The sequence below is a fragment of the Antechinus flavipes genome, chromosome 6 (assembly GCF_016432865.1).
Source record: "Antechinus flavipes isolate AdamAnt ecotype Samford, QLD, Australia chromosome 6, AdamAnt_v2, whole genome shotgun sequence".
NCBI classification, from domain to species: Eukaryota; Metazoa; Chordata; class Mammalia; order Dasyuromorphia; family Dasyuridae; genus Antechinus; species Antechinus flavipes.
The window spans coordinates 245083804-245155892 of NC_067403.1; the positions used below are offsets into that span (position 1 = coordinate 245083804).

Consider the following 72089-nt stretch of genomic DNA (forward strand, 5'->3'; position numbering starts at 1 on the left):
TCACCTGAAGCATATAGATCATACTCTAACCTTTTCCCTTAACTCTTATGTATCACTCTGATTTAAATGTGTTTCTTGTAAATAACATATTGCAGGATTCTGGCTTTTAATCGAGTCTGCTATATGCTTACATTTTATGGGAGAGTTCACCACATTCACATTTACATTTATAACTATTAATTCTATATTTCCTCCCATCTTATTAAGCCCATATTATATTTTTCTCTTTCCTTTTTCCCCTTTCCCTCCTCCCCAGTATTTTACTTATGATCACTACTTGTCTCAAGCAGTTCTCCCCCTTTAGAGACCCTCCCTTTCTTATACCTTTCCCCTACTATTTCTGTTTTTCCTTCTATTTAGATTAACCCTTCAATTTTTGCCTCTTCCTCCCACTTTTCTTTAATGTGAGAGAAGCTCCTTGATGAAATCTATTTTATCTGATATTCTTTTTTTGAGCCAAATCTGATTAGCGTAAGATTCACTCAGTATTCCTCACCTTCCCTTCTTTTTTTTTTTAATTTTTATTTAATGATTACTTTATATTGACAACATTATCCCTTGCACTCGTTTCTTTTCTGATTTTTTTTCCCCTCCCTCCCTCCACTCCCTCCCCTAGATGGCAAGCAGTCCTTTATATGTTGGATATGTTGCAGTATATCCCAGATACAATATATGTTTGCAGAACCGAACAGTTCTCTTGTTGCATAGGGAGAATTGGATTCAGAAGGTATAAATAACCCAGGAAGAAAAACAAAAATGCAGATAGTTCACATTCTTTCCCAGTGTTCTTTCTTTGGGTGTAGCTGCTTTTGTCCGTCATTTATCAATTGAAACTTAGGTCTCTTTGTCAAAGAAATCCACTTCCATCAAAATATGTCCTCATACAATATCGTTGTCGAAGTGTATAATGATCTCCTGGTTCTGTTCATTTCACTTAGCATCAGTTCATGTAAGTCTCGCCAGTCCTCTCTCTATTCATCCTGCTGGTCATTTCTTACAGAACAATAATATTCCATAACATTCATATACCACAATTTGCCCAGCCATTCTCCAATTGATGGGCATCCATTCATTTTCCAGTTTCTAGCCACTACAAACAGGGCTGCTACAAACATTTTGGCACATACAGGTCCCTTTCCCTCCTTTAGTATTTCTTTGGGATATAAGCCCAATAGAAACACTGCTGGATCAAAGGGTATGCACAATTTGATAACTTTTTGGGCATAATTCCAGATTGCTCTCCAGAATGGTTGGATTCGTTCACAACTCCACCAACAATGCATTAGTGTCCCAGTTTTCCCGCATCCCCTCCAACATTCATCATTATTTTTTCCTGTCATCTTAGCCAATCTGACAGGTGTGTAGTGGTATCTCAGAGTTGTCTTAATTTGCATTTCTCTGATCAATAATGATTTGGAACACTCTTTCATATGAGTGGTAATAGTTTCAATTTCATCCTCTGAAAATTGTCTGTTCATATCCTTTGACCATTTATCAATTGGAGAATGGCTTGATTTCTTATAAATTTGAGTCAGTTCTCTATATATTTTAGAAATGAGGCCTTTATCAGAACCTTTAACTGTGAAGATGTTTTCCCAGTTTGTTGCTTCCCTTCTAATCTTGTTTGCATTAGTTTTGTTTGTACAAAGGCTTTTTAATTTGATGTAATCAAAATTTTCTATTTTGTGATCAGTAATGGTCTCTAGTTCATCTTTGGTCACAAATTTCTTTCTCCTCCACAAGTCTGAGAGATAAACTATTCTATGTTCCTCTAATTTATTTATAATCTCATTCTTTATGCCTAGGTCATAGACCCATTTTGATCTTATCTTGGTATATGGTGTTAACTGTGGGTCCATGCCTAATTTCTGCCATACTAATTTCCAATTATCCCAGCAGTTTTTATCAAATGATGAATTCTTTTCCCAGAAGTTAGGGGCTTTGGGTTTGTCAAACACTAGATTGCTATAGTTGACTATTCTGTATTGTGAACCTAACCTTTTCCACTGATCCACTAATCTATTTCTTAGCCAATACCAAATGGTTTTGGTGACTGCTGCTTTATAATATAATTTTAGATCAGGTACAGCTAGGCCACCTTCATTTGATTTTTTTTTTCATTAATTCCCTTGAGAGTCTCGACTTTTTATTGTTCCATATGAATTTTGTTGTTATTTTTTCTAGATCATTAAAATATTTTCTTGGAAGTCTGATTGGTATAGCACTAAATAAATAGATTAGTTTAGGGAGTATTGTCATCTTTATTATGTTCGCTCGGCCGATCCAAGAGCACTTAATATTTTTCCAATTATTTAAGTCTGACTTTATTTGTGTGGGGACTTTTTTATATAATTTTGCTCATATAATTCCTGACTTTCCTTTGGTAGATAGATTCCCAAATATTTTATGGTATAACAGTTATTCTGAATGGAATTTCTCTTTGTATCTCTTGCTGTTGTGTTTTGTTGGAGATGTATAAAAATGCTGAGGATTTATGGGGATTTATTTTGTATCCTGCTACTTTGCTAAAATTATGAATTATTTCCAATAGCTTTTTAGTAGAATCTCTGGGGTTCTCTAGGTATACCATCATATCATCTGCAAAGAGTGATAGTTTGGTTTCCTCATTGCCTACTCTAATTCCTTTAATCTCTTTCTCGACTCTTATTGCCGAGGCTAGTATTTCTAATACGATATTAAATAATAATAGTGATAGAGGGCAACCTTGCTTCACTCCAGATCTTACTGGGAAAGGTTCCAGTTTTTCCCCATTGCATATGATGCTTACCGATGGTTTTAAATATATGCTCCTGACTATTTTAAGGAAAAGTCCATTTATTCCTATGCTCTCAAGTGTTTTTATTAGGAATGGATGTTGGATTTTATCAAATGCTTTTTCTGCATCTATTGAGATGATCATATGGTTTTTGTTTGGTTGGTTATTGATATAGTCAATTATGCTAATAGTTTTCCTAATATTGAACCAGCCCTGCATTCCTGGTATAAATCCTACTTGGTCATAGTGTATTATCCTGGGGATGATTTTCTGGAATCTTTTTGCTAATATTTTATTTAAGATTTTAGCATCAATATTCATTAGGGAGATTGGTCTATAATTTTCTTTCTCTGTTTTCAGCCTACCTGGTTTAGGTATCAATACCATGTCTGTGTCATAAAAGGAGTTTGGTAGGACTCCTTCAATCCCTATTTTTTCAAATAGTTTATTTAGCATTGGAGTTAATTGTTCTTTAAATGTTTGGTAGAGTTCGACTTCCGGTTAAGATGGCGGAGAGGAGGCTCACAGCTGCATAAGCTCCACACTTTCTCTCACTATCCATTTCATTACAAGCCTCTGAATCAATGCTTGACTGAAAAAAAACCCACAAATAGTTACCAAGAGAAGCCGTTCTTGAGATCTGCCAAGAAAGGTCTGTCTTTACTGGAGGGCTGGGACGGTTTTAGATTGGGCACAGGCTGAGGGCAGCGGCAGTGAGGGCACAGGAGCAGACTGGAGAGGGGGTGGAGAGTGATCGTAGCCGTCTCTGCGGGGGAGCTTCGCTACAGCTTTGGATACTTTGCTCAAGCAGCAAGTCAACAGCCCAGCAGAGAAGCTAAAAACATCGGGGCTGAAGAATACAACCCCAAACAGCTGGAGTCTCTCAGAACCTGGCCGCCCCCTCCTTCCCCCCCCCCCCCCTCAGTGACTCAGCACGCTTTGGGATCTCAGAGCGCAGGCGCAGCACAGTCCTGCTAGTGCCTCACTGCTACCCCCTGCAGTGTGTAGAGGAAGCTCGATAACACACCCAGCCCCCCCCCCCCCCAAAGAAAGACTCCAGTTTTTTCTGTTTTTCTTTGGTAGTTTGTCTCTGAATAATAGACAGAATGAGCAAGAAGCTGAAGAGGACTTTAACCCTTGACAGCTTCTATACAGATAGAGAGCAGACCCTAAATCCTGAGGAGACTAAAAACAGGCAGTCCCCAGGTGAATCCCCAAAGGAGGAGATCGTCTGTTCCTCAGCACAGATGAACCTCATAGAAGTGATTAAAAAGGCTCTCACAAGGGAGCTAGAAGAAAAATGGGAAAAGAGCCTGGAGAAGTCAGTTAAAGAGAGAGTGGATAAAGAAGTAAAATCCTTGAAAAATAGGATTAGTGAACTGGAAACAGAAAACAGCTCTCTAAAAAACAAAATTGGAGAAATGGAAAAAAATTCCACAGAACAAAAGAACTCAATTGGACAATTAGAAAAAGAGTTTTAAAAAGTGAGTGAAGAGAATACTTCACTGAAAATCAGAATTGAACAAGTGGAATTGAATGACTCGAGGAGACAAGAAGAATCAGTCAAGCAAATCCAAAAAAATCAAACAATGGAGAAAAATGTGAAATACCTTCTGGGGAAGACAACAGACCTGGAAAACAGATCCAGGAGAGACAATCTGAGAATCATTGGACTCCCAGAAAAACATGATGAAAAAAAGAGCCTGGACACTGTCTTCCAGGAAATTATCAAAGAGAACTGCCCAGAAGTCATAGGAACAGAGGAAAAAATAAACATTGAAAGGATTCATCGATCACCCACTGAAAGGGATCCTAAAATCAAAACACCAAGGAATATAGTGGCCAAATGCCAGAACCCTCAGATGAAAGAAAAAATATTGCAAGCGGCTAGAAAAACCCAATTCAAGTATCAAGGAGCCACAATAAGGATCACCCAGGATCTGGCAGCATCCACATTAAAAGATCGAAGGGCCTGGAATATGATATTCCGAAAGGCTAAGGAACTTGGTATGCAACCAAAAATAACTTACCCAGCGAGAATGAGCATCTTTTTCCAGGGAAGAAGATGGACATTCAACGAAGTAAGCGAATTTCATCTATTTCTGATGAAAAAACCAGAACTTAACAAAAAGTTTGATCTACAAATATAGAACTCAAGAGAAATCTAAAAAGGTAAAGATTAATCTTGGGAACTATATTTTGACTATATAGATGTATAAAGAATACATGTATACCTTGTTCTAGAAATTGATGTGGAAAGGACATTGTACCAGAAAAAGGGTAAAGTGGGGATAGTACATCTCATGAAGAGGCATAGGAAACCTATTATATCTGAGAGAAAGAATGGAGGGGGATGAATATAGTGGGTATCTTACTGCCTTCAGAATTGGCTTTAAGTGAAAAATCTTAAGCCATATTCAATCTATGGTGAAACTTCTCCCATCTCATTGAAAAGTGAGAAGGGAAAAGTGGAAAGGGAAGGAATAAGCTAAGCGGAAGGGAATACGGGAACTGGGAGGGAAAGGGGTAAGATAGGGGGAGGAACTCTAAGGCGGGGGAGGGATACTAAAAAGGGAGGGCTGTGAGAAGCAAGAGGTGCTCACAAGCTTAATACTTGGAAGGGGGGGAAAGGGGAAAGAAGGGAGGAAAGCATAAACCAGGGTTAACAAGATGGCAAGTAATACAGAATTGGTTATTCTAACCATAAACGTGAATGGGGTAAACTCCCCCATAAAGAGGAAGCGGTTAGCAGAATGGATTAAAAGCCAGAATCCTACAATATGTTGTTTACAGGAAACACACCTGAAGCGGGGAGATACATGCAGGTTAAAGGTAAAAGGTTGGAGCAAAATCTACTATGCTTCAGGTGAAGTCAAAAAAGCAGGGGTAGCCATCCTGATCTCAGATCAAGCTAAAGCAAAAATTGACCTAATTAAAAGAGATAAGGAAGGACACTATATCTTGCTAAAGGGTAGCATGGATAATGAAGCACTATCTATATTAAACATGTATGCACCAAGTGGGGTAGCATCTAAATTCTTAAAAGAGAAACTAAGAGAGCTGCAAGAAGAAATAGACAGTAAAACTATAATAGTGGGAGATCTTAACCTTGCACTCTCAGAATTAGATAAATCAAACCACAAAATAAATAAGAAAGAAGTCAAAGAGGTAAACAGAATACTAGAAAAATTAGATATGATAGATCTCTGGAGAAAATGTAATGGAGACAGAAAGGAATACACTTTCTTTTCAGCAGTTCATGGAACCTATACAAAAATTGACCATATATTAGGACATAAAAACCTCAAACTCAAATGTAGTAAGGCAGAAATAGTAAATGCATCCTTTTCAGACCACGATGCAATGAAAATTACATTCAACAAAAAAGCAGGGGGAAGTAGACCAAAAAATAATTGGAAACTAAATAATCTCATACTAAAGAATGATTGGGTGAAACAGCAAATCATAGACATAATTAATAACTTCACCCAAGAAAACGATAATAATGAGACATCATACCAAAATGTATGGGATGCAGCCAAAGCGGTAATAAGGGGAAATTTCATATCTCTAGAGGCCTATTTGCATAAAATAGAGAAAGAGAAGGTCAATGAATTGGGTTTGCAATTAAAAATGCTAGAAAAGGAACAAATTAAAAACCCCCAGTCAAACACTAAACTTGAAATTCTAAAAGTAAAAGGTGAGATCAATAAAATTGAAAGTAAAAAAACTATTGAATTGATTAATAAAATTAAGAGTTGGTTCTATGAAAAAACCAACAAAATAGACAAACCCTTAGTAAATCTGATAAAAAAAAGGAAAGAGGAAAATCAAATTGTTAGTCTTAAAAATGAAAAGGGAGAACTCACCACTAACGAAGAGGAAATTAGAGCAATAATTAGGAGTTACTTTGCCCAACTTTATGCCAATAAATTCGACAACTTAAATGACATAGAAAAAATACCTCCAAAAATACAGCTTGCCCAAACTAACAGAGGAAGAAGTAAATATCCTAAACAGTCCCATCTCAGAAAAAGAAATAGAACAAACTATCAATCAACTCCCTAAGAAAAAATCCCCAGGACCAGATGGATTTACATGTGAATTCTACCAAACATTTAAAGAACAATTAACTCCAATGTTATATAAACTATTTGAAAAAATAGGGATTGAAGGAGTCCTACCAAACTCCTTTTATGACACAGATATGGTACTGATACCTAAACCAGGTAGGCTGAAAACAGAGAAAGAAATTATAGACCAATCTCCCTAATGAATATTGATGCTAAAATCTTAAATAAAATATTAGCAAAAAGATTACAGAAAATTGTCACCAGGATAATACACTATGACCAAGTAGGATTTATACCAGGAATGCAGGGCTGGTTCAATATTAGGAAAACTATTAGCATAATTGACTATATCAATAACCAAACAAACAAAAACCACATGATCATCTCAATAGATGCAGAAAAAGCATTTGATAAAATCCAACATCCATTCCTAATAAAAACACTTGAGAGCATAGGAATAAATGGACTTTTCCTTAAAATAGTCAGGAGCATATATTTAAAACCATCAGTAAGCATCATATGCAATGGGAAAAACTGGAACCTTTCCCAGTAAGATCTGGAGTGAAGCAAGGTTGCCCACTATCACCATTATTATTTAATATCGTATTAGAAACACTAGCCTCGGCAATAAGAGTCGAGAAAGATATAAAAGGAATTAGAGTAGGCAACGAGGAAACCAAACTATCACTCTTTGCAGATGATATGATGGTATACCTAGAGAACCCCAGAGATTCTACCAAAAAGCTATTGGAAATAATTCATAATTTTAGCAAAGTAGCTGGCTACAAAATAAATCCCCATAAATCCTCAGCATTTTTATACATCACCAACAAAACCCAACAGCAAGAGATACAAAGAGAAATTCCATTCAGAATAACTGTTGATACCATAAAATATTTGGGAATCTATCTACCAAAGGAAAGTCAGGAATTATATGAGCAAAATTATAAAAAAGTCTCCACACAAATAAAGTCAGACTTAAATAATTGGAAAAATATTAAGTGCTCTTGGATCGGCCGAGCGAACATAATAAAGATGACAATACTCCCTAAACTAATCTATTTATTTAGTGCTATACCAATCAGACTTCCAAGAAAATATTTTATTGATCTAGAAAAAATAACAACAAAATTCATATGGAACACTAAAAAGTCGAGAATCTCAAGGGAATTAATGAAACAAAAATCAAATGAAGGTGGCCTAGCTGTACCTGATCTAAAATTATATTATAAAGCAGCAGTCACCAAAACCATTTGGTATTGGCTAAGAAATAGATTAGTGGATCAGTGGAAAAGGCTAGGCTCACAAGACAGAATAGTCAATTATAGCAATCTAGTGTTTGACAAACTCAAAGCCCCTAACTTCTGGGAAAAGAATTCATTATTTGATAAAAACTGCTGGGATAATTGGAAATTAGTATGGCAGAAATTAGGCATGGACCCACAGTTAACACCACATACCAAGATAAGATCAAAATGGGTCTATGACCTAGGCATAAAGAACGAGATTATAAATAAATTAGAGGAACATAGAATAGTTTATCTCTCAGACTTGTGGAGGAGAAAGAAATTTGTGACCAAAGATCAACTAGAGACCATTACTGATCACAGAATAGAAAATTTCAATTACATCAATTTAAAAAGCCTTTGTACAAATAAAACTAATGCAAACAAGATTAGAAGGGAAGCAACAAACTGGGAAAACATTTTCACAGTTAAAGGTTCTGATAAAGGCCTCATTTCCAAAATATATAGAGAACTGACTCAAATTTATAAGAAATCAAGCCATTCTCCAATTGATAAATGGTCAAAGGATATGAAGAGACAATTTTCAGAGGATGAGATTGAAACTATTACCACTCATATGAAAGAGTGTTCCAAATCATTATTGATCAGAGAAATGCAAATTAAGACAACTCTGAGATACTACTATACACCTGTCAGATTGGCTAAGATGACAGGAAAAAATAATGATGAATGTTGGAGGGGATGCGGGAAAACTGGGACACTAATGCATTGTTGGTGGAGTTGTGAACGAATCCAACCATTCTGGAGAGCAATCTGGAATTATGCCCAAAAAATTATCAAATTGTGCATACCCTTTGATCCAGCAGTGTTTCTATTGGGCTTATATCCCAAAGAAATACTAAAGGAGGGAAAGGGACCTGTATGTGCCAAAATGTTTGTAGCAGCCCTGTTTGTAGTGGCTAGAAACTGGAAAATGAATGGATGCCCATCAATTGGAGAATGGCTGGGTAAATTGTGGTATATGAATGTTATGGAATATTATTGTTCTGTAAGAAATGACCAGCAGGATGAATACAGAGAGGACTGGCGAGACTTACATGAACTGATGCTAAGTGAAATGAGCAGAACCAGGAGATCATTATACACTTCGACAACGATATTGTATGAGGACATATTTTGATGGAAGTGGATCTCTTTGACAAAGAGACCTGAGTTTCAATTGATAAATGACGGACAAAAGCAGCTACACCCAAAGAAAGAACACTGGGAAACGAATGTAAACTATCTGCATTTTTGTTTTTCTTCCCGGATTATTTATACCTTCTGAATCCAATTCTCCCTACGCAACAAGAGAACTGTTCGGTTCTGCAAACATATATTGTATCTAGGATATACTGCAACATATCCAACATATAAAGGACTGCTTGCCATCTAGGGGAGGGGGTGGAGGGAGGGAGGGGGAAAAAAATCGGAACAGAAACGAGTGTCAATATAATGTAATTATTAAATAAAAAATTAAAAAAAATAAATGTTTGGTAGAATTCACATGTAAATCCATCTGGTCCTGGGGATTTTTTCTTAGGGAGTTGATTGATAGTTTGTTCTATTTCTTTTTCTGAGATGGGACTGTTTAGGATATTTACTTCTTCCTCTGTTAGTTTGGGCAAGCTATATTTTTGGAGGTATTTTTCTATTTCATTTAAGTTGTCGAATTTATTGGCATAAAGTTGAGCAAAGTAACTCCTAATTATTGCTCTAATTTCCTCTTCGTTACTGGTGTATTCTCCCTTTTCATTTTTAAGACTAACAATTTGATTTTCCTCTTTCCTTTTTTTAATCAGATTTACTAAGGGTTTGTCTATTTTGTTGGTTTTTTCATAGAACCAACTCTTAGTTTTATTAATCAATTCAATAGTTTTTTTACTTTCAATTTTATTGATCTCTCCTTTTATTTTTAGAATTTCAAGTTTAGTGTTTGACTGGGGGTTTTTAATTTGTTCCTTTTCTAGCATTTTTAGTTGCAAACCCAATTCATTGATCTTCTCTTTCTCGATTTTATACAAATAGGCCTCTAGAGATATGAAATTTCCCCTTATTACCGCTTTGGCTGCATCCCATACATTTTGGTATGATGTCTCATTATTATCGTTTTCTTGGGTGAAGTTATTAATTATGTCTATGATTTGCTGTTTCACCCAATCATTCTTTAGTATGAGATTATTTAGTTTCCAATTATTTTTTGGCATACTCCCCCCTGGCTTTTTGTTGAATGTCATTTTCATTGCATCATGGTCTGAAAAGGATGCATTTACTATTTCTGCCTTACTGCATTTGAGTTTGAGGTTTTTATGTCCTAATATATGGTCAATTTTTGTATAGGTTCCATGAACTGCTGAAAAGAAAGTGTATTCCTTTCTGTCTCCATTACATTTTCTCCAGAGATCTATCATATCTAACTTTTCTAGTATTCTGTTTACCTCTTTGACTTCTTTCTTATTTATTTTGTGGTTTGATTTATCTAATTCTGAGAGTGCAAGGTTAAGATCTCCCACTATTATAGTTTTACTGTCTATTTCTTCTTGCAGCTCTCTTAGTTTCTCTTTTAAGAATTTAGATGCTAGACCAAAGATGAACTAGAGACCATTACTGATCACAGAATAGAAAATTTCGATTACATCAAATTAAAAAGCTTTTGTACAAATAAAACTAATGCAAACAAGATTAGAAGGGAAGCAACAAACTGGGAAAACATTTTCACAGTTAAAGGTTCTGATAAAGGCCTCATTTCCAAAATATATAGAGAACTGACTCAAATTTATAAGAAATCAAGCCATTCTCCAATTGATAAATGGTCAAAGGATATGAACAGACAATTTTCAGAGGATGAGATTGAAACTATTACCACTCATATGAAAGAGTGTTCCAAATCATTATTGATCAGAGAAATGCAAATTAAGACAACTCTGAGATACCACTACACACCTGTCAGATTGGCTAAGATGACAGGAAAAAATAATGATGAATGTTGGAGGGGATGCGGGAAAACTGGGACACTAATGCATTGTTGGTGGAGTTGTGAACGAATCCAACCATTCTGGAGAGCAATCTGGAATTATGCCCAAAAAATTATCAAATTGTGCATACCCTTTGATCCAGCAGTGTTTCTATTGGGCTTATATCCCAAAGAAATACTTAAGAAGGGAAAGGGACCTGTATGTGCCAAAATGTTTGTAGCAGCCCTGTTTGTAGTGGCTAGAAACTGGAAAATGAATGGATGCCCATCAATTGGAGAATGGCTGGGTAAATTGTGGTATATGAATGTTATGGAATATTATTGTTCTGTAAGAAATGACCAGCAGGATGAATACAGAGAGGCTTGGAGAGACCTACATGAACTGATGCTAAGTGAAATGAGCAGAACCAGGAGATCATTATACACTTCGACAACGATATTGTATGAGGACATATTTTGATGGAAGTGGATTTCTTTGACAAAGAGACCTGAGTTTCAATTGATAAATGACGGACAAAAGCAGCTACACCCAAAGAAAGAACACTGGGAAACGAATGTAAACTATCTGCATTTTTGTTTTTCTTCCCGGATTATTTATACCTTCTGAATCCAATTCTCCCTACGCAACAAGAGAACTGTTCGGTTCTGCAAACATATATTGTATCTAGGATATACTGCAACATATCCAACATATAAAGGACTGCTTGCCATCTAGGGGAGGGGGTGGAGGGAGGGAGGGGGAAAAAAATCGGAACAGAAACGAGTGTCAATATAATGTAATTATTAAATAAAAAATTAAAAAAAAAAGAATTTAGATGCTACCCCACTTGGTGCATATATGTTTAATATAGATAGTGCTTCATTATCCATGCTACCCTTTAGCAAGATATAGTGCCCTTCCTTATCTCTTTTAATTAGATCAATTTTTGCTTTAGCTTGATCTGAGATCAGGATGGCTACCCCTGCTTTTTTGACTTCACCTGAAGCATAGTAGATTTTGCTCCAACCTTTTACCTTTAACCTGCATGTATCTCCCCGCTTCAGGTGTGTTTCCTGTAAACAACATATTGTAGGATTCTGGCTTTTAATCCATTCTGCTAACCGCTTCCTCTTTATGGGGGAGTTTACCCCGTTCACATTTATGGTTAGAATGACCAATTCTGTATTACTTGCCATCTTGTTAACCCCGATTTATGCTTTTCTCCCTTCTTTCCCCTTTCCCCCCCTTCCCAGTAATAAGCTTGTGAGCACCACTTGCTTCTCACAGCCTTCCCTTTTTAGTATCCCTCCCCCCCGCCTTAGAGTTCCTCCCCCTATCTTACCCCTTTCCCTCCCAGTTCCCTTATTCCCTTCCGCTTAGATTATTCCTTCCCTTTTCACTTTTCCCTTCTCACTTTTCAATGAGGTGGGAGAAGTTTCACCATAGATTGAATATGTCTTAAGATTTTTCACTTAAAGCCAATTCTGAAGGCAGCAAGATACCCACTATATTCATCCCCCTCCATTCTTTCTCTCAGATATAATAAGTTTCCTATGCCTCTTCATGAGATGTACTACCCCCACTTTACCCTTTTTCTGGTACAATGTCCTTTCCACATCAATTTCTAGAACAAGGTATACATGTATTCTTTATACATCTATATAGTCAAAATATAGTTCCCAAGATTAATCTTTACCTTTTTAGATTTCTCTTGAGTTCTATATTTGTAGATCAAACTTTTTGTTAAGTTGTGGCTTTTTCATCAGAAATAGATGAAATTCGCTTACTTCGTTGAATGATCATCTTCTTCCCTGGAAAAAGATGCTCATTCTCGCTGGGTAAGTTATTTTTGGTTGCATACCAAGTTCCTTAGCCTTTCGGAATATCATATTCCAGGCCCTTCGATCTTTTAATGTGGATGCTGCCAGATCCTGGGTGATCCTTATTGTGGCTCCTTGATACTTGAATTGGTTTTTCTAGCCACTTGCAATATTTTTTCCTTCATCTGAGGGTTCTGGCATTTGGCCACTATATTCCTTGGTGTTTTGATTTTAGGATCCCTTTCAGTGGGTGATCGATGAATCCTTTCAATGTTTATTTTTTCCTCTGTTCCTATGACTTCTGGGCAGTTCTCTTTGATAATTTCCTGGAAAATAGTGTCCAGGCTCTTTTTTTCATCATTCTTTTCTGGGAGTCAAATGATTCTCAGATTATCTCTCCTGGATCTGTTTTCCAGGTCTGTTGTCTTCCCCAGAAGGTATTTTACATTCTTTTCCATTGTTTGATTTTTTTGGATTTGCTTGATTGATTCTTCTTGTCTCCTCAAGTCATTCAATTCCATTTGTTCAACCCTGATTTTCAGTGAAGTATTTTCTTCACTCACTTTTTTAAGATCTTTCTCTAATTGTCCAATTGAGTTCTTTTGTTCTGTGGAATTTTTTTCCATTCCGCCAATTTTGTTTTTTAGAGAGCTATTTTCTGTTTCCAGTTCACCAATCCTATTTTTCAAGGATTTTACTTCTTTATCCACTCTCTCTTTAACTTTCTCCAGGCTCTTTTGCCAAGCCTCCCTCTCCTTTTCCCAAGCTTCCCTCTCCTTTTGCCAAGCCTCACTCTGCTTTCCCCATTTTTCTTCTAGCTCCCTTGTGAGAGCCTTTTTAATCACTTCTATGAGGTTCATCTGTGCTGAGGAACAGATGATCTCCTCCTTTGGGGATTCACCTGGGGACTGTCTGTTTTTAGTCTCCTCAGGATTTAGAGTCTGCTCTCTATGTGTATAGAAGCTGTCAAGGGTTAAAGTCCTCTTCAGTTTCTTACTCATTCTGTCTAATAATTAGAGACAAACTAGCAAAGAAAAACAGAAAAAACTGGAGTCTTTCTTTGGGGGAGGGGCTGGGTGTGTTATCGAGCTTCCTCTCCAGACTGCGGGGGGCAGCAGTGAGGCACTAGCAGGACTGTGCTGCGCCTGCGCTCTGAGATCCCAGAGCGTGCTGAGTCACTGTGGGAGGGGGGAGAAAGGGGGGGCGGCCAGGTCCCAAGAGACTCCAGCTGTTTGGGGTTGTATTCTTCACCCCCGGTGTTTTTAGCTTCTCTGCTGGGCTGCTGACTTGCTGCCGGAGCAAAGTATCCAAACCTGTAGTGAAGCTCTCCTCGCAGAGACGGCTGCGATCACTCCCCACCCCCTCTCCAGTCTGCTCCCGTGCTCTCACTGCTGCTGCCCGCCACCTGCGCCCGATCTAAAACCGTCCCAGCCCTCCAGTAAAGACAGACCTTTCTTGGCGAGTCTCAAGGATGACTTCTCTTGGTAACTATATGTGGGTTTTTTTTTCAGTCAAGCATTAATTCAGAGGCTTGTAATGAAGTGGATAGTGAGAGAAAGCGCGGAGCTTATGCAGCTGTGAGCCTCCTCTCCGCCATCTTAACCGGAAGTCCTCACCTTCCCTTCTTTTCCTCAATTGTAATTGTGTCTACGATTTGTTGTTTTGTCCATTCTTATTTTAGGATTAGGTTATTTAATTTCCAATTAATTTTTGTTCCATTTTTTCCTGGCCTTCTATTGCATTTGATTTTTATTGTATCATGATCTGGGAAAAAATGCATTTACAAGTTCTCCCTTTCTGTATTTGATCTTGAGATTTTTAATGCCCTAACATATGGTCATTTTTTCTATGGTTCCATGAACAGCCAAGAAAAAAACTAAAAATTTTTCTGTGAGCCTGTAGAAAATCTGGCATCATAATACTTTAAAAAAACATTTTTAACCAATACAAATGTTTACAGTACAGTAATGACTTTATCAAGAGAATTATGACTTCAGTATGACAGAATCCCATATAAAATGATAATGAATTAGAATGGTAATGGCAATGATGTCTTGAATTGAAGAGTGTCAACTTATACATTTTTAAAATATTTTGTACTCTCCATTTCAACTATTTTTCATAAAAATGACAAAACAGGAAATGTTTCCTGTTTTATGGATGAAAAAGTAATTGCATGAGAATCACAATAACTTTAATGCATTTTACTTATGTAGTTTATGATAGAGTCAGCACTCTAAATGAAATCCAATGATATCTGTCTACTACCATAAAAGTAAGTATTGCTTCATCTTTTCTAAAGTTCAGAAATTGAGTTTGAAAGTGAATGATATTAAAAAAATTAAAATATATTGACATGTTCTCAGGTAAGATAATCTTAATCTTTGACCTGAAAGGGATCTCAGAACTTCACTACTCTAATCATTTATAGTATAGATGAGGAAGCCAAGGCACAATAAAATTAGATCATTTGTTCTAAGTAACAAATAATAAGCACCAAAGGGAGAACTGAATACTTATTTTATGAATACAGATTGAATGTATTTTGTGTTATCCCATGCCACCACAATGAAAAATCTAAGATGGCTAGAAAAATAATGTATTTGCTGTTCAGAATGGTCTTTCTTAAATTAAAATAGTTTATATATATATATATATATTTTGTTATTTCTTATTGTTCTGCTTTAGGAAATCTGAATCATCTTCACCTTCCCCTTCCTTCTAGTACAACTACTTCATCATGTGATTTATTTCCTACAGGGAATAGACTTAGCAGGCTCATGTCATAACTCAAGCTAAAATTCAATAAATAGATCAATATAATAATGTGTGTATATATCTCTGTGTGTATATGTGTCTCTATGTATGTGTGTGTATGTATATACAGAAACATATACAAATATAGGTGTATGTATAAATGTATACATATACATCAATAAGCATTTTAATTTATTTCTGCATATAATTTAATGCTTAATTCTCAATTTAATAGATATTATATTATGAATGAATAGACCAAAGATAACAAACTAAAATCTGAAATGAAAAAGACTTAAGATAATGCTATTCATCTGTTACCACAGATGACTCATCTCTAAATATGGTATTTAACACATTAGTCAATAAAAGAAATATTTGGGAATAGGAAGCATCTCTGAAGTCATATCATAAAAGTGATCCATACTTTAAAATACATTCATTAAGCACCTGTTACACTCAAGGTATCTGAAAATATAAAAGGCAGGACCCTTGTTGCCAAAAAAAACCTTCTATTTCATTTTTAAAAAAAAATGTTTTTGAGGGTATTCTATTTTTACAAATACATGTTAAGATAGTTTTCAACATTCACCTTTGCAAAATCTGTGGTTCAGATTTTTCTCCCAATTCTCCCTCCTTCCCCTTGCCCAAGACAACAAACAATCTCATATAGGCTAAATGTGTACGATTTTCTAAATATACTTCCAGTTTTTCATGTTACCAAAATACATGAAAAGGGAGAAAGATGAGAAGGCAAAAAAATCAAGCAGGAGCAACAGCAATAATAACAAAAAGGTGAAAATCTATGGTTTGCTCCATATTCGCTCTTCATCATTATCTCTCTGGATGTAGATGGTACTTTCATCACAAGTCTATTGGGATTATCTTGAATCAACTCATTGCTGAAAAGACCTAAGTCCATCATAGATGACCATCATAAAATCTTGTTGTTACTGTGTACAATGTTCTCTTTGTTCTGCTCATTACATTTAGCAATTGTCCATGTGGGTATAGAATGTTGCAATGATCGGGGATACATATATTTAAAAGATAGCAGAAAGCACCTATATTGTAGTTAGAAATTCATGATATAATTCTCACTATGTAGTAATTTAAGGATGTGAGAAATGTCTGCTAACTAAGATGATCAGGTTAGGAAAAAAAAAATTCCATAGAGGAACAGGACCATTGTAAGAGGCTCTGGACCTGAACCTCCTGGAGTGAGTTAAAAACTCCTTTGTGTCAGGACCCACCCTAACCCAGGATTCCTTGATTACCAGGCTAGCAATGCTGACGTGGCGGAGCCTGGCCGGGGGCGGGGGAGGCACAGAAAGGATGGGCTTCTCCTTCGGGGAGGGATTGGGGAGGAGTCTCTACCCCGATTGATGAACAACAGGTTGAGGGAAAAGAAGTATAAAAAGAACGGACACGGGACGGTTCGGAGAGACACCGCTGACTTGTAACATCAATAAACATCACTGTGTTCTATCGACCTCGGCTCTCTGTCTGGTGATTCCCTCCTCCCGTCTCCACGAGGAGGGCCCGAGACGTCCGAAGCCCCGTCCGGCTCGGGGAAGCTGGAAGAGGCAGTCACTGTTGAGGTTTCCTGTGACCCGGTCCTGGCCCCCGACAGAACATAAACATAGCTTAAAAATGTGAACATAAAAAAGCAATAAAGCACAGTACTAGTTGGGAAAGTTAATATATATTCAGTCCCTTGTATTTCATATCTTATGTAATAGCTATAGCTTTTGATATCTGGAGAGAACTGCCTTTGAAAATAAACATGTTATATATTGGACAACCTGCCATCTAGAGGAGGGGATGAGGAGAAGGGGATAATTTGGAACAGAAGGCTTTGCAAGGGACAGTGTTGAAAAATTACCCATGCATATGTTTTGTAAATAAAAAAATTCCAAAAAAGAAAATTAAAATGTTAACTGTGTAATGGTGTGATTGATTGTGTAATTGATTGTGTGATTGATAATACATATGGAATTTCAAGTCATTTTTAATGTTTTACTGGATGACATTTCTTATATCCATATTTTCATCCAAATATCAAGAAAGATAATGAAACAAAGCTTAGCATACTGTCTAAAACATGGTACATAGAAACTACAGAATGTTAACACTTAGAAGTGACTTTGAAGATTAGGACATTAGATGTTATTTATAGATAGGAAGACTCAACAAAAAATTATAGAAGCTGGGGACATATAGGAGGCCATTAAAACAATACCCTCTGTCCCTCCTCCCTTTCTATATCTCTAAGTTAGAAACTGAAGCCTACAAACAATAAGTTATTTTGCTTGTTCTGAATTCAATATTTCCACAGCCAGAAGAAACTGACAAAATGGAAAGAAGCAACATTACATTTCTATCGGAATTCATTCTCCTGGGATTTTCTGACCTTCCAAACCTTGGAAGTTTTCTATTTGGATCATTCTTAGTCATCAATTTGCGTGTACTTATTGGAAATAGCCTGTTTAGTTTTATAACTAAAATGAATCCTACTCTTCCAAACCCCCATGTACTTTTTGCTTAGTAACTTTTCCTTCTTGGAAATCTGTTACACAATCAGTCACTCTCCTTAGAATACTTAGAAATATTTGGACTCAGAAAGGAAATTTTCCCTTTCTATCCTGTGCTATTCAAGCTTGCTCCCTTTATATTCTAGGGATTACAGAGTGCTTATTCCTGGCTGTGATGGCTTATGACAGATATGTAGCCATCTGTAAGCCTCTTCACTATTCTCTCACCATGAATCACAAGAAATGTTTCCAACTGGATCACGCTGCTGGATCACGAGTAAGCCAGCCTAGATTGGACCCACACACTAGACTTTCACTATGAACTTTTATAGTTCTAAGAACTCAATCATTTTCATATGCTCCACTATTACTGGAGATTGCCTGTGGGTACACTAGAAAGAGATCTCTGCCCACACTGTTGCTTTCTTTTTGATCACGATTCCCTTTCTGTTGATACTCATATCTTATCTCAAAATGGTAGCCAACATTCTGAAATTACCATCAACTTCAGGGAAATCTAAAGCTGCTTCTACTTGCTTTTCTCACCTCATAGTTGTATGTTTATTCTTTGGTTCTGGTAGTGTTGTGTATTTCCATCCCAAATCCAGTCAATCAACTAAATCCTGCAAGCTCTTTGCTGTTTTCTCTGCTATTGTGATTTCAATGTTAAACTCTATGATCTATATCCTGAGGAATAAGGATGTAATTTATGTTGCACTGAGAAAATTCCTTCCAAAAGTATGTCATTCATGAACCAAATGGTCAAATCTCTCTATCTCTCTATTACTCTATGTTTTTCTCTCCATTTCTCTTTTTGGTCCTAATAAATAGATTTTAATTATTTCATAAGACATCTACAACATACTCAAAACAAAGTAAAGGTGATTATATTCAAAGATACCAACATCTTTCTAAAATGTTATTTTATTTTACTAGACCTTGACTGTGTTGATGAAACTGTCTTTTATTTCCCATGTTGACTAATTTCAACAGAAACATAAAGTGTAACCTTATGATATATTGCCCTACTGTCCTAAAAATATTTCAAATAATTCCTTTTACTCAAAATTTACTTGTTTAAATATTGGCCACTTTATGTATCTATGACTACATGTTCAATTCAAGTAACATTTTAACTGCCTACTATATGCAAGTATGGTATTTTTCTTCTTTAAAATATAATGGTTCTCTCTGGGAGCAAGTTTCTCCAGGAGGTTTTCTGGAGGCAGCTTTAGTTTCAGTTAAAAGTAATAATCACCCCAACCCAGCCAGGTGATAAAAATTCAAACATTTATTTCTTATCTTTTTCCAAGCCTGGTTAGCTTTCTTAGAGGCCTCTCTCTCTCCTTGATTCTAAGAGGTCTGTAGACAACAAGTTGGTATACTGATGCATTTAATAATCTTTTCCCCCACCTATACAATTATGAAAAGAACATTAATGAATTAAAAATATCATTGGGATTCTGATTTGGGTAGGACAGAATTCCATGTAAAATAATAATGAAGGAATAACAGTGGTGACAGAGATAACTTTTATTGAATTGTGCCATTTTTTACAACTTTAAAAATGTTTTAGTTACTCCATTTCAACCATTCTTCATAACAAAAGACTAATGAGGCCAGAAATATGTTTTTCTTTTGTAGATGAGAAAACTAGTTCATAAGAATTAATGATTTAATGCAGCTTACCTATGTAGTTTATGATAGAGTCAGTACTCTAAATGATATTCTATCCTGTTTATCTTATAGCATAAAATTGAGTATTCTCTCCCCTTTTCTAAGGTTTAGAAAAAAAAAAAAAGATTTAAAGCTGGGAACTTGTTCAACTTCTCCTCCAAACCCCTTCAAACTCCTTTACATAATAGCTCTAAATTAATTTTAGTGCTTTGAAAAGACTGAGTGGAATATTTTGCAACAGAAGGAAACTTTGAAAGTTCAGCAGAAAAGATCTGTGGCACAGGGTGTCCAGTGCAGTCCAGACCCCAGAGCCTTTCCTAGCATCAGTGTCAGCAAGGCTGAACCTCTGAATTGGTGGTCCTACTGATGGCTTGTGAATATCTTGGCCCAACAACATCAAGGAAGATGTTGAAGGTCAGTGGAGGAGGTCTGTGGCAATCAGGTGGTAGTCCAGCATGAAGCCTCAGTGCAAGATACTCCAGCACAGCCCCAGCCCCAGCCCTGGGCCCCTAAATTAGGAAAGCAGGACTCTGTTGCTTTAGTACATTAGATTATACAACTATAGTGGATCAACAACACTTTTAACAGTTCCAGGACAGAAAAAAAGGGCTTGTGGTCAGATTTCTAGAAGAATTTCTGAAAACAGTTGCACAAAGCCCCTGAAGCTTGGGACAATGCACCCTCCACCCTGGAAACAGAGCCCTACTTTAACAAAGAATTAAATGCTGAGTAATAGACTTGGAAAATGAACAGACAATAGAAAAACATTTTCTGAACATTGAGAGTTACTGTGGTTACAAAGAAAATCAAAATACCAAGTCAAAAGATGATAATAAAGTCCAAGCTCCTGCATTTAAATTCTTTAAGTAAAAATGAAAATTGGATTCAGGCCATGGGAGAGTTCAAAAGGTATTTTGAAAATCAAGTAGGAGAAATAGAGGAAAAAATAGTGGTGCAAAACGAAACAACAAGATAATGAGGAGGTGGATGCCTTAAAAAGCATAATTGGCCAGTCAGGAAAGGAGGTATAAAATCTCATTAAGGAAAATAATTCCTTAAAAATTAGAATTGAGCAAATGAACATGAATAACTTTATGAGAAATCATAATATAATAAAACAAAACAAAAAATAAAGAAAAAGAAATAGAAAAAATGTGAAATATATCATTTCAAAAGCAACTGACCTGGGCAATAGATCTAGGAGAGATAATGTAAGAATTATTGATCTATTGATATTTATGACCAAAGAAAGAGTCTGGACATCATCTTTCAAGAAATTATCAAAGAAAACTGAACTAATATTCTAGAATCAGAAGATAAAATAGAAATTAAAAGAATCCATCTATCACCTCTTGAAAGAGATTTCAAAATGAATTCTCTCGAACTCACAGGTGAAGCAGAAAATAGTGCAAGCATTGAGGGAAAAAAAAATTGAAGTATAGTAGAATCACAATCAGGATAAGATAAGATTTAACAGTTTCTTCATTAAACCGCTAGAGGGCTTGAAATTGCATATTTTGGAAAGCAATGGAACTAAGATTCCAAACAAGCACTTACCCAGCTAAAGTGAGTATAATCCTTCAGAAGAAAAAAATGGAAATTTGGGGCCAGTTTATGCAGTAGATAGAGCAGCAACCCTAAAGTCAGGAGGACTTGAGTTCAAATCTGGCCTCAGAAAGTTAACACTTCCTAGCTGTGTGACCCTAAGTAAGGCACTTAACCCCAAATGCCTTAGGGGGAAATTTAATGAAATAAAGGATTTTCAAACATTAATGATAAAAAGTTCAGAGCTGAATGGAAAATTTGATTTTCAATTACAGGTCTCGGAGGAGCATCAGGAGGCAATGAAGAAAGTGATATCATAAGTAACTTAATAAGATTTATCTCTTTAGATTCCTAAATCTAATGATCACAGTATGATTTGAATATGAAGTGATAATATATTAAAATGATTAAATTTAGGGAGAAAAAAGGAATATGCTAGGCAAAAGGGAAAGTGAGAATGGAATGGTATAAATTATCTGCCATAAATAAAGAGGGAAGAAAAAAAAAAAAACTTTTACAATGCAGGGGAAGAAGGAGGAGAGAAGTGATTGAACCTTACTCTCATCAAAGTTGGTTCAAAAAGGAAATAATATATACACTCAGTATGGGTATAGAAATCTATTTTACCCTTTGGGAAAATAGGAGAAAATGGGATATGGGAAGGGGAGAGAGTGATAAAAGAGAGGGCATATAAGTTGAGGAGTGGTTAGTAGCAAAACACTTTTGAAAATGAACATGGTGAAAGGAGAGAGAGAATAGACTAATTGGGGGAAATACAGTTAGCAATAGTAATTTTAAAGAGAATTTTGAAGCACATTTCTTTGATAAAGATATTTCCCAAACATAGAAAGTACTCAAACTTATATAATAGCAATGAGTCATACCGCAATTAATAAATAATCAAAAGATGCAATCTATGCCTAAAAGGCTAAAAATTCGTTTATATCATTTGACATAATAGTACAACAACTAGGTATGAATACCAAAGACATTTTAAAAAATGAAAAGAATCTATTTGAATAAAAATATCTATAGCTACTTTCTTCTCAGGGAAAATCATTGGAAATTATTTGAGGGGATTCCCATTAACTAGGGAATGGCTGAATAAATTGTGGTATGTGATTTTCATGGATTTCTATGGGAAATGATGAGCAGGAAAAAATAACAGAAAGAAACAATAACTAAAAAAAAATGACAAAAACTTGGAAAGTCCTCCATGAACTCAAGCAAAGTGAAATGTACTATGCAAAAATAACAATATTCTGGGATAACCAGTTATAAATGGCTTTACCATTCTCAACTCTACAATGATCCATATGGTGAAATATCCTACATACATCATACCCAGAGAAGAAACTGATTGTGTCCGAGTATGAATACATATTTTCTCTCTCTTCCCCCTTCTCTCTCATTATGCTCCCCCCTTCCTTCTCTCTCTCTCTCTCTCTCTCTCTCTCTCTCTCTCTCTCTCTCTCTCTCTCAACTTTATTTTTCTTGAGTTGGGGTGGGGATAAGGGACATTACTGGAACTCAAAACTTTCATACAACAAATATAAAAACAGTTTTAAATATAACTAGGTAAAATATCAAATAAATAAAGCATAGATAGACAGACAAGGGAGAAACAGAAAAGAAGCAACTAGAGGAAAGTAACTCTAACTTTCCACATCTTAATATATATGGTGTTAGAAATTTCATTAAATACATAATTAGACCTTACTCAAATTAAAATTAAAATTAGAAATCCTGTCTTTAAGAATGTAGGCTAGACTGTACCTGATCTAAAATTATATTATAAAGCAGCAGTCACCAAAACCATTTGGTATTGGCTTAGAAATAGATTAGTTGATCAGTGGAAAAGGTTAGGTTCACAAGACAGAATAGTCAACTATAGCAATCTAGTGTTTGACAAACGCAAAGATTCTAAATTTTGGGATAAGATTTCATTATTTGATAAAAACTGCTGGGATAACTGGAAATTAGTATGGCAGAAACTAGGCAAGGACCCACACTTAACACCACATACCAAGATAAGATCAAAATGGGTCCATGACCTAGGCATAAAGAACGAGATTATAAATAAATTAGAGGAACATAGGATAGTTTATCTCTCAGACTTGTGGAGGAGAAAGAAATTTGTGACCAAAGATGAACTAGAGACCATTACCGATCACAAAATTGAAAATTTTGATTATATCAAATTAAAAAGCCTTTGTACAAACAGAACGAATGCAAACAAGATTAGTAGGGAAGCAACAAACTGGGAAAACATCTTTACAATTAAAGGTTCTGATAAAGGCCTCATTTCCAAAATATATAGAGAACTGACTCAAATTTATAAAAAATCAAGCCATTCTCCAATTGATAAATGGTCAAAGGATATGAACAGACAATTTTCAGATGAAGAAATTGAAACTATTACCACTCACATGAAAGAGTGTTCCAAATCACTATTGATCAGAGAAATGCAAATTAAGACAACTCTGAGATATCACTACACACCTGTCAGATTGGCTAAGATGACAGGAAAAAATAATGATGAATGTTGGAGGGGATGCGGGAAAACAGGGACACTGATGCATTGTTGGTGGAGTTGTGAACGAATCCAGCCATTCTGGAGAGCGATCTGGAATTATGCCCAAAAAGTTATCAAACTATGCATACCCTTTGATCCAGCAGTGTTTCTATTGGGCTTATACCCCAAAGAGATACTAAAAAAGGGAAAGGGACCTGTATGTGCCAAAATGTTTATAGCAGCCCTGTTTGTAGTGGCTAGAAACTGGAAAATGAATGGATACCCATCAATTAGAGAATGGCTGGGTAAATTGTGGTATATGAATGTTATGGAATATTATTGCTCTGTAAGGAATGACCAGCAGGATGAATACAGAGAGGCTTGGAGAGACCTACACGGACTGATGCTAAGTGAGATGAGCAGAACCAGGATATCATTATACACTTCGACAACGATATTGTATGAGGATGTATTCTGATGGAAGTGGATTTCTCTGACAAAGAGACTTAACTGAGTTTCATTGGATAAATGATGGACAGAAACAGCTACACCCAAAGAAGGAACACTGGGAAATGAATGTGAACTATTTGCATTTTTTATTTTCTTCCCGAGTTATTTTTACCTTCTGAATCCAATTCTCCCTGTGCAGCGGGAGAACTGTTCGGTTCTGCAAATATGTATTGTATCTAGGATATACTGCAACATATTTAACATATATAGGACTGCTTGCCATCTTGTGGGGGGGGAGGAGGGAGGGGAAAAAACGAAACATAAGTGATTGCAAGGGATAATGTTGTGTAAAAATTATCCTGGCATGGATTCTGTCAATACAAAGTTATTATTAAATAAAATAAAATTAAAAAAAAAAAGAATGTAGGCTAGAAATTCAATATACAGTAATCTATTTTGAGTATTGAATGAATCATTTCATTACTATAAATATCTTCTCCCTCAGCATGTATTGCAGCTTATCCATTCTTTGCTTTCTTATTTGAATCTTCTGCATATTCTAATATAGCTTTTGCCACAGTAGATCTTATTGTATTTTAAGTTTTCTTCTAGGTATTTTTATACTTCTCACTATTTGTACCAACGGGGATTTTCATATCTTTTTTCATTACATTTTGAATGATTCATAATTTTCCTAGATAGTGGCATTGATTACATGTCAGTTATCATGAGAAATATTTAAACAAGGTCTTTGTTTGTTTATCAACTTCCTATGTGGTCCTAATTGTCAATCATCTCTTATGCTGCAACTCTCATTTCACTCCAGATTCAAAACTTAATTTGGCCTTTGTGGTGATTTTCTTCTTTTAAAATATAATATAATGGTTCTCTCTGGGAGAAAGCAAGGTTCTGGGCGGGGGTGGGGAGGGGGGAAGAGAGGTGGGGTTCTGGAGGCAGCCTTAGTATCAGTTCAGTTCAATAATTACCCCAAATGCAGCCAGGTGATAAAAGTTCAGATCTTTTATTGTCTCCAATATAGCCCGGTTAGCTTAGAGGCCTATCTCTCTGCTTGGTTCCAAGAGCTCCTGCCGCTTTGTCCTTTGCCTCTGCTCCCTTCAGCCTCCAGCCAGGACAAAGATGAATCTGTCTCTCTTGCTTTTCGAATTAATTCTCTCCTGGCTCTAGCTCAATTCCCACTCGTATCTTCTTCCTCTGAAAACTTCTGACTGGCCCCTTTGAAGCTCTATTTATTCGAGAGTGAGGAATTGTGGGATGCGAGAGAGAGGGATTATGGGTTTCTCCCATAGTGCTTTCTGGCCCTAAAAGCTTCTCCTCATCCACATAATCTCCTACTTTCCAGAACTCTATATTAGTTTCATTTCCTCCTCTTGAGTGTAAGCTCCTTGAAGATTCAGACTGGTTTATATACTCTTATTTCTATAATCTTTGCTCAGGACAGTGGCTGACATATACTAAACACTTAATAATGATTATTTATATCTATCATCTTTCTGTCATAAACCTATCCATAGTGTTTGGGGAAATTCAGGCTTAGTAAAATGATCACTTATAAGACAGCATGGTGTTAAAAACAAAATATCTCTAAAACAACATAAAGTCATATTTGAATGAATAACTAATGATGAAAATGTTTTATTAATCATCCATTTATTGGTCAGTCATAAGAAAATGAGTGACATAAAAATACATATGCATAAATCACCTGTTATATTCAAGATATATGGAAATCTAAAAAACAAGACCCTTGTTTATAGATTCAGAATCTTGAAACTGACATGGCATACATATATGAAAAGATATGTGAGGGTAACCAAAGGTGGCTTTGACAATGGGAGAAATTCTGGTAATGAGAAATGATTAGGGAAAAAAAAAAACTCCAGACAGGAAGAAAATCAAGAATAAAGCTTAAAAGGGCTAATACATAACAAGACACTTTAGACTAATACTAGTTGGGGAAATTAATGAATTATTCAATTTCTTCTATTTCATATCTTATGAGAAAGCTATAGCTTCTACTCTTAGGAGAGAATTACCTTTGAAAATAGAGAAAAATGATAACTGTGGAATAAAGTCACTGGTGGCAGATATGGAATTTGTGGTGATTTTAAAGCTTTTCTAGATGACTTTCCCTAGACCCATATTTATAATCAAATATCCAAGAAAGATAATTACAGAATGTTAGCACTCTCCGATAACATAATACTTAACTTAAATGCAATTGATTGATTGTGGCCTTATGAGAGAAAATATAGAATATTAACTCTTAGAAGTGACTTTGAAAAGTAGAATATTAACTGCTAGCTATAGTTAGGAAGATTCAACAAAAAACTATAAAAGCTGAGTTATATAGGATATCATTTAAACATCCTTTAGACAGAGAGATGCTGTATCTTTTATGCAAATAAAATACCTGGAAAGGAAAGGACCTTTAGATTCAGTTTTAGGGCAGGTAATACGGTCTAGAGTCTTTAATTTGTGGTTTTGCATTCATTCAAGACCCCTATTCAAGATAGACAAATTTGGGAAACATCTGCTCCAATCTTTTGCATTCAGATAGAATCAAATTGAGTGAGGTACATAATTTACTTAAGGTTATGTAATGAAAATAATAAAACAGGAATTCACACTCAGGTTATTATTGATAATGCACAATTCCTTGTGATTATACTCCATGCCTCCATGCACTTTGAAATTATATGTATGCTTTTCTAAGATCTTAACAGTGAGTGCTAGGTAGTTAAAGATCAAAAGCTTTCTTTTATAGATAGTTCCTAAGGAAAATACTGAGTTTGTTTCATGATACAATGAGCTGGTTAACTTTCAAGTAATTGAATAATTCATTTTTCTTATAATAAATATGGCTAAAACATCTTACCTTTGGCTATCTTATTTTTTTACAATAACACTATGATTCAAAAAATTCAGAACAATGTCACTGAAACAATGAGAAGACAGGTTAATAGAAAAACATTAAAATTCCAAGGATTAGATAGTTAGGAAATAAGAAATCCAGGGTTGCCACAAATTCCCATGACTCAAATCCCCAGTTTGTTCCACAATGTAACATTGCCTCATTAAATGATGTTTAGAAGACCAAACTCTGAGACATAAGAGAATTCTCATTAAATTGTGGTAAGGATCAGGGAAAAGTCTCCCCAGAGAACATAGAAGGGCAGAAATCATTTCTATTTAAACAGTGTGGTTGTTTGATCTTTCAAAGTTAGGTGGAATATGATAGGAGATGATAATGCTTAAGGGAGCATAAAAATACCTTGGTGGAAAGATTTTCAGATCTCTGAATTCAAATCCCTTTCTAACTACTTAGCCAAATTATTCAGATAGTTTGAATTACAGTTCTCTAATGTGTCGATAGAAATACCTGTAATACCTTTATTAGAAAGCTGGTGTGCAGATAAGATGTAAAGAGGATAATATGTAAAGAGCTTCCCAAACATTAAAGCAATTTATTTTTGCTAGTTATTTATTTCTCGTGTTATTTTCAATGCATAAACTAAAGCAAGCACTTGAATATTTTTTTAATCTCATCTAATAAAGGTAAGGGTGAACATTTTTGCTTGCTCTCTTCCAAATTCTCTGATTATGAAAAAAGCTTGTAGATCAAGTCATCTAGAAGCTTTCTAAAAGTTTTCAAATACATAATACTATTCAAAGCTCCCATATTTAGGAGGAATGAATTCCTCTATCCCCCACCATAAGTTCTGACATTTCTATACCAACACAAAAAAAAAATAAAACAAAACCAAAAGCAATTCATCTTCATAAAAAGACAATTAGAACTAGAAATGTGTTTTCATTTTTTTATAAATGAGAAAGTTAATGCATGAGAATTGTATTAACTTAATCTAGTTTACTTATTTAGTTAATGATGGCTCAGGACTTTAAATGAAAATATTTGATAAGGTAGCATATATTTGAGAAGATATCTATCTATATACAGACATATCTATGTTATATCTATCTATCTATATACATGTGCTTGTCAGCAAATTCATGGTATAATTCTCATGATCTAGTAAGTAAAGCATGAAAGAAATATATGCTAGCTAAAGTGATCAGGAAATGCCAAATAGAGGTAATAATGAAACTAAGACAAGGCCTTGAAAGAATGGGGAAATTCTGATAATGAGAGATGATTAGGAAAAAAATTTTCCATACATGAAGGAAATCATAAAGAAAAAAAGCTTAAAGGAGATTAATATAACAAGGCATACAAAATTACTATGAGTTAGGGAAATTAAGACTAAATTAATGTAGTCTTCTATTTCATATTATATGTGAAAGCTATGGTTTCTGGTATCAGGCAAGAACTGCATTTGAAAATAAAAATATTATCTTTGTAATGTCACTGATGATGTACATGAGATTTATATGAATTTTAAAGATTTTACTAGAAGAAATTTATTAGGTCCATGTTTTTGCCAAGTTATCCAAAAGAAATAATCACAGAACTTTAGAACATTTCCTGAAATATAGTCAACATTTAAATAAAATTCATTATTTGATTTTGGTCTTATGATAGAGAATATAGAACAATAACTGATAGGGAATAAATAATAACAGTTAGAAGTGACCTTGAAGAATAGAACATTAAATTCTAGCTATAGAAGGGAAGATTAAACAACAACAACAACAACAATATATATATATATATATATATATATATATATATATATATATATATATATATAATATATATATATATATATATATATATATATATATAAAAGCTTAGTGATATGTGGAGTCTTTTAATGAACACCTTTTGTCTTTCCCCTATTTGTATTTTTCTAAGACAGAAACTGAAACCTATGGAAAAAAAGATAATATGTTGGTCTTGAATTCATTATTTCCATAGCCAGAACAAACTGATAAAATGGAAAGAAACAATGGTAAATTTCTGGTGGAATTCATTCTCCTGGGATTTTCTGCCATTTTCAATTTCTGAAGTCTTCTATTAGGAATTTTCTTAGTCACTTATTTGAGTATACTTATAGGTTCTGATAAAGACCTCATTTCCAAAATATATAGAGAATTGACTCTATTTTATAAGAAATCAAACCATTCTCCAATTGATAAATGGTCAAAGAATATGAACAGACAATTCTCAGATGAAGCAATTGAAACTATTTGTAGACATATGAAAATATGCTCCAAATCATTATTAATCAGAGAAATGCAAATTAAGACAACTCTGAGATACCACTACACACCTGTCAGATTGGCTAGAGTGACAGGGAAAGATAATACAGAATGTTGGAGGGGATGTGGGAAAACAGGGACACTGATACATTGTTGGTGGAATCTTGAACACATCCAGCCATTCTGGAGAACAATTTGGAAGTATGCTCAAAAAATTATCAAATTGTGCATATCCTTTGATCCAGCAGTGTTTCTTTAGTATCAAAGAGATACTAAAGAAGGCAAAGCAACCTGTATATGACAAAATGTTTGTGGCAGCCCTGTTTATAATGGCTAGAAACTGGAAAATGAATGGATACCCATCAATTGGAGAATAGTTGAGTAAATTGTTGTATATGAACCTTATGGAATATTATTGTTCTGTAAGGAATGACCAGCAGAATGAATACAGAGAGAATTGGTGAGACTTACATGAACTGATGCTAAGTGAAATGAGCAGAACCAGGAGATCATTATATACCTCAACAATGATACTATTTGAGGATGTATTCTGATGGAAGTGGATCTCTTCGATAAAAAGAGCTAATTCAGTTTCAATTGATCAAGGATGGACAGAAGCAGCTATACCCAAAGAAAGAACACTGGAAAATTAATAAACTGCTTGCACTTTTGTTTTTCTTCCCAGGTTATTTATATCTTCTGAATCCAATTCTCCCTGTGCAACAAGAGAGCTGTTTGGTTCTGCACACACATATTGTATCTAGGATATACTGTAACCTATTCAACATGTAAAGGACTGCTTGCCATCTGGGGGAGGGGGTGGAGGGAGGAAGGGGAAAAATCAGAACAGAAGTGAGTGCAAGGGTTAATGCTGTAAAAAATTACCCTGGCATGGGTTCTGTCAATAAAGAGTTATTTTAAAAAATAAAAATAAAGATGAGAGAGAGAGAGAGAGAGAGAGAAAGAGAGAGAGAGAGATGCAAGTAGAAATAGACAGCAAAGCTATACTGGTGGGAGACCCCAACCTTGCTATCTCAGAACTAGATAAATTGAACCACAAAATAATCAAGAAAAAATATTAAGGAGGTAAACAGAATATTACCAAAGTTAGGTATGATAGATCTTAAGAAATTTGAAATTTGAAAATCAAAGGAGAAATTAATAAAATTGAAATTAAGAAATTAAGAAAACTATTGAACTAAGAACTAAAACTAAGAGTTGGTTTCATGAAAAAAAAATCAACAAAATAGATAACCTTTTAAATAATTTTATTAGAAAAAGGAAAGAGGAAAATCAAATTGTTAGTCTCAAAAATGAAAAGGGAATACTTTCCACCAATGAAGAGGCAATTAGAGTAATAATTAGGAGTTACTTTGCCCAATTATATGTCAACAAATTTGATAATGTAAATGAAATGCAGGAATATCTACAAAAATATAGATTGCCCAGGTTAACAGAAGAGGAAATAAATTATTTACACAGTCCCATTTTAGAAAAAGAAATAGAAGAAGCTATTAATCAATTCCCTAAGAAAAAAATCTTCAAGGCCAGATGGATTTACATCTGAATTCTTCCAAACGTTCAGAGAATAATTAATTTCAACACTGTATAAACTATTTGAAAATATGAGGAAAGAAGGGATTCTGTCAAATTATTTTTATAACACAGATGTGGTACTGATAGCTAAACGGTGAAAACAGAGAAAGAAAATTATAGAACAATCTCCCTAATAAATAGTGATGCAAAAATCTTTTAAAATCTTAGCAACAAGATTACAGAAAGTCATCCTCAGAGTACTCCATTATCACCAAGCAGAATTTAAACTGGGAATGCAATGCTGATACAACATTAGAAAAACTACCAGCATAATCAACTATATTAATAACCAAACTAACAAAAATCATATGATTATCTCAATAGATGCAGAAAAAGCATTTGATAAAATCCAACACCCATTCCTATTAAAAACAATATAGTATGGGAATAAATGCACTTTTCCTTAAAATGATCAGTAGCATCTATTTAAAACCATTAGCAAGCATCATATGTAATGGGGACAAGCTAGAACCATCCCCAATAAGATCAGGAGTAAAACGAGGCTGCCCACTATCACCATTACTATTCAATATTGTATTAAAAATGTTAGCTTTGGCAATAAGAGAAGAAAAATAGATTAAAGGAATGAGAGTAGGTCAAGAAGAAACCAAATTATTACTCTTTGCAGATGATATGGTGGTTTACTTAAATAACTCTAGAGAATCAAATAAAAAAAAAACTATTAGAAACAATTCGCAACTTTAGCAAAGTTGCATGATACAAAATAAATTCAAATATAGCATCAGCATATGTTTACATCACTAACAAAATCAAACAGTAAGAGATAAAAAGCAAGAGAAAAAAATTACATTTAAAATAACTTTTGATAGTATAAAATATCTGGGAATCTATCTGCCAAGAGAAAGTCAGGAACTATATGTGCAAACCTATAAAACACTTTACACATAAATAAAGTCAGATCTAAACAATTGAGAAAATATCAAGTGCTCTTGGATAGGTCAAGTGAATTTAACAAAGATGATAATACTACCTAAACTAATCTATTTATTTAGTGCTATACCAATCAAACTGCCAAGAAACTATTTTACTGACCTAGAAAAAATAACACAATTCATCTGGAAGAACAAAAGGTCAAGAATTTCAAGAAAATTAATGAAAAAAAGCAAATGAAGTTGGCTTCCCTGTATCAAATCTAAAACTATATTATAAAGTGGTGGTCATCAAAACTATTTGGTACTGGCTAAGAAATAGACTAGTTGATTAGTGAGAAAGGTTTGGTTCACATGACAAAATAGTCAAAGACTATAGTAATCTGATGTTTGGCAAACCCAAAGATCCCTTTTGAGATGAGAATTTACTATTTGACAAAAACTGCTGGGTAAATTGGAAACTAGTATAGCAGAAACTAGGCATTGATTGATACCATATGTTAATATAAGGTCAAAATAAATGAGTTCATAATCTAGACATAAAGCATGATAGTATAAACAAATTAGAAGAGCATAGGATATTTTACCTCTCAGATCTGTGAAAGAGGAAGGAATTTGTGACCAAAGAAGAACTAACGATCATTATTGATCACAAAATAGATAATTTTGATTATATTAAGTTTAAAAGTTTTTGTACAAACAAAATGAATGCAGACAAGATTAGAAGGGAAGCAATAAATTGAGAAATCATTTTTACATTCAATTTCAGGTAAAGGACTCACTTCTAAAATATATAGAAAATGACACAAATTTGTAAGAATTCAAGCCATTCTCCAATTGATAAATGCTCAAAGATGTGAATAGATAATTTCCCAATGAAGAAATTGAAACTATTTGTAGCCTTATGAAAAGGTGCTCCAAATCACTGTTGATCAGAAAAATGAAAATTTAGATAACTCTGAGATAATACTATACACTTGGCAGACTGGCTAAGATGACAGGAAAAGATAATGATAAATGTTGGAGGGGATATGGGAACAATGGAACACTGAAATCTTGTTGGTGGAATTGTAAACAGATCCAACCATTCTGGAGAACAATTTGGAACTATGCTCAAAAAGTGATCAAACTGAATACCCTTTGATCCAGCAGTGTTACTACTGGGCTTATAACTCAAAGAGATTTTAAAAAAGGGAAAGGGGCCTGTATATGCAAGAATGTTTGTGGCAGCCCTCTTTGTGGTGGCCAGAAACTGGAAACTGAGTGGATCTATTTTCTAGCTCATTTCTTTTCCTGTTGAAGTATTATATATTTTCTTCCATTTCTTCTTTTCAATTTGTTTTATTGATTCTTATTACTTCATAGAGTCATTAGCTTCAATCTGCCCAATTATAACATTGAAGGGGTTGAATTTTTTTTTCAGTTTTATATTTATTTTTCCATTGGTCCAATTGTATTGATTAAGGAGTTTTTTTTGTTTTTTCTTAGTCGATTTTTGTAGGTTTTTTCAGTTTGGCCAAGTCTATTTTTTTAAGCAGTTGTTTTCTTGTTCCAAGATTTCAATTCTATCTCTTTTTTTAATTCCATTTTTGTTCAGGCTTTGCCCATAGATGTTTTGACATTTCTGTGATCTTTTAAGTTTGTTTCTTGATCTTCCTTATCACTATTATAACTATTTTTGGTTAGATTCTTTTTTGTTGGTGGTTTAGTTAAAGAGGCCCTGTCTCAGGTTTCTTGTTTTGGGGGATACAGCCCCTAACTGTTTATCTTGTGCTACACTCATTGAAAAAAATAATCATTAAAACAAGAGGGGTAAGATCAACAGAAAGTAGTGACCTTTCATTTATTAGATATTTAGGAATAAAGAAACCAGGGTTGCCATAAGTTCCCATGGCTCAAATCCCCAGATTTTTTCACTATATAACAATGTCTCATTAAGTGCAGTTTAGAGGGAAAGACTTGGAGCTAGAAGATGACTCTCATTAAAATGTGGTAAGAACCATGGGAATACGTCCCGAAAGGACATAAAAGGGCAGGCATCATTTCTACTTATACATGAGGTGATTTAATCGAAATGATTATTTTTGAAAGAGCCTGCTCCTCTTTCAAAGTTAGGTGGAATATTATAATAGATGATAATGCTTAAAGAGCAAAAGAACAGCTTAGTGGCAAGTTCTTCAGATCCCTAAATTCAATTCACCTTCTGACAGTCAATTTATTCAGATTGTCTAAGACAGTTTCCTAATCTATAAAATGGAAATAGCTGTACTACCCATGTTAGAGAGCTGGTGTGAGGAAAAGATGTGATAATATATGTGAAAAGCTTCCCAAAAATTAAAGAAACTTATTTTTGCTAATTATTAATTTCTCATATTTTTCAATATAGGAATTGAAGTGCCTGAATGTGGTTTAATCTCATCCAATAATGGTAAGTATGAACTATTTTGCTTAATCATCTTCAAATTCTATGATTATGAAGAATTTTATATACCTACTGATGTAAAAGCTTCCTGAAAGTTTTAAAGTATACAATAGTATTCAGGGGTCACATATTCAGAAGAAAAATGCCCAAAGAATGAATTTCATTTTGCCCACAACAAAGTCTGATCTATCTATGCACCAAAAGAAAAATTAAAACAAAAACAAAAGCATATTAGCACCATATTCTTCATGACCAGCTAAATAACACCAGAGTGATTTTTCTGCAGTTGTTTTTATTTTTCCTTCTTAATACCCCTCCTTTTTTTCTGCACCACAGTAATTACCTATTTTAATACTACTTTAATACCCTTTGTTAACAAAGGCAATGGTTTCATTTTCATTTTAAAATAATATTTTATGTTTTTCCACACTACATATAAATACTTTAATAATCTTTTATTCAATTTTGATTTCAAGTATAAGCAATCTATAAACATTATAAATATGCTATATATTTAAATTCTCCACAACCATAGTTCTCCTGATATACAATGTAGATCAACCTAAAAAAAAATGAAGGTAGGGACCAAACAGTATGATCTATTCTTGCACCAATTTGAAATTAAATGATTAGTTGGGTAGCTATGTGTTGCAATGCCAAGCCTTCTTCCTGAGTTTAAATATGGCTCAAACACTAATTTTCACAGCAATCAATTGCATAAATCAGTTGGTCTCCATTTAATCAACTGTAAAAAGAACTGAAGAAAGAAATACCCAATCACTCTACTCTCTTTGTCAAAAAAGCCCCCATAGGTTACAAAAAGTCAGGCATGACTATGACACTGAACAGCAACAATGAATATTTGGGAAGTTGATGGACACAATTTTGCATGTGAATCTCAGATTTCCTCATTGGCTGATAGATGAGAATTCTTTATGCTGAAAATACAGAATGAGAGTGTTCTTGGGGCTTCAACAAATTAAATGAAATTGGTTCTCCCACAGACAAGATTATTACTCACAATAATTCCATATATTTTAATTTATAAAAAAAATAGCTGAAGAACTCTTAAAACAATTTTAATTGCTTAATTGTTAAAAGTTAAGAACAGATTAATTTTCTATACCAAATACACTTCTTCTTAAAAGTATGTGAAATAAAAGATTTCAAAATATGGAATCCAATCCAAAGAAATCAGACCAATGTTTACAATGTATGGGTTGTGTCATCAAATTGGCCCAAACAGCTGTTGTGTGAGCCTATAGCCAATAAGTTGGCAGTGTAATAATTTATAAAGCAATTTTTCCCCTATACAATTATCCACAGGTCATTAAAGACTTAAGATTATCAGTAATATTTTAATTAGGATAGGATGGAATTCTATGGAAAATTATGATGAAGGAATAATTAATGGGGATGATAATGATGTTTTGACTTGAAGTGTGTCAACTTTTACAATTTTTACAATCTTCTGGATGCATCATTTCAATTAATGTTCACAACAAAGGCAAATGAAAATGAAAAATAAACTTTCTCTTTTATATGTTAAAAAGCTAATGCATGAAAATTATAACTTAATGAAGTTTACCAATTTCATTTACGATCGAGTTAGTACTCTAACTGAAAGGCAATCATCTGTTTTCTAATGTAAAATTGAGTATTGCCTCCTCTTAACTAAGGTTCAGAAAAAGAGATTGAAGGGGAATGATGTTAAAATGATATTCATATATTCCTGGGTCACAAATCATACACACTGAGCTTAAAAGGGATCATAGAATGTAGCTACTCTAATCCTTTTATATATATATAATGTTATATGTATAATATATCATATATATGTATATGTAAAACAAGGAACAATAAATTTAAATCACATATTCAAGAGAGCAGATAATAAGCACCAGAAAACAGATTTGAATACATGTTTTTGATCATAGATGAAATGTGTTTTATATAATTCACAGTAAAACACTGAAAAATCTGAGATTGCTAGAGAGACTGCATGTTTGGATTCAGAATATACCTTTATTAAATTAAAAGAAGTTGTAATTTTTATTCTGTTTTGTTTTAACAAATGTAAATCACCTGTACCTGTCCAATGTTTCAAAAATCTCCTCCTACTACTGTATGATTTCATTTAACTCATACATGGAATAGATTCACCATGCTCATGTCTTTGCTCAGGATAAACTTAATATAATTCAATATAGTAATGTATGTATGTATCTATATATGCACATTTGTATGTGTATGTATAATGCTGAAAGAAAAAAAAATCAGGTAAAGAAAAAGAAAAGCAAGCAAACAACAAGAACAAAAGGCGGCAATAGTATGCTTTTAGCCACATTCAGTCCGTTGAAATCTCTCTGTATGTAGATGGCACTTTCCATCACCAATCTATTGAGTTGCATTTAATCACTCATTTTTGAAAAGAGCCAACCAAGTCTATCACAGTTGATAATAATCTTTTTGCTACTGTGTATATAAGGTTGTCTCGGTTCTGCAGATTTCAATTAGCCCCAATTCATGTAAAGATTTAGAATCCTGGAACCTATATGAGATACACATGTGGAAAGATCCTTGGATGTAGCAGAAGAAACACACACACACACACACACACACACACACACACACACACATATGCTAATTAACAAATTCAAGGTGTAATTCTCATGATCTAGTAAGTCTAGAAGGGGAGAAATGCCTGCTAAGGTGAACAGGTAATAAAATACAGACAAAACAGTGACACTAACATATGTCTTGAAAGAATGGGAACATTCTGATAATGAGATATAATTAGGAAAATAATTTTCCAGAGATGAAGAAAACCATGAATTAATGGTGAATTAAAAAGGCTAGCATTACATGGTAGTTATAACCAGTACTAACTTGGACAATTAAAGACCTATTCAATTTCTTTTATTTTATATGTTATTTAAAAGCTATGACTTCTGATATCAGGTGAAAAATACCTATGAAAAGAAAAAAAAAATAATGTGTTACTGGTGATGTATATGACATTTATGGTCACTTTAAAGTTATTTTGCATGATATTGCTTAGATTTATAGTTTCATCCAAATATCTAAGACAGATAGTCATAGAATTTAGGATATTGTCTTACACATAGTAAAAGCTTAACCTAAACTAAATTCATTGGTTAATTTTGGCCTTAAGACAAATTATATAAAAGATTAACACTTAGAAGTGATCTTGGAAAACAGAATATTCAACACTATCTCTAGAAGAGATGATACAACCAAAAAAATTGTGAATACTAAGAAATATATGGAATCATTTAGTCAACAGCCACTATCCTTCCCTAACTTTCATTTTCCTAATGTAGAAACTAAGGCTTAGAGAAAAAAAAATATATATATATACACATATATACACATATATATTTACAGGTTCTGAATTCAATATTTTCATAACCAGAAGAAAGTGACAAAATGGAAAGAAGTAATGTTACCTTTGTGATGGAATTCATTCTTCTGGGATTTTCTGACCTTCCCAAACTCCGAAGTCTCTTATTTGGAATTTTTTTAATCATCTATATGTGTATACTTGTAGGAAATGGCCTGCTCATTATTATAACTAAGATAAATCCTGCTCTTCAGACTCCCATGTACTTTTTCCTTGGAAACTTTTCCTTCTTGGAAATCTGTTACACATCAGTCACTCTCCCTAGAATACTAAGAGATATTTGGACTCAGAAAGGAAACATTCCATTTCTGTCGTGTGCTATACAAATTTGCTCCTTATACATTCTAGGAATTGCAGAGTGCTTACTCCTGGCTGTGATGGCTTATGATAGATATGTAGCCATCTGTAAACCTCTTTACTATCCTCTCATCATGAATCATAAGTTATGTGTCAAACTGGTGATTGCCTCCTGGATCACGGCAATACCAGTCCAGATAGGAGTCACATACAAAATTTTCTCTATGAACTTTTGTGGATCTAACAAACTCAGTCATATTTTCTGTGATACTCCACCATTACTGGAGATTGCTTGTGGGGACACATCTCAGAAAGAGCTTTCTATTCATGTTAATACTCTGGTTTTTATTATGCTTCCCTTTTTGTTTATACTCATATCTTATGTCAAAATCATCACCACCATCCTGAAGCTGCCATTGACTTCAGGAAAATCCAAAGCCTTTTCTACTTGTTCTTCTCACCTCATAGCTGTATGTTTATTCTTTGGGTCTGGTAGTATTGTGTATTTGCGTCCCAAATCCACTCATTCAGCCAAATCTGACAAAGTTTTCTCTCTTTTCTATACTACTGTGATTCCACTGTTAAATCCCTTGATATATAGCCTGAGGAATAAGGATGTAATTGCTGCACTGAGAAAACTCCTTCCAAAATGATGTAATTTATTAATCAAATGGTCAAATCTAAGAAACTATATAAAATTTTCCTCTCCATTGTCACATTAGTCATAAAAAATAGATTTCTGTTCTTTCATCAAACATCTACAACATGATGAAAACAAAATAGAGAAAATTGTACTTAAAAATACCCACCATCTTCATACAATGTGTAGTTTATTTTACTATACCTTCACTAGGTTGATAAAATTGTTCTTTATTTCACACAGAGACCACTATTAATAGAAATATCAATTGAAAAGTTATCATATTTCATCTTATGGCCCCCAAAGCTTTCAAATTTACTCCTTTTACTTACATTTGCCTCTTTAAATAATGTCAATTTTAACTAAGTATATGTGTGTGTTTAATTCTGTTAATATTTTTTTTTAAAACTACAAAGTGCCAAGAAATATGTTGTTCTGGAGATGCAAATAAGAATATAGATAGTCCCTTCACCTCGAGTAGTTCAAAATCTAATGAGGGAATGAAACATAAAATCAAGCTGGAACTGGGATGGGAAAATGAGATAGGACTCAAGGGCTACCTGGTGCTGGGAGAATGATGCTCTATGGAGTCAAAACAAAGCAGAACTGCTCTTAAGGAATTAAATGGGAAGGGAGAATAAAAACAGACACATAGATAAACAAAGAGATAGAGAGACAGGAACAGAGAGAAGGAGCCAGAGACACACAGAGAGAAGGGAAGAGAGAGACTGAGAAAGGGAAGCAGAAAGAGAGAGAGAGAGAGAGAGAGAGAGAGAGAGAGAGAAATGGAGAGACAGAGAAACAGGGTGACAGAGAGACAGAGAGACTTAGAGTGAAAGATAGGGATAAAAAACGAGGCAGGAAAAGAGAGAGACATAGGCAAAGGGAAAGGGAGGAAAAGTAAGAGACAACGAGAGAGATAGGAAGAGAAAGGGAGAAAAACAGAAACAAAAAAAAAAAGATAGATACAGAAAAATAAAGACAGAGGCAGAAAGACAGATTCGGAGAGAAACAGAGACAAAAATACAGACAGAGACAGAGATACAGAAACAGAGAGACAAGGAGAGATAAACAGAGACAGAAAGACAGAGAAACACAGAGACAGGAACACAGAGAGAGAGGCAGAGACACAGAAACAGAGAGACAGATACAGAGACAAAGAGAAATAAACAGAGACAGAAAGACAGAGACACACAGAGAGACAGAGATGGAGACAGAAAATGAGACAGAAAGTGAGACAAAGAGATAGTGACACAGAAAGAGAATAACACAGAGACAGAGAAAGAGATACAGAGAGAGATGGAAACATAGAGACAAACTGACAGAAAGAAAGCAATGCAGAGGGGCAAACAGAGTGTTAGACAACATCAGAAAGGGAGTATTGAAACAGAAAAAAAGAGATAGAATGACAGGGACAAAAATAAAGACAGAGAGAAACAGAGACACATAGAGAGAGACTGAGATAGAGATGGAAACAGAGACAGAGACACAGAGAGACACTGAGAGACCAAGAAACAGAAATAGGAGGACATACAGAGACAGAGACATAGGGAGAGACAGAGAAGCACACATAATAGAGGCAGAGATAAGGAGACAACCAGAGAAAGAAACAAGAACAGAGATAGAGATGGAAACAGAGCAAAGGAGATAGACAGAAAGAGAAAGAGAAAGAGACATTTTTTTAGAGAGAGACAGATACAGAGAGAGGGAAACAGAGCCAGAGAGACAGGGGAAAAAAAGAGTTAGACAAAGAGAGAGACAGACACACAGAAAAAAGAACAGAGACAGACAAACAGGTAGGCAGACAGAGAAACTCAAACAGAGAGAGTGGCAAAAAGGAACAGAGATAAAGAGCAAGACAGAGACACAGAGACAGAGACAGAAAGACAGAAGCAGAGATAGGGAGACAGGGAAAGATAGGGAACAAGGAAAAAGAGAAAAAGAGGAAGAGAGACAGTCATAGAAACTGAAAGACAGAAACAGGGAGACAGAGACAGAGACAGAAATAGGAGGCAGTGAGAGGGAGATCCAGACAGAAATAGAGAGCTGGAGAGAAAGACAGAGAGAAACAGAGAGACAGAGAGCAAGAAATAGAGAGAGGACAGGAAAAAAAAGAGTGATAGAGACAAATAAAGACAGAAACTCAAAGATACACAGAGACAGATCCAAAAAATAGAGATAGAGACAGACCCAGAGAAGGAAGAAGGACGAGTGACAGGGAGACACAAAAAGACAGAAAGAGAGAGAGATGCAGAGACAGAGAGAGACAGAGACAGAGAAAGAGAGAGATGGAGAAACAGAAAAAAAAAAAAGCAGCACAGAGACCCAGACAAAAAAGAGACAGCGAAACAGAAACAGAGGCAGAGACAAAGATGCAGAGGAGGCAGAGAGAGAGACAAGGAGAGAAGATGAGAGAGAGAGAGAGACAGAGAGAGAGAGACAGAGACAGAGACAGAGACAATTGTGATGAGAGCAAGATTCATATGATACCCAATGCCTGCCCTCCAAAGTAATAGGGTTTTCATGTCTTCATACAGATTAATTTACCACATTCTATCTCTTCTTTCTTTTCACATCCAGAGAAGTTTTATTATAATGCTCCTTAGAGTTTTTATTTTGGGATTTCTTTCCTTAGGTGGTCCATGAATTCTTTCAGTGTTCTTTTGCTCTCTGTTTCCAGGATTTCAGGGCAGTTTTGCTTAATAAGTTTTTTGAAAGTTGCTCTTCAGATTCTCTCTTTGATTCATATTCTATGAAGTCCAAAGATTCCAAGAATGTTTCTTCTGGATTTATTAGTTAGGTCAGTTGTTTTTTTCCTATTAGGTATTAAACATTTTCTTCACGCTTTTGAATTTGGCATATGTTTGATTGTTTCTTATTGCCTCCAAGAGTAATTAGCATTTATCCATCCAATTAGAACTTTTATGGATATTTTTCCTCAGTTTTGTACTTCCTTTTCTATTTGGTCAACTGTACTTTTTAAAGAATTGCTTTCCTCAATGGATTTTTGCTCATCCTTTTCCATTTTGCTTCCATTTTACCAAGTACATTTTTAAGTACTTGTTTTCTTTTTCCAAGGTGTTGACTTTTTTTTCTAATCCCATTTTTGTTTGGGGCTTTGTCAATAGGTCTTTTTTTCATTGTTGTCCTCTTTTGAGTTTCTTTCTTTATCTCCCCTCTCACAATAATAACATTTTTTTTATATGGTGCTTCACTGATGTTATGCAGAAGACCAGGAGACTCTTATGTGGTACTATACTTAAGGAATGGGGTGAGGCAGTAGTTGGTGATCCTAAAGTCCATTGGGATCTGACAACTTATCATGTGCTAACATGGGGTATTTGTAATGGGTCTGGCATGTGTTGAGGCTGGTGGATAATTTCTATCTTTCCTGAGGTTATGCTTAAGCATATGATGGCCTGGTCTAACATGTGCAGGTTGCCCTTGTTCAGGGCTGTGGTGAATCACATAGTGGTTTTCTGAGCTAGAGTCTGCCCATTCCCCTGGCTATGTTGATTCTGTGGTGTGTATGAAGTTTCCTCATTTTTGTCTAGTACTGCACTGGGCCTCAGGACATCCCAATTGCTTGCTTAGGTGAGGTTTATTAATAATTTCAAGTATATTTTCATTAATTTTCTTATCATTTTCTTTTTTTTCCTGTAAATTGTTTTTCACTTCAATGGGCCATTTTTTTTTTTAATTTGAGGCCTATCTCTCTCCTTGGTTCCAAGAGCTCCCATTGATAGCCCTTTTGCCTCTGCCAGCTTCAGCCTCCATCTCTCTCTGAATCCTTCATTCTGTCCATCTGAATCCTGGCTTCTCAATCTCCCAAAAGTCTCTAGTTGGCTTGTGGGAGCTCCTTATATATGATCTCTTAAAGGTGTGAACTCAAAGGTTGACTCGTACTCTGAGAGTGGATTTGTGGGAGCTGTGGTTTGTGAATCTCTTCCACTGAACTTGTGAATCTTCTGGACTTGTGAATCTCCTGAAGTGCCTATCAATTTCAGTGACTTAGCACTTTGTAAGAATCCTAACATCCCCTGCTTTCTTTTGATTTAGAACATAGGTGGTCATGACCTCCCTGACTTCTCAAGAAGGTAAGAAACCCCCCCCAAAAAAAATGTGATCACACCTTCCCAGACTGCTCAAAAAAGGACTTAAAACACCATAAAAAAGGAGGTGGTCACACACACCCTGACTTCTCAGGAAGGGAGATGAAAACATCAAAGGAAATGGGAAATCAAATTAGATTAGCGGTTTCTGAAAGGGCTCAATTAAAACAGGTATACATAAATTCATCAATATAGGAGGTATTACTCATAATTACATAAATTACATAAGCACATAGAAATATAACACAGGCTAGTAGGGATGAAACAAATAACATGAATCAACATGAGAATTTATACATGGCCATAAGTCCTGGAAATAGTCCAAAAGGAATCCATTATCCATTAGTTCATGTGCCAGGAATCCAATAATTCCCACAAGCTTTGAAGTCCTGCAATAGTCTCATCAACAATTTTTTCATCTCAAGGAATCCAATGATTCCTGCTGGTTTTAAAGTCCTGAAACAGTCTCTTCTTGTGTTAGGGAATCCAATGATTCCTGAAGATTTTAAAGTTTATTTAATAGTCTCATTGTTAGCCATGCTCTTTCAGTGTCACATGCTTCTTAAATCTTCTCCGTTGTTTTGAGGTTTTTCTCCTTCTCTGTCTCTCTCCAGATGCTCATTGCCACCCATCTGTTTCCTTCTCCATCTGTTACCTTCATCTGTAGGAATTCACGCAAACCCTCTCTCCCAGGCAGTTAATCTCTCTAATTCCCGTCTATTTACCACTTTCTAAATCTCTCCTCATCATCTGGCAATTATATTGAAGCTGTTTGCATTGGACACTGATCTATTGATTTAAAAGGGCTATATTTCCCCCAATTGTAATCCCTTTCTGCTATTTGATTGCTTTTTGATCATGTAATCCCTTTCTGCCATGTGATTACTTTTAGGCTGATGCAACTAAAAAAGCTAGAGTAAAAACAAATTAAAAAAAAAAATCCCAAGTATACACTAACTTTGAAATTCTGAAAATAAAAGGGGAACTTAATAAAACTGAAAAAAAAAAAAGATTGAACTAATAAAACTATGGTTTTATGGGGGGGAAAAACAACAAAATAGATAAATCTTTTGTTAATTTGATCAGAAAAGAATAAAAAAATCAAAATGTTAATATGAAAATTGAAAAGGAACTTTCTTTCAAAGAAGAAATTAAATCAATAATTGGGAGTTATTTTTCCCAACTGTGTGTGGAAAATATAATAATAATCTAAATGAAGTGGATAAATATTTACAAAAATATGGATTTCCCAGATCGAGGAAGAAATAACTTACTTAAATATTCCCATTTTAGAAAAGAAATAGAAAAACTATTAATAAACTCTCTTAGAAAAAAATCTCCAAGGACACATGGATTTACATATGAATTCTACCAAATACTTAAAGAACAATTACTTCCAATATTATGCAAACTCTTTGGAAAAAATAGGGAGAGAAGGAATTCTACGAAATTCTTTTTAGGATGGAGACATAGTGCTGATACCTAAACCAGGTGGGATCAAAAGAGGAAAAGAAAATTATAGAATAATTTCCCTACTGAATATAGATGCAAAAATGTGAATAAAATGTTAACAAAGATATTAGAGAAAGTCATCCCCAGAATAATACACCATGACCAAGTAGGATTTATACCAGGAATACAGGTTTGGTTCAATATTAGGAAAAATATTAGCATAATTGACTACATCAGTAACCAAACTTTCACAAAATTTTTTTTTAATTTCCCTAGATGTAGAAAAAGCATTTGACATAACCCAACACCCATTTCTGTTAAAACACTAGAGAGAATAGTAATAAATGGAGTTTTCCTTAAATTGTTCAATAGTATCTATTTAAAGTCATCAGCAAGAATCAGAAGTAATGGTGATAAACTAGAACCATTCCCAATAAAATCAGGGGTGAAACAAGGTTACCCACTTTCATCATTGCTATAAAACATTGTATTAGAAATGTTAGGTTTGGCAATAAGAGAAGAAAAAGACATTACAGGAATTGGGATAAGTAAAGAGGAAATCAAATCATTACTCTTTGCAGATAATATGATGATACATTTGGAGAATCCCAGAGAATCAAATGAAAAACTACTAGAAACAATTCACTATTTCAGCAGTTGCAGAATACAAAATAAATCCACATAAATTATCAGCATTTTTATATATTACCCACAAAGCCCAGCAGCAAGAGATACAAAGAGAAATTTCATTTAAAATCACTGTAGATATTCTAATATATTTAGGAGTCTACCTGCCAAAGGAAAGTCAAGAACTATTGAACACAATTACAAAATACTTTCCACACAAATAAAATCAGATCTAATCTCATGGGTAGGCCAAGCTAATATAAAAATGACCATACTACTTAAATTAACCTACTTATTCAGTGCCATACCAATCAATTTTCCAAGAAATTACTTCACAGAACAAGAAAAAAATAATAACAAAATTCATCTGGAAGAATAAAAGTCAAGAATTGAAAGGGAATTAATGAAACAAAATGCAAATGAAGGTGGCCTACCTGTACCAGATCTAAAACTATATTATAAAGCAGCAGTCATCAAAACCATTTGTTAATGTCTATGAAATAGAGTAGTCAGTCAGTGGAATAGGATATGTTCACAGGACAAAATAATCAATGACTCTAGTAATGTAGTGTTTGACAAACCCAAAGACCTGAGCTTTTGGGTTAAAAAGTCATAAATTGACAAAAACTGCTGGGAAAATTGGGAAATAGTGTGGCAGAAACTAGGCCATAAACCCACACCTAACACCCTACACCAAGATAACATTGAAATGGGTTCATGATTTAGACATAAAGACTGATATTATAAGCAAATGAGAACATAGGATAGGTTACCTCTCAGATGTGTGGAGAAGGAAGGAATCTGTGACCAAAGAAGAACTAGAATTCATTGTTGAAGGCAAAATAATTTTGACTACATTAAGTTAAAATTTTTTGTACCAATAAAACAATATAGAAAAAATTTGAAGGGAAGCAATAAACTGGAAAAAATGTTTACATTCAAGAGTCTGATAAAGGCATCAGTTCTAAAAAAATAGAGAATTGATTCAAATTCATAAGAATTCAAGCCATTCTCCAGTTGATAAATGACCAAAGGCTATGAATAGACAGTCTTTAGATGAAGAAATTAAAGCCATTTCTAGTCACATGAAGAGGTGCTCTAAATCATTATTGATCAGAGAAATAAAAATTAAGACAGCTCTGAAATACCAATACACACTTCTCAGATTGGCTAAGATGAAAGGAAAAGATAATGATGAATATTCATGGGATGTGGGAAAACTGGGACACTAATACTTTGCTGGTGGAGTTGTGAACTTATCCAATCAAAATTGGAGAGCAATTTGAGTCTATGCCCAAAGGGCTATCAAACTGTGCATGTCCTTTGATCCAGCAGTGTTTCTACTGAAGTTTGTATCCCAAAGAGATCTTAAATGAGGGAAAGGGACCTACACGAGCAAAAATGTTTGTGGCAGCCCTTTCTGTAGTGGCAAGAAATTGGAAACTGAATGGATGCCTATCAGTTGGAGAGTGGCTGAATAAGTTATGATACATGAATGTTATGGAATATGATTGTTCTTTAAGAAATGATTACCAGGATGAATACAGAGAGACTTGGAGAGTTACACGAACTGATGTTAAGTGAAATGAGCAGAACCAGGAGACTGTTATATACTTCAACAACGATACTGTATGAGGATGTATTCTGATGGAAGTGGATTTCCTCGACAAAGAGATCTAACAGTTTCAATTTATCAATGATGGACAGAAGCAGCTACACCCAAAGAAAGAACAATGGGAAATGAAAGTACTATTTGCATTTTTGTTTTTCTTCCTGGGTTATTTTTACCTTCTGAATCCAATTCTTCCTGTGCAAGAAGAGCACTGTTTGGTTCTGTGTGCATATATTGTATCTAGGATATACTGTGCCATATTTAACATGTATAGGATTGCTTGCCATCTCAGGGAGGGGATGGATGGAGAGAGGGGGAAAGTTGGAACAGAAGTGAGTGCAAGGGATAATGTTGTAAAAAATTACCCAGGCATGGATTCTGTCAATAAAAAGTTATAATTATGCAAAAATAAAGAAAAAAAAAAGAAATGATTAGCAGAATGACCTCGGAGAGGCCTGGAGAGACTTACATGAACTGACGCTAAACAGAAAGACCAGAACCAGGATATCATTGTACAGGACACCAACAATATTAAAAAAATAATAATAATAATCACTTCTTGTATATCTTCGACAATGAGAAGATCTAATTCAGTTCCAATTAATCAATGATGGACAGAATCAGCTACACCCAGGGAAAGAACTCAGGGAAAGAAAAATAAAAATTGAACAGAATTGTGGGGAATTGAATGTGGACTACTTGCATTTTTATTTTTCTTCCCAGGTTATTTTTACCTTCTGAATCTGATTTTTCTTGTGCAACAAGAGAACTGTATGGCTCTGTATACATATATTGTATTTAAAATATACTTTAACATGTTTAACATGTATGAGACTGCCTGCCATCCAGTGGAGGGGGTGGAAGGAGGGAAGGGAAAAGTTGAAACAGAAGTGAGTTCAAGGGACTATGTTGAAAAATTACCAATGCAAATGTTCTGTCAATAAAAAAAAGTTATAATAAAAAAATAATAATCACTTCTGATTGACACAGTTCTTTTCAACAATAAGACTAGTTCTAATGACATTGAGATGAAGAGAGCCATCTATATCCAGAGAGGGGACTATATGACCTGCATATGGATCACAAAATAGTATTTTTACTCTTTTGTTGTTTCTTTGCATTTTATTTTCTTTATCATTTGTTTTTTTGATTGATTTGATTTTTCTTGTGCAGTAAGATAATCATATAAATATATGTGCATATCTTTGATTTAAAATATATTTTTATGATGTTCTTATGATTACTTGCAATTTAAGGGAAGGAATGGGGGTGTGGGGAAAATTGGAATATAAGATTGTTCAAGGGTTAATGTTGAAAAATTATCCATGCATATATTTTAAAAATAAAAAACTTTAAAAAACAAAAACAAAAAAAATAATATGTGACATATCAGAGGAAATGCAGCAGTACTCTGTGGGGTACTTAGTGTTCACTCAGGCCTGGAGAAGTATCACAAAGAGAAGGACACAGCAGCCCATATCAAGAAGGAGTTTGACCAGAAGTATAATCTCAGTTGGCATTAGAAGGAGAAACTTCAGCAACTAAGTGATCCACAAAACAGTACTACATCCACTTCTACATGAGCCAGGTCATCATTCTCTTGTTCAAGTCTGTTGAAAATACAGGCTGTGCCTTCTGCCCCAACCAGCTAAATCACAAGGATTGTAGCCTGAACTCCAAATACCAGAGACTGAACTATCTTCAGCATTGCCATGGGAATACTTCAAACTTTGAGCCTTTATTGTATTGTTGCAGAGGGCATCCTATAAACCAGTTTATTGTGGTTATAAAACAGCAAAACAAAAAAAAAATATTTCCCAATTTCTTCTTAATTTCATTTAAGAGTACTCATAGGTCTATGTTTGACACATCTATTATATTTAATGCTTAGTGGTTCTGTTGAAAAGAAAGTCTTAATCTGTATTGAGAGAAGGCATTTCCTCACTGGGGAATTCCTCATACAAATGAAATCACAGGTCCAATTTCCTTTCCTTATTTCACCTACAAATCCAGCCCTTTGCTTACTCATGCTTCTTCATGATATCTCTGTTAGGATTTTGGAAATTCACATCCTCTGAGTAGGATTACATTGAATTATCATTACCTGTGATCATATTAACATTCCAAATAGAATGTAAGTTCTTGGAGAAAAAAAAGAGAGAAAGAGAGAAATATCAATCCTCTGCACCCTTGCCCATTTCCTCAAAAATTTGGTAGTTTATTTATTTATTTATTTTATTTCCATGATTTTATTTCCTTCTTGGAATGAATTTAGCAAGCTTACATCTTAGCTCAAATTAAAACTCAATGTAATTCAATACATTTATGTGTGTATGTCCTTGCTTGTGCATATATGTATTTCAATGTTTGTGCATATATACAAACATGTTTAATTAATTTTTTAAATTCTCTGTTTAACAGATATTATATTAGAAATGAATAGATCAAAAATTCAGACTAAAATTATGAGTAAGGAAAAATACAATAAATTTAATGCTATTAATTTATTTCTATAGAAGACTGATTCTCTAAAATACCGCATAGTATTTTAGACACTCAGTAAAAGAAAAAAAAATTGGAAGTAGAAATTATCCCCAAACTAATATCATAATGATGATCTACTCCTTTAAATATTCATTCATTAATGATCTTTTATGTTCAAGACATACGGAGACATACCAAAAAAAAAAATTCATTGTTGTCAAAAGAATTACAGTCTCAGAAACATGAGATCCATAAATGAAAAGATTCAAGAAGGTAGCAGAAGACATATATGTATATATTCACATACACACACACATATATTCTCATCTCTAAATATTCTTGAGTGGTAGAAATGTCTGCTACATACTGTCTCATTATCTTAGCTATTGGGCAATGTCATACAGAGGAAAGAGTGAATTGAGACAGAAATTGAGAGAATGTTGAGATTCTGACAATGTGAGATAATTAGGAAAAATTTTTCAGCCAGGAAAAAAAAAAAAAACAACCCAACAACAAAGCTTAAAAGGGGTATACAGACTAGCTATATAAGGGAAGGTTAAAAAAAAAAGAAAAGAAAGATTAAGAAGGATAGAGTATATTAATTCACCAACATCATAACTCCCCATGCCCTCTTTTCCCTTCCAGCCAGGTATTTTTTCCCTAAGATATAAACTGAGGTCTAAAGAAAGAAATTCACTTGCTTGTTCTGAATTCAATATTTTCCCAGACAGGAAGAAACTGACAAAAATGAAAGAAGTAATATTTCACTTGTGGCGGAATTCATTCTCCTGGGATTTTCTGAACATTCCAAGTACTAACTGCTTCTATTTGAAATTCTCTTAGTTATCTATATGAGTAGACTTATTGGAAATAGCATTCTTATTCTCATAACTAAGATGAAGCCTGCTCTTTAAACTGACAGGTACTTTTTTTCCTTGGAAATGTTTCCTTCTTGGAAATTTGTTACACATCAATCACTCTCCCTAGAATGCTACGAGATATTTGGACTCAGAAGGGAAACATCCTATTCTTGTCCTGTGCTTCACTAATTTACTTTCTTTATATTATAGGAGTTGCAAAGTATTTACTCCTGACTATGATAGCTTCTGACAGATGTGGCCATTTGTAAGCCTCTTAACTATCTTCTCATCATGAATCACAAGATGTATGTCCAACTGGTGATTGCTTCCTGCATCACTGGTACACTAACTTAGCTAGAACTCACACACTAAATTTTCTCTCCAAACTATTGTGATTTTAACAAATTCAAATATTTTTTATGTGATGCTCCACCATTACTAGAGGTTGCCTTTGGGAATACATATCAGAATGATCTCTCTGTATTCAGTTTTTGGTCATGATTCCATTCGTATTGACATTCATCTTGTATGTCAAAATCAACACTACATCCTAAAGCTGGCATCAACTTGAGGGAAATCCAAACCCTTTACTTTTCTAATTGTTTCTAAGTTTATTCTATGAGTCTAGTGGTAATATGTATCTTTGAACCAAATTTGGATTATTTCCTTTTTTAGATACCATTTATCAAGATTTCATTTGCTTCCTTATCATTTTTAATTATTTATATTTGATTTTTCTTTATCTGGAGAAGAGGATTATTATTTGCATTTTTTTTGTTTTGTTTCTTTTCTTTTCTTTTTTTTTTTTCTTCATTTGAAACATAATAAATCCTATTCCAGGCCCTTACCTTTACTTTTTGCAAACAACTATTGTAGGATTCGGTTTTTCATCCATTCTTCCATTTTCTTCCATTTTATGGGATAGTATATTCTATTCACATCCACACTTACAATATTTCACTCTGTATTTCACTACTTCCTTTTTTTCCTCATGTTAGTCTTGTCTCTCCTTTCACGCTGTCTCTACTTGAGAGAGTTTGATTCTATCTACAACCTAGCCCAGTTTGTATTCTGTTCTGTTACTTCCCCTTTCATTTAATTATTTTCCTCAATTCTTCCTTTTCTGTTAGGTAACATATATTTCTATTTCCAATTGCTTGTGTATATTATTTTTTCTTTGAGCAAATATTGATGAGAATTAAGGTTCAAGTGATGCCCATCACTAACCATCCCATCCATCATCCACCTGTAATAGATTTTTCATGTCTCTTCATGGGAAATGATTGACTTTATTCTACCTCTTCGTTCTTTTTACAGCCAGTGGACTCATTTATCTCATCCATTATTTATGTTTTATGTTATTCTCTCAAATTCATCTTATATCCATAACTCCTGTCTATCTTCACCCTTCTAAGTTTTCTATTAATGGTGATATTTTTAAGAATTAAAAGTCCAATCTCCCATATATGGAGATGGAGACAATTCAACTTCATGGAATCATTTATGTTTTCTTTGTTTTTTTTCTTCTTTTAAGACTTCTTTGGGGTATTGATATTAGAGATCAAATGCTTTGTTCTAGTATGAGTCTTATGAAAGCATATATATATAAATGACTATTTTCCTAATGAAGTTTTTACTCTTAATCTTACTAGGAGGTGATTCTTGGTTGTAGTCCTACCTCTTTTGCCTTCTGGAATAAAATATTCTATAAACACTTATCCTTTAATAGTGCAGCTACAAAATCCTTTGTAAATTCGAATTTTAACTCTTCAATATTTGCATTGTTTCTGTCAAATTACTTTTTTTTTCTTTTGACTTCATAGTCCTGATATTTAACTATAAACTTCTTAGGAGTTTTTATCTTGGTATCTCTTTCCTGAGGTGATCTGTGAATTCTTTAATCTTTATTTGCCCTCTGGTTCAAGGACCTCAGAGCACTTTTCCTTGATATTTTCTAGAGAGGTGCTACCATGGTCCCCTTTTTTATTATGCCTGTTAGGGACTTAAGAGATTCTGTCTTCTGGATATATTTTCCAGCTCAGCTATTTCTTTACTGAGGTATTTCACATTTTTTCCCATTCCTTGATGTTTTACAATCTGTTTTATTGAATGTTATTGCTTCATAGAATCATTGGCTTCAACCTGCCCAATAATAACATTGAAGGAGTTGTTTCCTCTGTTTTTTATTTCTTTTTTTTTCCCATTTGCCCAATTGTACTAATGAAGGAATTGTTTTCCTTAGTGGACTTTTGTGTCTTTTTTCTGTTTGGTCAAATTTATTTTTAAGCAATTTTTGTTGTGTTGTTGTTGTTGTTGTTTGTTTGTTTGTTTGTTTCAGGATTTTGATTCTATTACTCTTTCTTTATAATTACATTATTTTGGGGGCTTTGCCCATAGATGTTTTGATATTGCTGTGCTCTTTTGAATTTGTGTCAATCTCCTCTATCATCATAATACCTTTTTCTGGTCAGATTCGTTTTTGTTGTAGTTTTTGCCCATTCTTTAAACAGTTTCCCTTACTTTAAAATTTAAGCACTGTTTCCAGGTTTAAAGAGATCTTGTCTCAGGCTTCTTGTTCGGGGGGCTGCATACCCTTACTGTTTACCTGATGCTGCACTCATTCAAAATGTTATCATTCAAATAATGGGCTGGGGGAGATCAATAGAAAGTAGTGACCTTCCAATTTTTAGATAGTAAGGAATCAAGACAGTCAGGATTGCCATAAGTTTCCATGGCTCAACTGCCCAGATTTTTCTAGCATATAACATGGCCTCATTAAGTGATGTTTAGAAGACTGGCCTTTGATTCAGAAGTTCCTTCTCATTAAAATTTCATAAGAATCATGGGAAAATGTCCTCAGAGAGATAAAGGGGCAGGCATCATTTCTACTTAAACAATGTAGTGATTTGATCTAAATATATTTTTTTCTAAAGACTGCTTCCCTTTTCAAAGTTAGGTGGAATATTGCAGTATCTAATAATTCTTAAAGGAGCAAATAAATACTTAGTAGCAAGTTGTTCAGATATCTGAATTCAAATCACCCTTTTATACTTAGTCAATATATTAAGACACTCCAAGATAAAATCTCCTCATGTATTAAATGGAATTACCTGTACTAATCATACTGGAAAGGCGGTATGAGGAAAAGATGTGATGATATATGTAAAGAGCTTGCCAAAACCTAATTTTGTTGATTATTATTTTTTTTTCATTTTTTCAATATAGGAATTGAAGTACCTGAATATGGTTTGATTTCTTCTAATAAAGGTAAGGGTTATTCTTTTGCTTAATCACATTCAAATTCTCTGATTATGAAGAATTTTGTAGACCCACTCATCTAGAAGCTTCCTGAAAGTTTTAAAATATACAGTAAAATTTGGGACTCACATATTCAGGGGAAACTGCCCAATGAATGAATTTTATTTTTCCCACAATAAACTCTGACCTTTGTACTAAATGAAAAATTAAAGCAAAGGAAAAAAAAAATCTTATTAGCATCATGTTCTCCACGGCCAGCTAAATAACAGAGTGATTTTTTTCAGTTGCTTTTATTTTTCTTCCTTAATACCCCTCTTTTTTTTTTTTTGCTACATTACAATAAGTACCTAGTTTAGAACCATGTTTATATAGTGACAAAGGAAACAGTTTCGTTTTCTATTTACTATGATAATTTGTCTATATTTCCTATAAATTATTTAACATATTTTCTTCCATTTTAATTTTAAATATAAGCAATCAAATAAACCTTATAAATGAAATTGATAACTTTGTTAATTCTTCATAACCATCATTCTCCACATCTACAATGCAGATCAGCCTAAACAGTGAAGGTAGGTACCAAACAGTATAATCTATGCTTCCACCAATTTGACCCAAATGAAGATTTAGCTAGTTATGTGGTACAATGCCAGGTGTAGTTTCTGAGTTTAAATGTGGTCTCAAACACTAATTATCACTGTGATCAATTATTTAACCCAGTCTGTCTCCATTTTTTTCAACTAAAAAGAATCGAAGAAGGGTATGCCCAATCATTCACTGTCTTTGCCAAGAAACCTCCCAAATAGGTCTCAAAAAGTCAGGCATGCCTATAATAACAGAACAGCAACAATAAATATTTGGAAATTTGGTGGGTTCAATTTTATATGAGAATCTTAGATTTATATATTAGTTGGTAGATGAGAAATATTTATGCTGAAAATACAGAATGAAATTATTCACGGGACTCCAAAAAATTACCTGAAATTGGTTTCCTGCAACAGGCAAAATTATTGCCCACAATTTCCCATGTATACTGTAATTAATTAAGAAAAAAAAAAGCTAAAGAACTCAAAATTATTTTAATTGATTAACTGTTAAAAGTTAAGAACAAATTAATTTTCTATAACATGTGAAATAAAAGATTTGAAAATATGAAATCCAATCCAAAGTAATCGTTCAAGTTTTTGTTTTGGATGAGTTGTGTGCTATCAAATAGTCTCAAATATATATTCGGTGAGTCTATAGCCAATAAGTTGGCAATGTAATACTTTAAAATGAAATTTTTGCTCTGATACAATCAGAGGATGTTAATGACTTATGATTATCAATAAGATTGTTACTAGGTTAGGATAGGATAAAATTATGATGAAATGATGGTGATGAAATGATGCCTTGAATTGAGGTGTGCCAGGTTTTATAATGTTTAAAATGTTCTGGATGCACCATTTAAGTTAATGTTCCTAACAGAAGGCAAGTGGAAATGGGAATTTTTTTTCATTTTGTATGTTAAAAATCTAATTTATAAAAATTATAATAACTTAATAGAGTCTACTTATTTTGCTTATGATAGATTCAGGACTCTAAGCAAAAGGCAATCATCTGCATTACAGTTTAAAAATGAGTATTATCTCCTCTTACCTAAATTCAGAAAATGAGGTTGAAGGTGAATGGTATTAAGAGTTTAAATGATATTGAAATATTCCTTGGTCAGAGTAGCATATACATTGAATTAAATAAAAGGGACCACAAAAGATAATTACTTTAATTCTTTTTTTTTGTATAATAAGGCAAAATAAATTTAAATCATTTACTGAGGGAAACAGATAATAAGCACCAGAAGCAAGATTTGAATACATGTTTTTTTGACTACAGATTAAATGTGTTTCATAGTATTCCCAATAACACATTGAAAAACCTAACATAGCTGGAGTGATAGCTAACTTTGAGTAAAGACTAACTTTATTGCATTAAATATATATATATATATATATATATATATATATATATATAAATATAAATTCTTATTGTTTTGTTGTAACAAATATAAATCACTTGTCCTTGGCCATTCCTTTAACTCTCACTATTACTATATGATTTTACTTAATTCCTACATTGAATAGATTCACCAGGGTCCTGTCTGAACACAGGTTATAACTTAATATAGCTCAAAATAGTAATATGTGTATGTATCAGTATATGCATATTTGTATATGTGTGTGTGTATACACACAGACATATAGAAAGACAAATGTATGTATATATGTATATATATATATGCATTGATATACATTTTAAGGTGTTTCTGTGTTTGATTTAATGTTTAATAGATATTGCATTGAGGATGAAGAGACAAAAAGTTCACACTAAAATATGAAATGAGAAGTATAATGAATTTAATGCTATTTGTCTATTATCACAGTTGTCCAAATCAATGATATGATATTTTAAACATTAGTCAATAAAAGAAATATTTGGGAATAGGATGGATTACTGAATTCATATAATGGTGATCCTTGTCCTCAAATAAATGCTCATTAAAAAATTGTTATGTTCAAGATATATGAAGATATAATAGACAAGATACTTGTCAAAAAACTTCAGATTCTTTGTAAAAATATGAATTTTTTACCTTATTTCTTTAAAATTTTACCTTACTTTTACAAATACATGCAAAGATTGTTCTCCACATTCCTCTTCCTAAAATCGTGGGTTCTAGATTTTTCTCCCTATCTTCCCTCCTTCCCTTCCTCAATATAGAAAACAATCTGATATAGATTAAATGTATGAAAATTTTCTAAATGTATTCCTATATTCATAATGTTGAGGGGGAAAATCAGATCAAGAAAAAAAAGAAAAAGGAAGAAAACAACAATAACAAAATGTGAAAATATTAAGCTTTTATCGACATTCAGTCTCTTAAGAAATATCTCTGGATGTAGATGAAAATTTCCATCACAAGTATATTGTAATTGCCTTTAATCACTTATTGTTGAAAAGAGCCAAGTCCATCACAATTAATCACCACATAATCTTTTTACTACTGTGTATAGGATTCCCTTGGTTTGACAAATTTCATATAATACCAATTCATGTAAAATCATGGAACCTATATGGCATACAAATATGAAAATATTTCTTAATGTAGCAAAAGGAACATATACGTTAGTTATCAATTTCAAGGTATAATTCTCATTATCTTGTTAGTCAAGGAAGGGAAAAATTCCTGCTAGCTAACATGATCAGGGAATGCCACACAGACAAAACAGTGATTCTGAAATAGGTCTTCAGAGTTTGGACCATGTTGATAATGAGAGATAATTAGGAAAATAAAAATTCCAGGGAGGAAGAAAATCATGAATTAATCACGAATTAAAATGGCTAACATAACATGACAGTTATAACCTGTATTAATTATGGAAATTAATCTATTACATTTCTTCTATGTTATATATTATTTAAAAGTTATAACTTTTGGTATCCAGAGAAAAGTGACTTGGAAAAGAAAAATATTAATGGTTATTCTGTATGATATTGCTTAGATTCATAGTTTCACCCAAATATCTAGGACAGATGGTCATAGAAGTAAGAACATTATCTATTTCAAAATCAAAACCTAACCTAAATTCAGTGGTTAATGTTGGCCTTAGGACAAATAATATAGAAGGTTAACATTTAGAAGTGACCTTGGAGAATAGAATATGAAAAACTGATTGCCTAAAAGGAAGATTCAGCAAAAAAAAAAAGAAAAGTAAAAGCTAAAATAGACATATGGGATCATATAATCAACAACCACTGTCCCTCCCCAACTTTTATTTTCCTAATCTAGAAACAAAGGGCTAGAGAAACAAAATTATTTACTGATTCTGAATTCAATATTTCCATAGCCAGAAGAAATTGACAAAATGGAAAGAAACAATGTTACGTTTGTGGTGGAATTCATTCTCCTGGGATTTTCTGATCTTCCCAACCTTCGAAGTCTCTTATTTGGAATTTTCTTAGTCATCTATATTAGTATACTTGTAGGAAATGGCCTGCTCATTACTCTGACTAAGATGAATCCTGCTCTTCAAACCCCCATGTACTTTTTCCTTGGAAACTTTTCCCTCTTGGAAATTGGTTACACCTCAGTCACTATCCCTAGAATGCTAAGAGATATTTGGACTCAGAAGGGCAATATCCCATTCCTGTCCTGTGCTATGCAAATTTGCTTCCTTTATATTTTAGGAATTGCAGAGTGCTTACTCCTGGCTATGATGGCTTATGATAGATATGTAGCCATTTGCAAGCCTCTTTACTATCCTCTCATCATGAATCATAAGACATGTGTCCAGTTGGTGCTTGCCTCCTGGATCACAGCAACGCCAGCCCAGATAGGACTCACATACCAGATTTTCTCTCTGAACTTTTGTGGTTCGAACATAATCAATCATATTTTCTGTGATACTCCACAATTAGTGGAGATTGCCTGTGGGGACACATCTCAGAAAGAACTTTTGATCTTGCTTAATACTGTCTTTTTTGTCATGATTCCTTTTTTTTTTACACTCATATCCTATATCAAAATTATCACCACCATCCTGAAGCTACCATCAACTTCAGGGAAATCCAAAGCCTTTTCTACTTGTTCTTCTCACCTCATGGTTGTATGTTTATTCTTTGGGTCTGGTAGTATTGTGTATTTGCGTCCCAAATCTAGTCATTCACCCAAATCTGACAAAATCTTCTCTCTTTTCTATACTACTGTGACTCCACTGTTAAATCCCATGATATATAGCTTAAGGAATAAGGATGTAATTGCTGCACTGAGAAAACTTCTTCCAAAATGATGTGATTCATTAATCAAATTGTCAAATGAAAAATATATACTTTTTGTCTCCATTTGTCACAATGGTCATAATAAATAGATTTATATTCTTTCATCAAGCATCTACAACATGCTGAAGGCAAAGTAGAGATGATGATATTTAAAGACTCCCACCATCTTCCAACAATGTCTAGTATATTTTAACAGAACTTCATTGGGTTGATAAAATTGTCTTTTATCTCATACATTAACCACTATCAACAGGTACATCAAATGAAAACTTATTATATTTAGTCTCATTGTCCTTAAACCGTTCAAACTTGCTCCTTTTCATCCCAATTTTCTTCTTTAAATATTGTCCATTTTAAGCAAGTATATATGTATGCATTTTTAATTCATTTTATATTTTTAAATGCTTGATGAGTGCCAAGAAGTATGGTAAGTTCTGGGGATGCAAATAAAAAAAAAATACACTCCCTTCCCTCAAGTGGTTTAAAATCTAATGAGGGAAATAAACATAAACTAAGGGCTACCTAGTGCTGGGAGAATAATGCTTCATGGAGTGAAACAAAGCAGAACTACTCTTAAGGAAAGTACAGGGAAAGAGAGAGTAAGAAACAGAAACAGAGAGACAGAGGCAAAGAGACAGAAAGACAGAGACAGACAAACAGAGACACAGAGAGACAAAGAGGAGAGACAGAGACAGTCAGAGAAACAGAAAAACAATAAGAGAAACACACAGAGACCTAGAGAAAGAGACAGAGATAAAAAAAGAGACATAGACACAAAGAGACACACTCAGAGAGACAGACAAAGAAACAGAGGCAAAGACAGAGACAGAAAGAAAGGGGGACAGAAAGGGAGACAGAGAGACAGAGTAAAACAGAGATAAAGAGAGAAAAGAGGGAAGGACACAGACAGGGAAAGAGAGAAAAAATGAAACAGAGACAGAGAAAAGAGGGAGATACACAAAGAGAGTGACATTTGGAGATGGAGACAGAAAGTGAGACAGAGAGGCAGTGGCAGAGAGGAAAGATTAAGAAAGACACAGAGAAAAAGATGTGTAGAGAGACAGAGAAAGAAAGGCAGGCCAATAATTATATAAAGAGAGAGGAAGATAGAGAGATAGTATCAGAATTTTCAAAATGGGGGGAGGGAGGGAAGAAATGGGGAGAGACACAGAGGGAGACAGACACCAAAAGACAGAGAAAGAAGGACAGAGTCAGAGAGACAGAGAGAGACACACATAGAGACATAGACAGAGATGAAGAGATATTCAGAGAAAAAGACAGAAACAGACTAAGGGAGGCATAGAGACAGAGACAGTAAGAAAGATAAAGACAGAGAGAGGGTGTCCAATCCAGAGACACAGGGAGAAAGAGAAAGACAGAGAAACAAAGACAGAAAGAAAGACAGAGAGAGGGGAGAGAGAGAAAGAGAAACAAAGAGAGAACGGGAGACAGAAACAAAGATAGAAAGATAGGAGAGATAGGAGAGAGGGAGACAAAGAGGAAGAGAGAGAGGGAGTCAAAGTAACAGATACATAGAGACAAGGAGCAGACAGAGATAGAGACAGATATAGAGGGGCATTTATAGAGAAAGAGAGACAGGGAGACACAAAGAAAGAAAGGTAGCTAGAGAAAGAGAGAGAGAAACAGAGAAACAGAGAAGAGAGAGAGAGAGAGAGAGAGAGAGAGAGAGAGAGAGAGAGAGAGAGAGAGAGAGAGAGAGAGGACAGAATTAGAAATAGACACATGCAAAGAGAAACAGAGACAAAGACGGTGAAACAGAAACAGAGAGAGGCAGTGACAAAGACAGAGAGAAGGAAGCAGACATAAAGATAGATAGGGAGGGAAGACGAGAGACAGAGACAGAGACAGACAATACTTATGAGAATAATATTCAAATGATACCCATTGCCTGCCTTCTCATCTTTCCCTCCAATGTAACAATTTTTTTCATGTCTCTTCATATGAAATAATTTACCCAATTCTACCTCTTCCTTCTTTCCACATTTAGAGTATTCCTTTTTGTTATCTCTTATTTACATTTTATGTCATTTCCTCTAATTCAGCTTTTACCCATACCCTCTGTCTATGCATATTTCTTCTAGATATACTAGTAGTGGTATCATTTTTTTTTTTAAAGATTACAAGTCTCATCTTCCCATTTAGTAAGGTAAACAGTTACACAAATTCTTTATATTTTCTTCCCCCCCCCTTTTTAGACTTCTCTTACATATTTATATCAGGGATAAAATGTTTGTTTAATTCTAGTCTTCTTCTTATGAAAGCTTGAAACCATTCTATTTTATTGGAAGATCCTTCTTTTTTTGCACACGAAGTCCTATACTTATTTTTACCAGGAGGTTGTAGTCTTAGCTTTTTTTGCCTTATGGACTATCATGTTCCATGACCTCCAATCATTGAATACTGTAACTGCAAAGTCCTTTATACCTTGGGTATGACTCACCAATATTTGTGTTATTTGTCTGGCCCCTTAAAGTAGTTTTCCTTTAATTTCATAGTTATTAATTTTGACTAAAATGTTTCTTAGACTTTTATTTGGGGTTCTCTTTCCTGAGGTGATTTGGGAATTCTTTCAATGCTCTTTTTCTCTCTGGTTCCAACACATTAGGATAGTTTTTACTTTTTTTTTTTTATTTTGTTGGATAATTTTTTGAAAATTGCTTTTCAGATTCTCTCTTTGATTATGTCTTCTATGTAGTCCAAAGATTCCAAGATTGTGTCTCCTGGATTTATGGTGCAAGTCATTTTTTCTATTAAGTATTATACATTTTCTTACACTTCTTTATTATTTTAAATTTGGAATTTTATTGTTTCTGATTGTCCCCAAAAGACATTTGCTTTTACCTATCCAATTAGAACTTTTATGGACTTTTTTCTCTCCAGTTTTATACATCCCTTTCCATTTGGTCAATTGTAATCTTTAAAGAATTGTTTTACTCAGTGGATTTTTGCATATCCTTTTCTATTTGGCTAAGTATATTTTTTAAGCACTAATGTTATCTTTTCCCAAGTTGTTGACTTTTTAAAATCCCAGTTTTGTTTGAGGTTTTGCCAATAGTTGTTTTTACATTGTTGTACTCTTTTGAATTTCTGTCTGGACCTCCCCTGTCACCATAATAAAAAGTGTCCTTTTTGAAGTGTTCTTTTTTATTTATTTATTTTTTAATTTTCAAAACATATGTAAGGATAATTTTTTCAACACTGACCCTTGCAAAACTTTGTAACTGTTCTTTTTTTTAAACATGATGCTGCACTGATGTTGCCCTGAAGACCAGGAACCTCTTATGTTAGGGAATGAGGTGGGGTAGTAGCTGGTCATCATGAAATCCATTGGGATCTGACAACTTACTCAGTGCTAACCAGGGATCCTTGTAGTGAGTCTGGAATGTGGTGAGGCTGGTGGAGTGTGTCTACCTTTTCCTGGGGCCATGCTTAGTCCTCTTCTAACATGTGCAAGTTGCTCAGTGCTCAGGGCTGTGTTGAACCACATGATGGTTTTTTGAGCTAGAGTCTGCCCATTCCTCTAGCTATGCTCAGGCTGTAGTATGTATGGAGTATCCTCATGTTGGCATTTACCTCTTCCACTGCACTGGGGCTCAGGATATTCCAATTGCTTACTTAGGTGGGTTCTGTTAATAAATTCAAATATATTTTCATAAACTTTCTTATTTACTTTTTTTCATATTAATTTTTTCATTTCAGTGGACCATTTTTATTTGAGGAATGGTTTATAATATTAAATTTTTGTGTGATTAATCTTAAGGTTTATAAACATTTTCTTACTGAGGTTAAGGAAAATAATGTTTGTTCCAAGACATAAGGAGCTAGGTGTTTTTTAAATAATAGAATAGAAGCATTGATTGTTATTAACTTTGTAATAGGAAATGTGGCTAAAGCATCCTCCATTTTGTTTATTTTTCACGATAAAACTATAATTCAAAGAAGTTAAGACATTTTCATTCAAACAATGGGGAAACAAATTAAGAGAATAATACGGACATTTCAATTATTCTAGGGTTAGGAATTAAGAAAGCCATATGTTCCCATGATTCAAATCTACAGATTTTCCAATATATAAACACTTTCTTATTAAGTGATATTTAGAAGAGAAAACTGTGAGCCAAAGGAACACTCTCATTAAAATTTGGTAAGAATCATGGGCAACTGTCCCTAGAGAACATAGAAGGGCAAGTATCATTTCTACTTAAACAGTGTGGTGATTTGTTCTAAATGATCATTTTTAGAAAGAATCTGGTTCCCCTTTAAATTAGATAGAATATGATAGTAGATAATAATGTTTAATGGAGCAAAAGAATAACTTCCTCAACAAATCATGGGATCCCTGACTTCAAACCTCTTAGCCAACTTATTCAGATAGTTTGAGGCAGTCTCCTCTAATAGGTCAAATGAAAATATTTGTAATACCTGTATTATAGAGCTGGGAGGAGGAAAAGATGTGATTATATATATATATATATATATATATATATATATATATATACACACATACATACATATATACATATGTACATAGAGAGAGAGAGAGCTCCCTAAATATTAAAGCATCTTATTTTTGCTATTCATTAATTTCTCATATTTTTCCATATATGAATTAAAGTAAATGCCTGAATATGGTTTAATCTCATCTAAAAAAAGGTAAGTGTGGACACTTTTGCCTGCTCATCTATATGTTCTTTGATTATGAAGAATTTTGTAGACCTGCTTATCTAGAAGTTTACTAAAAGTTTTAAAATACACAATAAATTTTAAGGTGAAATGACAAAGATGGAATATTTCATCCTCCCCCTAAAATGAGCTCTGATTTATCTATGTACTAAGAAACCCCTCAAAAAGCAAAAGCAAAATACTACCATGTACTCTATGGCAACATAAATAAAACCAGAATGCTTTTTAATTATTTACTTCTTTTTTTATTTATTAAGGCTCCCTGTTTTTTGGGTTTTTTTTGACTACCCTAAAGTTATAACCTAGTATATTCCTGTATCCCTTGTATCAAAGAAAAGAGAAGGAATCATCAAAAATCATATTTAATAATGCATTTTATTTTAATGTATATTTCATAAAAATGATATTTCATCTTTCCACATATAAATACACTATATAACATTCTTTGTTTTTAAATTTGCAATTCAAACATTAACAATATACAATGTTATATATGATCAATAAATAATATTTTAAATTGTCCACAATCATAATTCTCCTGACCTAAAATGCTAACAGGGAAGAAATATGTTTCAAATTCTTTTCAATGAGCAAATTTGTTTATGAAATTAATTTGAACTCACCTCCAACTTAATTTTCCTTTCATTCACATTATTATGGCTAGTATTATATTGACTGTATTTTGTGATGACCGTGTATCTAAAATCAGCCAGAGTTAGGAATTCAGGTTAAGGGAAAAATCTTAATCTTTATTGAAGAGGTGAAGAAGGATTGCAATAGCAATATGGGTAGCTGCGAAAAGAAGCCAGCTAGCAGAGGGTGATTGGAGATGAAGGGCCATCCCGATAGCAATGCAAGCAGCTGTGTCAAGATGCCAGCCAGCAGTCTCTCTTTCTGCTTCCCTTTTCACTCCCTTGCCTCCACCCACCAAAACCATCATTTCCTATACAACATATGAGGACTTGAACAAAGAGTGGGTGGGAGCCTTTCTTTCTCCAAGCTTATATATCACCCAGGATCTGGCAGCATCCACATTAAAGGATCGAAGGGCCTGGAATATGATATTCCGAAAGGCTAAGGAACTTGGTATGCAACCAAAAATAACTTACCCAGCTAGATTGAGCATCTTTTTCCAGGGAAGAAGATGGACATTCAACGAAGTAAGCGAATTTCACCTATTTTTGATGAAAAAGCCAGAACTTAACAAAAAGTTTGATCTACAAATACAGAACTCAAGAGAAATCTAAAAAGGTAAAGATTAATCTTGGGAACTATATTTCTGCTATAAAGATGTATAAAGAATACATGCATACCTTGTTCTAGAAAGTAGATGTGGAAAGGACATTGTACCAGAAAAAGGGTAAAGTGGGGGTACTACATCTCATGAAGAGGCAAAGGAAACCTATTCTATCTGAGAGAAAGAATGGAGGGGGATGAATATAGTGGGTATCTTATTGCCTTCAGAATTGGCTTTAAGAGAAAAATTTTAGACATATTCAATCTATGGTGAACCTTCTCCCACCTCATTGAAAAGTGAGAAGGGAAAAGTGAAAAAGGAAGGAATAAGCTAAGTGGAAGTGAATACGGAAACTGGGAGGGAAAGGGGTAAAATAGGGGGAGGAACTCTAAAGCAGGGGAAGGGATACTAAAAATGGAGGGCTGTGAGAAGCAAGTGATGCTCACAAGCTTAATACTGGGAAAGGGGGTAAGGGAGAAAGAAGGGAGAAAAGCATAAACCGGGGGTTAACAAGATGGCAAGTAATAAAGAATTGGTCATTTTAACCATAAATGTGAATGGGGTAAACTCCTCCATAAAGAGGAAGAGGTTAGCAGAATGGATTAAAAGCCAGAATCCTACAATATGTTGTTTACAGGAAACACACCTGAAGTGGGGAGATACATGCAGGATAAAGGTAAAAGGTTGGAGCAAAATCTACTATGCTTCAGGTGAAGTCAAAAAAGCAGGGGTAGCCATCCTGATCTCAGATCAAACTAAAGCAAAAATTGATCTAATTAAAAGAGATAAGGAAGGGTACTATATCTTGCTAAAGGGTAGAATGGATAATGAAGCAGTATCTATATTAAACATATATGCACCAAGTGGTATAGCATCTAAATTCTTAAAAGAGAAATTAAGAGAGCAAAACTATAATAGTGGGAGATCTCAACCTTGCACTCTCAGAATTAGATAAATCAAACCACAAAATAAATAAGAAAGAAGTCAAAGAGGTAAATAGAATACTAGAAAAATTAGATATGATAGATCTCTGGAGAAAATGTAATGGGGACAGAAAGGAGTATACATTCTTTTCAGCAGTTCATGGAACTTATACAAAAATTGACCATATATTAGAACATAAAAATCTCAAACTCAAATGCAGTAAGGCAGAAATAGTAAAATGCATCCTTTTCAGACCATGATGCAATGAAAATTACATTCAACAAAAAGCCCGGGGAAAGTAGACCAAAAAATAATTGGAAACTAAATAATCTCATAATAAAGAATGATTGGGTGAAACAGCAAATCATAGACATAATTAATAACTTCACCCAAGAAAACGATAATAATGAGACATCATACCAAAATGTATAAGATGCACCCAAAGTGGTGATAAGGGGAAATTTCATATCTCTAGAGGCCTATTGTATAAAATAGAGAAAGAGAAGGTCAATGAATTGGGCTTGCAACTAAAAATGCTAGAAAAGGAACAAATTAAAAACCCCCAGTGAAACACTAAACTTGAAATTCTAAAAATAAAAGGAGAGATCAATAAAATTGAAAGTAAAAAAAAAAAACTATTGAATTAATTAATAAAACTAAGAGTTGGTTCTATGAAAAAAACAACAAAATAGACAAACCCTTAGTATATTTGATTTAAAAAAAGGAAAGAGGAAAATCAAATTGTTAGTCTTAAAAATGAAAAGGGAGAACTTGCCACTAATGAAGAGGAAATTAGAGCAATAATTAGAAGTTACTTTGCCCAACTTTACACCAATAAATTCGACAACTCAAATGAAATAGAAGAATACCTCCAAAAATCTAGCTTGCCTAAACTAACAGAGGAAGAAGTAAATATCCTAAACAGTCCCATCTCAGAAAAAGAAATAGAACAAACTATCAATCAACTCCCTAAGAAAAAATCCCCAGGACCAGATGGATTTACATGTGAATTCTACCAAACATTTAAAGAACAATTAACTCCAATGCTAAATAAACTATTTGAAAAAATAGGGATTGAAGGAGTCCTACCAAACTCCTTTTATGACACAGACATGGTACTGATACCTAAACCAGGTAAGCTGAAAACAGAGAAAGAAAATTATAGACCAATCTCCCTAATGAATATTGATGCTAAAATCTTAAATAAAATATTAGCAAAAAGATTACAGAAAATCATCCCCAGGATAATCACTATGACCAAGTAGGATTTATACCAGGAATGCAGGGCTGGTTCAATATAAGGAAAACTATTAGCACAATTGACTATATCAATAACCAAACAAACAAAAACCATATGATCATCTCAATAGATGATAGAAAAAGCATTTGATAAAATCCAACATCCTTTCCTAATAAAAACATTTGAGAGCATATGAATAAAAGGACTTTTTCTTAAAATAGTCAGGAGCATATATTTAAAACCTTCAGTAAGCATCATATGCAATGGGGAAAAACTGGAATCTTTCTTTTTTTTTAATAACTTTTTATTGATAGAACGCATGCCAGGGTAATTTTTTACAGCATTATCCCTTGCTTTCACTTCTGTTCCGATTTTTCCCCTCCCTCCCTCCACCCCTTCCCCCAGATGGCAAGCAGTCCTTTACATGTTGAATGGGTTGCAGTATATCCTAGATGCAATATATGTGTGCAGAACCGAACAGTTTTGTTTTTTGTTTTTTTTTTTTTTTATTGCACAGGGAGAATTGAATTCAGAAGGTATAAATAACCCGGGAAGAAAAACAAAAATGCAAGCAGTTTATATTCATTTCCCAGTGTTCTTTCTCTGGGTGTAGCTGCTTCTGTCCATCTTTGATCAATTAAGGCTCTCTTTATTGAAGAGATCCACTTCCATCAGAATACATCCTCAAACAGTATTGTTGTTGAGGTATATAATGATCTCCTGGTTCTGCTCATTTCACTCAGCATCAGTTCATGTAAGTCTTGCCAGTCCTCTCTGTATTCATCCTGCTGGTCATTCCTTACAGAACAATAATATTCCATAACATTTATATATCACAATTTACTCAACCATTCTCCAATTGATGGACATCCTTTCATTTTCCAGCTTCTAGCCACTAGAAACAGGGCTGCCACAAACATTTTGGCACATACAGGTCTCTTTCCTTTCTTTAGTATCTCTTTGGGGTATAAGCCCAGTAGAAACACTGGTGGATCAAAGGGTATGCACAGTTTGATAACTTTTTGAGCATAGTTCCACATTGCTCTCCAGAATGGCTGGATGTGTTCACAATTCCACCAACAATGTATCAGTGTCCCTGTTTTCCCACATCCCCTCCAACATTCCCCATTATCTTTCCCTGTCATTCTAGCCAATCCGACAGGTGTGTAGTGGTATCTCAGAGTTGTTTTAATTTGCATTTCTCTGATTAATAATGATTTGGAGCATATTTTCATATGTCTATAAATAGTTTCAATTTTTTCATCTGAGAATTGTCTGTTCATATCCTTTGACCATTTATCAATTGGAGAATGGTTTGATTTCTCATAGATTAGAGTCAATTCTCTATATATTTTGGAAATGAGGCCTTTATCAGAACCTTTGATTGTAAAAATGTTTTCCCAGTTTATTGTTTCCCTTCTAATCTTGTCTGCATTTGTGTTGTTTGTACAAAAACTTTTCAATTTGATATAATCAAAATTTTCTATGTTGTGGCCAATATAAGATGAAGAAATTAAAGCTATTTCTAGTCACATGAAGAGGTGCTCTAAATCATTATTGATCAGAGAAATGAAAATTAAGACAGCTCTGAAATACCAAAACACACTTCTCAGATTGGCTAAGATGACAGGAAAAGATAATGATGAATGTTCATGGGATGTGGGAAAACTGGAACACTAATATATTGCTAGTGGAGTTATGAACTCATCCAATCATGCTGGAAAGCCAAAGGGCTATCAAACTGTGCATGCCATTTGTCTCTACTGGAGTTTGTATCCCAAAGAGTTCTTAAATGAGGGAAAGGGACCCACACGAGTAAAAATGTTTGTGGCAGCCCTTTCTGTAGTGGCTAGAAACTGGAAACTGAATGATGCCTATCAGTTGGAGAATGGCTGAATAAGTTATGATACATGAATGTTATGGAATATGATTGTTCTTTAAGAAATGATTAGCAGGATGACTTCAGAGAAGCCTGGAGAGACTTACTTGAACTGATGCTAAACAGAATGATCAGAACCAGGCTATCATTGTACAGGATACCAGCAATATTAAAACAATAATCACTTCTTGCATATCTTTGACAACAAGAAGATCCAATTCAGTTCCAATTGACCAATGATGGACAGAATCAGCTACACCCAGGGAAAGAACACTGGGAATTGAATGTGGACTACTTGCATTTTTATTTTTCTTCCCAGGTTATTTTTAACTTCTGAATCCTATTTCTCTTGTGCAATGAGAGAACTGTACAGATCTATACACATATATTATATTTAAAATATACTTTAACATGTTTAACATGTATGAGACTGCCTGCTATCCAGTGGAGGGGGTGGAGGGAGGGAAGGGAAAAATTGGAACAGAAGTGAGTGCAAGGGACTATGTTGAAAAATTACCCATGCAAATGTTCTGTCATAGCAAATATAAAAAGCTATAATAAAAATATTTTTAAAATAATCACTTCTGATTGACACAGTTCTTTTCAACAATAATACTAGTTCTGACACTGAGATGAAGAGAGCCATTTATACCCAGAGAGGGGACTGTATGACCTGTGTATGGATCACAGCATAGCATTTTCACTCTTTTGTTGTTGTTTCTTTGCATTTTATTTTCTTTATCATTTTTTCTTGATCAATTTGATTTTTCTAGTGCAGCAAGATAATCATATAAATATATGTGCATATCTTTGATTTAACATATATTTTTATGATGTTCTTATGACTATTTGCCATTTAACGGAAGGAATGGGGGTGTGAGGGAAATTGGAATATGAGATTGTGCAAGGGTTAATGTTGAAAAATTATCCATGCATATATTTTAAAAATAAAAAAGCTTTAAAAACAAAACAAAACAAAAAAAATAATAGGTGACATGTCAGAGGAGATGCAGAAGTACTCTGTGGAGTACTTAGTGTTCACTCAGGCCTGGAGAAATATCACATAGAGAAGGACACAGCAGCCCACATAAAGAAGGAGTTTGACTAGAAATATAATCTCAGTTGGCTTTTATAAGGAGAAACTTCAGCAACTAAGTGATTCACAAAACAGTACTATATCCACTTCTGCATGAGCCAGATCATCATTCTTTTGTTCAAGTCTGTTAAAAACATGGGCTGTGCCTTCTGCCCCAACCAGCTAAATCGCAAGGATTGTAGCCTGAACTCCAAATACCAGAGATTGAACTATCTTCAGCATTGCCATGGGAATACTTCAAACTTTGAGCCTTTATTGTGTTGTTGTAGAGAGCATCCTATGAACCAGTTTATTGTGGTTATAAAATAGCAAAACAAAACAAAACAAAATTTCCCAATTTCTTCTTAATTTCATTTAGGAGTACTCATAGGTCTAGGTTTAACACATCTATTATGTTTAATGCTTAGTGGCTCTGTTGCAGAGAAAGTCCTAATTTGTATTTAGAGAAGGCATTTCCTTCCTGGGGAATTCCCCTTACAAATGACATGACAGGTCCAATTTTCCTTCCTTATTTCACCTACAAATTCAGCCCTTTGCTTACTCATGTTTCTTCATGATATCTCTGTTAGGATTTTGGAAATTCACATTCTCTGAGCAGGATTACATTGAATTGTCATTACCTGTGATCATATTAACTTTCCAAATAGAATGTAAGTTCTTGGAGAAAAAAAAAAGAGAGAAATATCAATCTTCTGCACCCCTGCCCATTTCCTCAAAAATTTAGTAGTACTACTCCATGATTTTATTTATTTCCAACCTGGAATAAATTTAGCAAGCTCTTAACTTAGCTCAAATTAAAACTCAATGTAACTCAATACATATATGTGTGTGTCCTTATTTGTGCACAAATGTATTTCAATGTTTGTGTATATATTTAAATATGTTTAATTATTTTTTTAATTCTCTGTTTAACAGATATTATATTGGGAATGGATAGAACAAAAAAGCAGACTTAAATTATGAGTAAGGAAAAATACAATAAATGTAATGCTATTAATTTGTTTCCATAGAAGACTGACATTCAGTAAAAGAAAAAACTTGGAAGTAGAAATTATCCCTAAACTAATATTATAATGATGATCTACTCCTTTAAATACTCATTCATTGATGATCTTTTGTGTTCAAGACATATGGAGACATACAAGAAAAAATCATTGTTGTCAAAAGACTTACAATCTCAGAAACAGCATGAGATCCATAAATGAAAAGATTCAAGAAGGTAGCAGAAGACATATATGTATATATTCACACACACACACACACACACAACTCTAAATATTCTTGAGTGGTAGAAAAATCTGCTACATATCATCTCATTATCTTAGCTATTGGGCAATGTCATACAGATGAAAGAGTGAACTGAGACAGACATTGAGAGAATGTTGAGATTCTGACAATGTGAGATGATTAGGAAAATTTTCCAGCCAAGAAAAAAGAAATGAACAACAAAGCTTAAAAGGGGTATAAATGCTAGCTATATAAGGGAAGGTTTAACAAAAAAAAAAAAAAAAAAAAAAAAACAATAAAGATTAAGAAGGATGTAGTATGTTAATTCACCAACATCATAACTCCCCATACCCTCTTTTCCCCTCCCAGCCAAGTCTTTTTTCCCTAAGATATAAACTGAGGTCTAGAGAAAAAAAACTTACTTGCTCATTCTGAATTCAATATTTTCCCAGACAGAAGAAACTGACAAAAATGAAAGAAGTAATATTTCACTTGTGGTGGAATTCATTCTCCTGGGATTTTCTGAACATTCCAAGTACTAACTGCTTCTATTTGAAATTCTCTTAGTTATCTATATGAGTAGACTTATTGGAAATAGCATTCTTATTCTCATAACTAAGATGAAGCCTGCTCTTTAAACTGACAGGTACTTTTTTTTTCCTTGGAAATGTTTCCTTCTTGGAAATTTGTTACACATCAATCACTCTCCCTAGAATGCTACGAGATATTTGGACTCAGAAGGGAAACATCCTATTCTTGTCCTGTGCTTCACTAATTTACTTTCTTTATATTATAGGAGTTGCAAAGTATTTACTCCTGGCTATGATAGCTTCTGACAGATGTGGCCATTTGTAAGCCTCTTAACTATGTTCTCATCATGAATCACAAGATGTATGTCCAACAGGTGGTTGCTTCTGCATCACCGGTACACTAACCTAGATAGGTTTTTTTCCTAGATAGGACTCACACACTAGATTTTCTCTCCGAACTATTATGATTCTAACAAATTCAAATAATATTTCTGTGATGCTTCACCATTACTAGAGGTTGCCTTTGGGGATACATATCAGAATGATCTCTCTGTATTCAGTTTTTTGTCATGATTCCATTCATGTTGATATTCATATTGTATGTCAAAATCATCACCACATCCTAAAGCTGGCATCAACTTCAGGGAAATCCAAAGCCTTCACTTTTCTAATTGTTTGTAAATTTATTCAATGGGTCTGGTGGTAATATGTATCTTTGATCCAAATTTGGATTATTTCCTTTTTTATGATACCATTTATAAAGATTTCATTTGCTTCCTTATCATTTTTAATTGTTTATGTTTGCTTTTGCTTTATCTGGAGCATTTATCTGGTTATTCTTTGCATTTTTGTTTGTTTGTTTTACTTCATCTGAAACATAATAGGGACTTCCGGTTAAGATGGCGGAGAGGAGGCTCACAGCTGCATAAGCTCCGCGCTTTCTCTCACTATCCACTTCATTACAAGCCTCTAAATCAATGCTTGACTGAAAAAAACCCACATATAGTTACCAAGAGAAGCCATCCTTGAGATCTGCCAAGAAAGGTCTGTCTTTACTGGAGGGCTGGGACGGTTTTAGATCGGGCGCAGGCCGCGGGCAGCGGCAGTGAGAGCACGGGAGCAGACTGGAGAGGGGGTGGGGAGTGATCGCAGCCGTCTCTGCAGGGAGAGCTTCGCTACAGGTTTGGATACTTTG

At 34.1% G+C, this 72089-nt stretch overlaps 2 protein-coding genes across 2 annotated transcripts; both read left to right on the forward strand.

Moving 5' to 3' along the window:
- Window positions 1–37884: 37884 nt before the first annotated feature.
- On the forward strand, window positions 37885–38850 carry LOC127540633 (olfactory receptor 10AG1-like). The gene has a single exon (XM_051965404.1). It carries the CDS (start codon window positions 37927–37929, stop codon window positions 38848–38850), a length of 924 nt encoding a protein of 307 aa, XP_051821364.1. The 5' UTR covers window positions 37885–37926.
- Window positions 38851–57102: 18252 nt separating this feature from the next.
- Window positions 57103–58068, forward strand: LOC127541857 (olfactory receptor 10AG1-like). Its single transcript, XM_051967146.1, has one exon. It carries the CDS (start codon window positions 57145–57147, stop codon window positions 58066–58068), a length of 924 nt encoding a protein of 307 aa, XP_051823106.1. The 5' UTR covers window positions 57103–57144.
- The last annotated feature ends 14021 nt before the right edge of the window (window positions 58069–72089 follow it).

What these genes read in the sequence shown, in the direction of transcription:
- LOC127541857 (XM_051967146.1), top strand. Translation starts at nt 57,145, where the DNA reads ATGGAAAGAAACAATGTTACGTTTGTGGTGGAATTCATTCTCCTGGGA.
- LOC127540633 (XM_051965404.1), top strand. Translation starts at nt 37,927, where the DNA reads ATGGAAAGAAGTAATGTTACCTTTGTGATGGAATTCATTCTTCTGGGA.